Here is a 72,089-nt window from a genome sequence, read left to right as displayed (position 1 = left end):
GAAATGTCCAAGGAAGCCTCCAACCATGAATCTGTGAGCTTGGCATTTATTTGAGTATTTCGAGGTTAATACTTTATTTTTAATCATATAAAAACAAAAGTATATTTAATTCATTATTATCTAATATTATCTTAGAAATATTTTTATAGATATGTTTATTTTAGAACTTCTTGAGGATATTAATACAAAGATTTTGATAAATGTAATATAAAAATGTATAACGCATTAATTTTATTTTATTTTTATTAAATTTGAAATATACATATTATGTAGTAATTTTTTGAAAAAAAAATTATTTTTATGAAGCCAAATCAAGGAAACAAACATAACACTATCCTCACTTTTCCATTGTGTTGCTTTTCCAATTAGAAATCCTTATAATCAAATTTCCTTTTTATAAATTTAAAAATATTTCTATAACTAATTTAGATTAACAAAAAAAAAAAAAAAACCTTCAACGGACCACACATGTGATACACTTTGGTAGTTGTTTTTAAATTCCAACAAACATTCTTACATAAAAAATATTGAAAAAGAAAAAGGAAAAAAGAAATGTTAAGGAAAATTTAGTTTTGTTATAGAAATTAAATAAAAGAAAGTTAAATATAATTAAAATTAGTAATAAATTAAAATATTTTTAAATTATTTTAAGTTTGATGTAAGGTAAAAAATTTATTAATTTTAAATTAATTTTTTATTTTATTTTATTTTTTATTTCCTTCTATTTTGTTTCTCTATTTTCTTTATTTCCTTCTTATTTTTTCTTACGTTAATAAGGAACAAACATAACCTAAAATTTTAAATATATAAAAAAAAACATCAATTTATAAAGTAAAATATGATCATTCAAATCATGTTACGCGTAAAATCTATAAGATGAATCAAGTCATGTAACCATACTTAAGATTTCAACATGATAGGTATAGCTTTTGAAGACTTTTCCATGGGATTAATCCTTATACTTGGAATTTGTTTAGGTGGGGCAGGGCTTTGTAAGTTTGTCCGCAATTTTCTCATACTTGGAAACAAAGGAATGGTCAGAGAAAGGAACTTAACAAAGAGAAGATTGAAACGGACTGGGTAGACCCTCACCTGCACCAAAGGTTCGTATGATCTTCATGGACGGCAGGCCGCAGGGCCTTCTCAACCCTCCATGCCTCGCTTTTCCGCTTATAAAGAACAACCAAAAAGGACTTGACTGATCTGAAAAATCAGTGGCCGGAAAAGCGAGCTCGACACGTAGAAACAACAGCCCATGCAGTTTGGGAGATCACAGAGTGAACTATTGGAGTCTGGGCTTTTGTTTCTTCATGTCGATCTGGCTTCTGTCTCCGGGCGGAAGAGAAAAAAATTATATAGACTTGTGTGGGAAGATCTCCTGGCTTTCTCAATACTTTAGAAATGGAAACAGGCCCAGTAGTACTGTACTGCTAAGAATCCTCCTTGTTTAGTTGTATTATTATAATTACAATAGTATTATCTTCAAAATAAAATTTATGCATGTGGGGATGTGTTTTCTTTTTTGTTTCAAATAGTATGATCTTCATTTGGAAGTAACATAAGTTGAATTTCTTAGAGGACAAATGCTACTAGCGTGAGTTTATTTTATTTTATTTTGTTTTATTTTTATTTTTATTTTTTTACAAAAGTTGCAAATAGTACTATTTGAGGATGCCTTGACAATATAAATATTTTTTTTTTACTTCACAAAATAATCAAAATTCTTATTCCAATTGAGAATTTTGAAAGAGAAATTGTTAGTTTGGAAATCATAAAATAAATTGTTGCTGATCTTCAAAATTATAAAAAAGTTTATGCACTTTGGTAGCCTTTAAAATTATAAAGCATTTATACAATAAAAAAAAAATAAGTATATCTTCTAATAAACAAAAAATTATTAAATAAATAAACATTAGTCTACATTGAATGTGTTATCTTGAAGTACATTGTAGCTATTAATTTTTTAAGGATTATTAAAGAAAAAGACCATTCAATATTTCTCTAGTATAAAAAAATTTTTATCTATTACAAATTAATTTTTGGATGATGAATTATCGATGAAAATAGGCTAAGGAATTTTTTTGGTCTATATAAATTTCAAAGTGCTTTTTCTCAAAATCGGGATCTACACTATGAAAAAAGGCTAAGGAATTTTTTTGGTCTATATAAGGGGTTAGTCTTGTTTATGTGGCACACCTTCCACTTGGATCTTGTAATATCTAAATTCATTGACTTGACTTAAAAATTTTGAGAAATAATAAACCCTTCATTTCCTCTAGTAGATGACTTAAATTTTTCATCTATGTTATAGTATTTTTTTTATTGCATCTTAAATTTTTCAAGTAAAGTCAATATATCGACTATGATTTTTTAAACCAACTTTTACCGTTACTTTTATTAGTTACTTACATTTTATGATATATTGGAATTTTATACAAGTGGACTACAAGATTTGAACCTGGGCCTTTGGTTGATGAGCTATTAAGCTATACATATTTGTGAAGAAACACATTTAAAAACTATACATAAACTATTGCAAAATTTAAAATGAATATAAATAGTTATGATTTGTCTAATATTTCAAGTCACTGTGCTTGGTTCATGAGATGCCATTTTTTCAAAACTTAGCTAAAAACTAGATTGAATTGACGGATTTGATTGATTGGACCGACATTGAATCACCCCACCGAGTGGTCCAAACGTCAAGTTGATGAACATATAATACATACTTTTTTGCTTTTTACATTTCTAACTAATATGAGAAAGTTACTCTTGTTTTTTCTAGGCAAAATGCCATACAAGCTAACCATGGGATTTAAACTTGGGTCTTTGACATGCAAAATGAATAGAAGCATGTCTTTGTGAAGAAAATATCGAATTTAAAAACTATATATATATATATATATATATTATATATATATATATATATATATATATATATATATGCAAAATTTAAAAAGAACAAAATATTTATGATTTATCTATAATAAATATTCAAATAATAATAAAAAAAACTAATTATTTTGATGATCATAAAACATATCATTATTGAAATCCAAACAAATTTAAATAATAAAATATTTTTTATCTTAATAATTAAAAGTTACATATTTAATAAATTAAAATTACTAATAATTTAATAAATCTTTGTATCATTCTTATCATAATTTAAGTTATCAACATTAATGATATAAGATGATGAAATGTATTTAAAATTTTTAATCATTTATATATTTTTAATTTCTTATAATTATTTTAAATTTTAATAATAGATAAATTATATATTTATGACATTACAATTTGATCACGGTTTAACCATAGATTTGATTACTGAATTGTGAATCAATAATTTTTATCATTGAATGACTAATCTAATTCTAAAATATTGATAAAAACTAAAGAATATTTATTATAAAAAATAAAAGATATGAAAAAACAAATAATTTGACTAATCAAACTAAGGTCATAAGTGACTTTCAGAAGCCTCCAACCATGTCGAATAACATAGGAAATGTCCAAGAAATAGTTGAGCTTGACATTTTGTGGACCCCGCATTTCGGCTCAATGCGTTTCCCACTCGATGGCGAGCTCGATTTTTATTTGAAAAATTGATTTTTATTGATTATTTGAAAATGACTTGGAGTCGCCACTTATTTTTGTTTTATTTTTTAAAAGGGTAAACAAAATAAGAAAGAAAAACCCTAAGTGTGACTCCTTATTTTGGAAAAGGCGGTCTACGAAAAACCGGATTGGGTTCGGGGGTCAGGTTACTTATTGGGAAGGTACGGTACAGACCGTAGCACCCCTTTAAGTCCCTAAAGTCGGGTCTCTACTAATAAAATGAAGCAATCATGGCAACTAATGAGGAAATCAATGAGTACCCAGAATAAATCATACACGCGTGAGAATCAAAATATGCTTAGACAATTACCAGAGTGAAAGTAGGTGCGTACCTGGGCGACGAGCCACCATGCGCTATCAAGAGAGGGTTAGTACATCATATAGAGCACAAAACATATCACGTGCATCACGCAACAGGGATTAAAATTGTTCGAAGGAAAACTGGATTTTTGAAATTCATTTGAGAATCGGGATCTTAGAGATTATTTGAAAATCGGAGCTTTAAAATTTATCTGAAAATTGGATTCGCGGGAATTAGATGTAAGAATGAGAATTTTGGAAATTAAATTTGAAAGAGATTGGGATTTTGGGGGATTATTTAAAAGTTCGAGATTTTTGAGGCAAACTAAGTTACGAAAATTGGGGCTTTGGGAATTGAATTTTGAAAGAAAAAAATGTGAGTTATTTGAGAAGTAGAGATTATGAGAGTCGACTTAGAAAAAGTTGGCAATCTAGAAAATCATTTGAAGGCAAAAATTATAGAAATAATGAATAAAACAATAGTGACAATAATAATGATAAGTAGCAGGATAAACATGGGAATTGGAGTACGAGAAACTGAAAATGAAGTTCGGAGATAGGACAATTAGAATTTCGAATAGCTAAGCTTAGGAATCGGAATTTTGAAGAATCAGACTTTAATGATTGAAATTTTTAAGAGAAATAAATGGGTAAGTATGGAATGATGGTACTAATTAATTATAACGATATTTGGACAGATGAATAGTGAATAGTGGGATTCTTGAAAATTAGGTTTGAAAGTCGGATCTTTGAATAATTGGACTTTATTTAGTGGAGTTTTCGGAAAAAGGAAATAAGTAAACATGGAATTTATAACAGCGATGACAATGATGATATTTGGGTGAATAAGAATGAATGGTGGAATTTTTTAGTCTAAAGGTTAAACTTGGAAATCCGGTTTTGAAGAATTGAATTTTAATGATTGAAATAAGTAAATAAATAAACACGGAATAATGATACTAATTAACAAAATGTTTAGACGAATAAAAAAAGAGAATAGCGGAATTTTTCTAATTGAGAATTTGAATTAGGGCGTTGGATTTTTAACAGGATATGACTTTGAGTAAATAGATAGGTATGGGATTATAATACTAATTAACGAGAATAATATTTAGGTAAATAAAGATGGATAATAGAATTTTTGGGACTGAAGTTTTAATTAAGGCATGGGGTTTTCGGAAGATTGGACTTCGAATAGACATGGAATAATGATTCTAATTGATGAGGGTAAAATTTAGATGAACCGTAGGATTTTTAGGATTGAAAAAAATTGAGTTAAGACAAGAGATTTTTGAAGAACTAGGTTTTAAATAAATAGACAAATATGAGATGATAATCCTAATTGATGAAAATAAGATTCAAACAAATTGCTGAGAAACCAAATTAAGACAGGGGATTTTTGGAGGATTAGATTTTAAATAACTAAAAATATGGGATGATGATTCGATTTATGAAAATAAGGTTTAAACAAGCATTTGAAGAATTAATTTGAAGCATGAAATTTTTGAAGGATTGGTATAGATAAATAAATGAATATATAGGATAATAATTCCCATTGATGAACATAAGATTTAAACGAGTATTCGAAGAATTAAATTACGGCATGGGATTTTCTTATTGGATTAGAATTCAAACAACTAATAATACGGGGTGATGATTCGATTTATGAGAATAGGATTTAAACAAGTATTTAAAGAATTAAATTAAAACTCAGAATTTTTGAAGGATTGGCATAGATAAATAGGAGAATATAGGATAATAATTCTAGTGGATAAATATGAGATTTAAAAAAAGTATTTGAGGAATTAGATTAAAACATGTGATTTATTTCTTTATAGATTGGACTTTGAATAAATAATAATACGGGATAATGATTTGATTTATGAAAATATGATTTAAACAAATATTTTGAAGAATTAGTATTAGGTTTTAACGAATGAGATTTTAAAATATGATAAATAGATACATACGGAATAATAATAATAATTAATAATCATAACGTTTAAGCTGATGAAGTTGAGTAGTATAAATTTCGAGATAAAAATATAATTAATAATTTGTTTTAAGTATGAGTTAACTAAATTGGTAGAAATAAGGTAATAAATAAAAGGAAGTGATTTGGTTAATTAATTATGGATATTAAAGATTTTGTTTTCCTTTTTTAAAAAAAAAGATTATTTAGGAATGAAGTGGCCAAATGGCTATCTTGGAATGGGTATGGGCCATGAGAGTGAATAATACAGGGGGCATGAAGCCCTTCCTTAATGCAACTGGCTTAGGCTTCCAACCAGGCCCATATCCATCATCTTGGACTGGCTCTAACTCTAACTCCATCATAAGCTTGGTTGGGCTCCAACTCAAGCCCAAATTGAAAGCAAACCCAAGGACACCAAATTCTCTCACAGCCCACATCTCCAACCTCCGCCTGGGCACCATCTAAACACTCCACGTCCTTGAGCTCACCGTCAACCTCATCCCGTCTTCAGCGGAACCCCACATTTCGTCATCCTCTTTCAAGGTCCGCCACCCAGGCGACTCGCGCGTGCTTGCTCCGGTTGCTGAAGCCAAGGGTTGAACCAGTCTTGGACAGCCGCGGCGACATCAACGCATGGGCGTCGGCTCAGTTCTCAGGTTAGACGAAGGAGACGGGCCTTCCGATCGGGGTTAAGGAAGAAAGGAGGAGGCGATCCTGCTCGTTGGTGCGAGGCGGCTTCGCGATGCGGCAGGGAGTCAGCCGCCGGAGTGGAGCGTTGCTGCCCGCAGCGATGCGCCTGGCGACCATGGAGATCGTGGAGAAGTTTCTCCTAGCCTCTGAGACGAGCAGTGGAGGAGGAGGAGCTCCCAATGCCGCCATTGATTCAGCTGGCTGGCAAGCTTGAGGAGGCAGGTATGAAGGGTGGCAGCCACTCATGGCTATGCATGGCCACGCGAGAACGAGAGGAATGAGTGCCATGGACAAGGAAAATGGGTTTGGATAAGTTAGAGATATGATATGCATGGGCTGCTTGAGAGGAATATGATGGATGAACATGGAGTATACTATGGATAGGAAGGTAGGGATGACCATGCGCATGGAGCTCCATGCACACGAGACGGCAGAGGATCAAAGGGTTAGTAGAGATAGCATGGGATGCTCAGATTTCAATGTCTTCAATGTTGTGTTCTCTGCATCACTCCAAGCATGACGCTGGCTTTCAGGATGGAGGCAAACGGAGCAAAGGAAAAAAAAGGCAAAACCAAGCATGGATAATCGAAACAGATGGAACCCATAACAACCTCATGTTGTGCATCAATCCCTGGGCTTAGGTGAAGGTGGATGAAACCAAAAGATCATCAAACAAAACCAGAGCATGGTTGCAGATATATTATGGCGAAAAACAAGGACGAAATCACCTTAAGCAAGAACCATTAAGAAGGGATATATGGATATGCTTACCCTCAACACACAAACATACCCAAGAATGGACAGAGGAAGAGAAAAGAACCATACCTGTGAGTGATCTTCTCTGACCAGATCGAGCCAAACTCAGCAAAGCCTCCACGGTTTTTTTTTTTTTTTCTCTTCTGTGGGTGTCTTCTTTAGCAAGCCCAACCCTCCATTTCCTGTTCCCTCGTCAGCAAGGATGGGGTCTCTGACCATCAGCATGGCTGCCCTGTCTCCGTAGCTGATTTCCCGGGTATAGGGAAAAGGGGGCCCTCCATTTATCTCCAGTGCTGCCCGCTGCTGGTGATGAGGAAATAGCATTCCTCCCATGCTATAAAAATCCTAAAAAAACTAATAGTTTTCTGGTTTCCTGAAAGGGGGTCTACAAATATGCCCTCTTCGGTAGAGTTCACGAGTGCAAGGAATATGAATACTGGAATGAAAAGAAAGTGTGAATAGTGAGTGGAATGAAGTGAACTCTACCGAAGAACCAAGGAGACCCCCACATGGACACTAGTGAAACGCAAACTCATTCAGGCTAGCAGACGAACACAAAGGCTCTAATCCTAAAAGAAAACCTATCTCAAAGCGCCTCTGAAGCCACACTAAGGACCCAATCTCTCTCTAAGATGTCTCCAAAAGTGACCCAAGAGATCAATGTCAAAGATGAGTAACGGTCGAACCACCTTGGAGTACGAGATGAATATGCAATAAGCACCAGGTAACGAAGTGAGGAGAGCCGAGCAGGAATGCAAAACCCTGAAGGTATGATGTGCAATGCCAGCGAATATGAACGTCAGGAGCCGCGACTCTGAATGACAAGACTGACTCTAAACACTAAACTAAGAAAAATAATAGCTCTGGAAGCCAAACCAAAAAGCTGACTCTAAACACTAAACTAGAAGGCCCATAAGTGAAGACTTACGGTGGTGATACAATAAAAATGCCCATATATGCCAGTTTATGGTGGTGATAACTGAAACAAATGCTCATAGATGAAAATCTATGATGGTGAATCTGAAATGCCCATAGATAGCTGATATATGGTGGTGATAAAACTGATCAAAGCCCAAGGATGAAGATCCATGGTGGTGAAACTCTCAAAAGCCCAAGGATGAAAATCCATGGTGGTGGAATCTGAAATGCCCATAGATAAAATCTATGGTGGTGAAATCTGAAACAAATGCTCATAGATGAAAATCTATGATGGTGAAAAACTGATCAAAGCCATAGATGAAAATCTATGGTGGTGATAATCTCAAAGCCCAAGGATGAAAATCCATGGTGGTGAAATCTCAAAGGCCCAAGGATGAAAATCCATGGTGGTGAAATAACTGAAATGCCCATAGATGTCTGATCTATGGTGGTGATAATCTTGAAAGCCCAAGGATGAAAATCCATGGTGGTGAAATATGAAACAAATGCTCATAGATGAAAATCTATGATGGTGAATATGAAACAAAGGGGATGCCCTAAACAAACTGACGGTAGGGGGATGCCCTAAACAAACTGAAAAATAGGGGGATGCCCTAAACAAACTGAAAATAGGGGGATACCCTAAACAAACTGAAAATAGGGGGATACCCTAAACAAGCTGACAATAGGGGGATGCCATAAGGGATAACTTGTAAGATCGACAAATGGGTCTGACAACCATGAAATCAAAACGAGACACGGTAAACCCAAAGAGAGGGGTATGCCCCAGTAGAAAAGCACTAAAGGGGGTACGCCTCAGTGTGACGACTCGCAAAGATCAAGAAATAGATCGAGTAGTGAGAAAATTCGCAAAATATCTAATGAACTGAAGGATGGGGGTATGCCCCAGTGTAAGATAGTAACCAACATAAGATAGAATGTCACCAAACAAGACACTCTGGGATATGCTCAATGATGATGCAATGAACAGGATATACATAGCCTCAATGAACAAACGCTAAAACAAGACCAAACATCACCAAAACTATGCTGACAAAGCAAAACCAGAATAAGGGATCAAACAAATGCTGACCAAAACCCTAAGTCTGAAATGTAAACAAATCAAGACACAATATGGCAACTATCAATATGAGTACATCATCACAAATATATCAATAATCTAACAGGTCCTACCATCACGGAAGATGTTGAACCTAATGCCCAAAGGCATGTGAAAACTCAACCAGAAAGCCCGAGACTAGTCTGCATCTTCTTCTGATCAAGAGAAGAGGATAAAGTCAGGTAAGATGATGAAATATGTAAGCTCAAAAGGTGTAAGGCTCTGATAAGATGGGTGTAGGTATAACGGTGCCCAATGTAGGATGTATGGGTGTGTAACAAAGATAAGTGAATATCCAAATCAAACTAGGTACGCTGAGAAGACTGAGCCCAGGGTGTCAATGACTCCATGATCCATCGAAAGCAGCAATCATAAACACGAAATGGAGCCTCAATGTCAAAATCAGCAAGGTGGCCATGCCCTAGTGTGAATGCATCATCTCAGAATGGGTAAACTCTCAGTGCAGAATGATCTCCGGAAAGTAAGTGTCCGGCATAAACTGTCATCTCACAAAATCATCATCGATGAGTGGGCCATGCCTCAGTGTAAGCATCCCCAAATCAAACATCGATGAGAGGGCTATGCCCCAGTGTAAGCATCTCCAAATCAAACATCCATGAGAAAATATAACCAATCATGCATCATCTGATCCAAAACGAATCTCCGCTCCTCGAAGTCATCGTGGTAATGTGAAGAGAGTATCTGACCTCCTCTAAAGAAAGAGCATGTCCCAATGTGAACTGGTATCTCTAAGATCAACCGCCAATGAAAGGGTTATGCCCCAGTATAGGGCAAACCCTAAAATGACTAAACTCCACTACATGCTCTCATAAGTGTCTGTGTCCTGATCCAATCATCTGGAAAATCTGTCAACAATGATGAGTGGGCTATGCTCCCGTGATCACATCAAAGAAAACATCCGGTCATATCTCGTACTCCAGTATGAAATGAATCTAATCGCCTCCAAGGAACAACTATGCCTAAAAACTATCATCGACCAAAAGGAGTATGCCCCTGTGTAAAATACACCAAATGAAATGCGTCAATCCTGTCTCATGCTCCAATGTGAAAAAGGACATCTGATATCCCCCGAGGAATGGACATGGCTCAAAAATCCGTCATCGACTGAGAAGAGTATGCCTCGACATAATGGTCATCCGATAATAAAACTCTCTAAGACGGTATGCCCCAATGTAAGGCCATACCATAACTCCTGGTCCATCACAATCAGAATGCTCCCGAATCAATCCCAGATGTCGCTCACATAAGAGCTATCAAACACAATGCATGATGAGTCAAAAGAACCAGATGAGCTCAGATCACCCGTCATCGAATGCGCGATCCCAGTCATCCACATGTACAACTGAATCAGACCTATAGATCAAAGGGGTGTCTCTCGGAAAAAAAGCATGATGACATCGAAGCGTCGCGAGGTGCAGGCCTAACTGGGTAACTCCCGAGAGGCTCCACGGAGGAAACATCGTGTCAATGTGTATCTCGTAAGTGGGGATGAGCGTGCAACTCCATGAAGATCCATAAATCTCAATCGAAAAGGAAATATGCCCTAGTATGGGCATCGAACGCGACAGGCCCGAAGAACAACATGACATGAAGTCATCTATCGTCGAACATGTAATACTGGTCATCCGAATCCATAACTGAATCATGCACATATATCCAAGATGACCTCCCAGATGGAGAGGCATGATGGCATCCAAGCGTCGAGAAGTGCGGAACTAGCTGGATGGATCTCGGGGACTCCGTAAGGTAACGGTCATGTCCACGTCTCAGTGAGCATCCAGTAAGTGATGATGATCGTGCAAGTCTGTGAGGATCCATGAACCTCCAAATGAAATGGGATATGCCCCAGTGTGGCACCAGAGGTATGATAGGTCAAAAATCAGGTGACACCAAATCAATCATCGTCAAACTCACGATCCCGGTGATCCGAACACAACTGAATCAGTCCTACACATCAAAGAGGTGACTCCCAGAAGAAGAAGCATGACAATATCTAAATATCAACCAGATCTCAATCACCTGTCCAAGTAGAGGCTGCCGAAGATGACATTTGATTCCATGGCCTCAGGGTGGTCTTAAGACACGGGACGTAACGTAGGCCAAGGTGATAGGGTGATAGAAACGAAGGAAAACTAGGCTCAAATACCCAACGATCAAAACTCATGCCCTCATATATGAAATGCAACATGTGTAGTAAATCTCATGTGCCATGGACCTGAGGATGCCTAACGTGAATATGATGTCGATAAGGAGACCAATGAAGCAAAATGAACTGATAGTGATATGTGTAATGAAGATGCGAAGTGAGTATCGAACCCGAGATGGGTCGTTGTAAGGAGGAAATAAGATGTGAAGGGAATGAGATGAATCACAAGCAACGATAAAAGCGACAGCGAAACAATGAATATGTGAAGAAATGTGGTGATCGCCTCAGATCAAACATGAAGTGAAGTCACATCAATAATGAACGTAATGATGGAAAGGACAATGACTCAGAGTCCTTAGGAGAAGGTCACTCATCTCTCTCACAAATAGATATGACGAAGCAATACAAATAACATGGGATCTCAGAGAGCTCACATACGAACTCCCAATAACGAACATACTCGATAAAAATGACCCCCAAACATCAATATACATACTCAATGATAAAAAATAATACACACCTATGTTTTTTTTTTTTTTTTTCTTCTTTTTTTTTTAATCCCTTTTTTTTTCTTTTCTTTTTTTTTTAATTTAATTTTTTTTTTTTTTTTTTTTTTTTTTTTTTTTTTTTTTTTTTACATATATACAAACATGCGTACCCCGAACATGAATAAATGAACCCCAAAGATGATATCAATAACAAATGGACACACTCCCAAGTGCTAAGGTAACAAACAAACTCTCTCTGACAAGATGACCTTCTCAAACTAAAGATCTCTAAACCAGTGTCCGCGAGACAGATGGTGGAAATGATGTGACTATCCTCCATGTGATGAACTGAGGAGGCTCACCACTCAGGGTGGAGAGAACATGAGACGAACAAATAGTAGATAGGATAGGGAAGAAGAGATGAATAACACAACCAATAAGATGAGATGAAAATGTAGAGGTACAGTGATAAGAAAAGATGATGAGAAAAACATGCCCCTAGGTCCAAGACTCATGAAACTCCCAAACAATGCATGCATACATTAAAGGGCCCCTGTCCCGGTGTGAAAATGTGAGCAAGGCGATAAGAAAGAAAGGATATAATACGCATGTGAGGCTCAATGGGCTAGCAACGGACTATGTATCACAAAGGAATAACAAGGTAATGGCTAACCGAAATGATGGCCACCCATCCTGCGACCATGGTCTCAAACATAGTACCTCTTTAGCTGATCCACATTGGTTGGCTCTGAGAATCGGTTTCCGTCTAAATCCATCAGCCATGCAGCGCCCTCTGGGGTCAACTCCCTGATGAAATAAGGTCCGCTCCAGTTGGGTCTGAACTTCCCTCTAGGATCATGTATCAACCGTACTCCGAATGCTCCATAATAATCTCAAAGATGATCCTCTCAAGGCAAAGTAAACAGTGATCTCATCAGGCACGACTGCCCATCATAAGCCAACTCTCATCATACAATATCAACTTCTGTACTCACGGAAAAATAAGTGACAGTCTCATCAAGCGATCGACCAATCCTCACATCGTAAGCCACCGAAAGGTCATAAGCCATCCATCGTCATGCAAGATCAACCCTGGGCTCAAACTCCTCACACTCTACCTGGTCGAATCAAAGATGGGATATGAAAAGCTAAGAAAGCCGAGGATGGAAAGGTCATATAATGGTCTCAATGGTGATGCTGTGCAAAGCTCACAATGGATGGATGTAGGTCAAAACAAGAGTCAAGGTGTGGGAAGTGAGCAAGGTATGACTCTGATCATAAGAAGATGTGTAACAGTCTCAAACTCCCTAGGTCGAATCTCTGATCCTAGGCTAATAGGCTCAATATCCTCCATGGTCAAGCCTCAACACCACAACGTGCAAGTGAAGAGATGCCTCAAGTCAAAAGTACCAATCATAATATCACAAAACACAAACACATGTCCATAAAAGAAAATGCATCCAATGAGATAATCCGATGAGCACATCATGCAAAAAGAAGGATAACAAAGACAATACTCAAGAATCGAGTTATAGTCTCTAAAAGTAAAAAACAAAACAAGACTAATCAAGCAAAAACAAAAGCAGTGACTGGTCCTGTCATCACATCACTAGCCACAGAAGGAACAAAATCTGAGCGCCACTGTTCCAAGGCAAGCCAATCATGAGTCAATCGCCCAAATCAATAAGATCAGGGACTGCTGGTGGAGGGGAGTCTACATGCATGGCCTGAGCTGAGGTAGGAATAGGAAACATATCGGACTGAGGATGCCCAAATGTCCCAGAATCAATAATGTCCTGTATGGCATGTCGTAGAGCAGTGCAACGATCAGTGTGATGTCCTGCTGATTGATGGTACGCACAATACAAGTCAAGCCGAAACTGCGAAGGCATAGGATCTGGAAGTGCCCTGGGAGCCAGAGGAGCCAAGAATCCCATGGCCTGGAACGTCTCAAAAACTCTGCTCAGGGGTGTGCTCAAATCTGAAAAGCATCTCTGACATCGTCGATGAGGGTGAGGTCGCTCCTGAGGGACTGTAATAACTGGAGGGCCTTGAAGCCGGGATGAAGGTCGTGTCGGCGTAGCCAATGAAATGGATGAGGAATGCTGTTGGAACACTGAATGTGGGCGAGGCCGTGGATGTGAGGCACCCAAAGCAGCAAACATCGATGGAGTCAAATGTGGCAATGAAGGCATCGCTACTCTTGGAGCTTCTCTCGATGACGATGGATGCTCTGACAAAATAAGCTCAATCCTCTCAACCCTCCGCGTCAAATCCACCATCATCTCATAAAGAGCAGTAAGAGTAATGGGTGTGATCTCGTCCGACATGGTGAACCTCAACTGAAGAAGTCTAGTATCAAGGTGCTCTGTATCATAATCATCATACCATCAATCTCTGCTCGGGGACTAGTCACGACGCTAAAACCGTCCAAGACTCTAAAACAAAAACACACAAGAGACAAAAACAAAGCAACACACGATGCTACCCAAAATAACAACACATAAAATGCATGATAAGAAACAATGATAATAATAAAAAGAAGATAGAAACGCATACCCAAGAAAACAACAATACCACTAAGCGAAATGAGAGTATGTCATGCAAAATAAGACACTAAGGTCTACTCTCGAAACACAAGGTACGAACACGAATCACTAACCCTAAAACAAGACTCAAATAAAAAGAAAAGAGAACAAAAACTCAAAACGACCAACTAATAATGTAGTTCCAAAAGTACACCAACAAGGTCTGCCATATCATAACGTCTGGTGAATATCAGTGCCCTGGGTGTCCCAAACATGATGGTATAAGCCCGAAGAAGGAGGAACTGCATGTGTGGAATAGGCTGGAAAGGAATCAACAGTCATATCTGAACCGAGATCAGTATCTGTGGTCGATACGGGAAAGCTAACCGCACCACTATCAATAAGATCTTGTATGGTGTGACGTAGAGAAGCACAATAATCAGTACGGTGGCCTGCCATCTGGTGAAATGCACAGAACTCGTGAGTACGAAAACGTAGAGGTAAAATACTCGGGGGTGGCCTAGGGGCCAATGGTGCTAAAAGACCAGTAGCTCTAAGTCGCTCAAAAGCTCTATCCAACGGCATCCCCAAATCAGAATAAGTCCTCTGACGTCGCCGATGGGGACGAGACTGCTCATGTCGTGGGATACTAGTATGTGGATGCTGAAACTGGAATGAAGGTCGCACCATGGCAGTATGAGGATGCACAGAAGGACACTGCTGAACTGCCTGAGAATGATGATGCTGTAAGGGTGTGAAATCACTCCTAGGTATCTGCAATGATCTCGCATAGGGATGATAACCTGGTCGTCGATGATGAAAGTCCGCAGAACATACACCTCCATAGCTCTCAGATGATCCACCAACTCCCTTCCCCTCAGTATCTGGGGAATAAGTAATATCGGACCATAATCCTCTAGATATGCCATCATCTACATCGAACAAAGCCTGAACCAATGATCTGAAATCCTGAAATGGGACTCCTGTCAAATGTCGAGCAAACCTAGGATGCAAACTCCTCAAAAACATGCTCATCTGATCTCTCTCGGTAGGTCGCTCAATCATCTCCGCGGCCTTCTTCCTCCAGCGGGAAATAAAAGAAGAAACAGACTCATCTGATCCCTGTCTAAGAAACTCAAGCTCTCTACGTGTAACGCTCGTATCACCACTGGAGGAATACTGTCTCAGAAACTCCTGTGCTAAGTCCTCCCAAGTTCTCCTACGAGATGTCTCTAATGAAGCGTACCATCTCTGTGTCATGCCGCTCAATGACAATGGGAACAAAGTGAGCAACTGTGCCTCATCTAGACCAAGGGCCCTCATAACTGTGCTATAAAGTCTGAGATGAATACGAGGACATCCAACACCCGTATATCTCTCTATATCAGGCATCCTGAAACCGACTGGTAAGGTGACCACTGGCACATCGTCAGGGTCATCCCATGAAATCATCTCATCAGGATCTCTCATCTGTCCAATCCTCCGCTCGAGTCTGTCCATACGAGAACGAGGATCCTCAATAAGGGTAACTGATGTGACAATGGGTGGAATGACAGCAACCCGATCATGTGAAGTAGCATGCAAAGTCTGTGTAGCTGGCATCTGAACAGGTATAACAGGTGGTGTTACTATATCAGATGGCGTGTCCTCGAGCACTACTCGCCTACTATGCTGAGTATCCATCCTCTAACTCAAACTGGTCAATGCCCCCTGAATCGAAACCACAGAAGCGGTAAGCTAATCAATCGAAACTGACTGTGAATCCGTCTATAGCAGCTCAGAGATACGAATCAACCTCTATCCCACTCAACCCAGGGCACTGAACCAAGACTGGGACTACAAATAGACTCCTACAAAAGAACCCAAACAAAACGACTCAAACACGACTCATGCAACGACACAGGATACAACGAACAATGACCAACGCATGATACAATACAACCAATATATGACAGGGTGTGATACACAATCCTATGGCGACAATCAAAATTTGGATGTACGATAGAATCTCCAGAGTCACATGAGTGTCCAACATGAGATGACCACATATATGATTAAAGAATTTCTATCGATGATCCAAAAAACGATCGAGGTGTGAAGAAAGTGAATGGGGTGTGAAGAACAACACTATCACGAGATCGATACTCAATATAGACCAAAATATCCTTGATTCAACCTTCAACTCTAGCTCCATAAGAGAAAAAAATGATAAGGTGATCAAGGCAAGTCTCTCGAAAAATGTGTGAATATGAAAGTGTGCCTTTCACCTTTCTACAATGAAAATATGAGCATCGAGTCGAAAATCGAACCAAGGACCAAACAAAGAATGAGGTACTGAGCCCGTGATAGGTGTACAGTGTAAAAAGATGATCATGAACATATCCCAAAGTATCGAGTGAGTGACAACAAAGTGAAGAGGTGTGTCCCGAGCTAAGAAATGAGAACGAAAAACCTAAGGAGAAAACATGCCAAACTCATCAAGTGAAAAGCACAAACTAAGGCGACAAGACGAAATGTGATCCAATCTATACTCAAACTCATACTGATCTCCGAGCATTCTCAACTGGAGACTAAAAGAGGGAGTGTCAAATCCAAAGTGTAACCACAGAGGCTCTGAAGGCCCTCAGATGCACCCACGTGTAAAAAGGGAGTCCTAATCGAAGAATCTACGGCTCAACCTACGAGGTGAAGGTGGCTCTAAATGGATATGGGTGGACTTTAAAAATCCCTAGCAGAAGCGATCATACCCTCCGACGGTACGCAACCCTTTGCACGCCTCCGAAGAGATGGGGTGCTTCTACAGTGAAAGCTCTCACACTTTCAACACTCAATAGTCAACTAAAGTGCACAGTGAGCGGTATGGGTGCATCTGAAAACCCTATGAATCTAGAGCAGAAGAAGAAACACACTGATCGCACAACTATCCTTGAAACCTAGCTCCGGGCTATACAGGTCTTCAATGATCGGACTCCAATTGACATCAAAGTGTCGCTCTCCTCCAAAATGCTCCCGTGCATCGATATAGCCCGTCGCTAGACCTTACTCCTAATCTCTGGCTCGGTCGAAGAGCAAGCACACAAAAGGCCTCACACTTGCAATAGTGAGAACCGGGATGAAAAGAATGACCGAAACCAAGAGAGTTGGAGATAAGGAGATAGATGTGGGACCCACATAGACAAACGACATGCAATCAAGCAGAAGAAGGGCAATCATGCGACATGCAGTCAGGCAGAGTACAAGATATATCACTCATGCACACATACAAGCTATGACAATCGAATGAAAAAGTGACACAAATATCATGCTCAAAGACGATCAAGAGAATATATAATCTAGACAATCGACATGTCAAATCAAACGAGGTATAACAATGAATCCATATATGCAAGGCAATCAAAACAATCATGGCAAATATCAGAATGACTATGCTAAGCAAGGCAAGATGATCAATCAATATAATCAGCATGTCAATGTACTCAACAAACATGGCAATGAAGCACAGAAAAAAACAAAATCCTCCATCAAGATAATCAATCTCGTAATCAGCATGTCAAATATCTCATACAAATATATCAATGAAGCATGAAGAAACTGGCTATATCATAATCCCCGACCAAAATAATCAACCAACATGATCAACACATCAATGTCCCAAGTGAAAACTCGAGAACCCTCAATGTGCAATCAAGAGATGAGTACCCACTGATCGACTCATCAAACGCCACATTTGTTTCATCTTAAGTTCAAGCTTGACCCTCTAAACTCCCCAGTGGAGTCGCCATTTTGTGGACCCCGCATTTCGGCTCAATGCGTTTCCCACTCGATGGCGAGCTCGATTTTTATTTGAAAAATTGATTTTTATTGATTATTTGAAAATGACTTGGAGTCGCCACTTATTTTTGTTTTATTTTTTAAAAGGGTAAACAAAATAAGAAAGAAAAACCCTAAGTGTGACTCCTTATTTTGGAAAAGGCGGTCTACGAAAAACCGGATTGGGTTCGGGGGTCAGGTTACTTATTGGGAAGGTACGGTACAGACCGTAGCACCCCTTTAAGTCCCTAAAGTCGGGTCTCTACTAATAAAATGAAGCAATCATGGCAACTAATGAGGAAATCAATGAGTACCCAGAATAAATCATACACGCGTGAGAATCAAAATATGCTTAGACAATTACCAGAGTGAAAGTAGGTGCGTACCTGGGCGACGAGCCACCATGCGCTATCAAGAGAGGGTTAGTACATCATATAGAGCACAAAACATATCACGTGCATCACGCAACAGGGATTAAAATTGTTCGAAGGAAAACTGGATTTTTGAAATTCATTTGAGAATCGGGATCTTAGAGATTATTTGAAAATCGGAGCTTTAAAATTTATCTGAAAATTGGATTCGCGGGAATTAGATGTAAGAATGAGAATTTTGGAAATTAAATTTGAAAGAGATTGGGATTTTGGGGGATTATTTAAAAGTTCGAGATTTTTGAGGCAAACTAAGTTACGAAAATTGGGGCTTTGGGAATTGAATTTTGAAAGAAAAAAATGTGAGTTATTTGAGAAGTAGAGATTATGAGAGTCGACTTAGAAAAAGTTGGCAATCTAGAAAATCATTTGAAGGCAAAAATTATAGAAATAATGAATAAAACAATAGTGACAATAATAATGATAAGTAGCAGGATAAACATGGGAATTGGAGTACGAGAAACTGAAAATGAAGTTCGGAGATAGGACAATTAGAATTTCGAATAGCTAAGCTTAGGAATCGGAATTTTGAAGAATCAGACTTTAATGATTGAAATTTTTAAGAGAAATAAATGGGTAAGTATGGAATGATGGTACTAATTAATTATAACGATATTTGGACAGATGAATAGTGAATAGTGGGATTCTTGAAAATTAGGTTTGAAAGTCGGATCTTTGAATAATTGGACTTTATTTAGTGGAGTTTTCGGAAAAAGGAAATAAGTAAACATGGAATTTATAACAGCGATGACAATGATGATATTTGGGTGAATAAGAATGAATGGTGGAATTTTTTAGTCTAAAGGTTAAACTTGGAAATCCGGTTTTGAAGAATTGAATTTTAATGATTGAAATAAGTAAATAAATAAACACGGAATAATGATACTAATTAACAAAATGTTTAGACGAATAAAAAAAGAGAATAGCGGAATTTTTCTAATTGAGAATTTGAATTAGGGCGTTGGATTTTTAACAGGATATGACTTTGAGTAAATAGATAGGTATGGGATTATAATACTAATTAACGAGAATAATATTTAGGTAAATAAAGATGGATAATAGAATTTTTGGGACTGAAGTTTTAATTAAGGCATGGGGTTTTCGGAAGATTGGACTTCGAATAGACATGGAATAATGATTCTAATTGATGAGGGTAAAATTTAGATGAACCGTAGGATTTTTAGGATTGAAAAAAATTGAGTTAAGACAAGAGATTTTTGAAGAACTAGGTTTTAAATAAATAGACAAATATGAGATGATAATCCTAATTGATGAAAATAAGATTCAAACAAATTGCTGAGAAACCAAATTAAGACAGGGGATTTTTGGAGGATTAGATTTTAAATAACTAAAAATATGGGATGATGATTCGATTTATGAAAATAAGGTTTAAACAAGCATTTGAAGAATTAATTTGAAGCATGAAATTTTTGAAGGATTGGTATAGATAAATAAATGAATATATAGGATAATAATTCCCATTGATGAACATAAGATTTAAACGAGTATTCGAAGAATTAAATTACGGCATGGGATTTTCTTATTGGATTAGAATTCAAACAACTAATAATACGGGGTGATGATTCGATTTATGAGAATAGGATTTAAACAAGTATTTAAAGAATTAAATTAAAACTCAGAATTTTTGAAGGATTGGCATAGATAAATAGGAGAATATAGGATAATAATTCTAGTGGATAAATATGAGATTTAAAAAAAGTATTTGAGGAATTAGATTAAAACATGTGATTTATTTCTTTATAGATTGGACTTTGAATAAATAATAATACGGGATAATGATTTGATTTATGAAAATATGATTTAAACAAATATTTTGAAGAATTAGTATTAGGTTTTAACGAATGAGATTTTAAAATATGATAAATAGATACATACGGAATAATAATAATAATTAATAATCATAACGTTTAAGTTGATGAAGTTTGAGTAGTATAAATTTCGAGATAAAAATATAATTAATAATTTGTCTTTAAGTATGAGTTAACTAAATTGGTAGAAATAAGGTAATAAATAAAAGGAAGTGATTTGGTTAATTAATTATGGATATTAAAGATTTTGTTTTCCTTTTTTTAAAAAAAAAAGATTATTTAGGAATGAAGTGGCCAAATGGCTATCTTGGAATGGGTATGGGCCATGAGAGTGAATAATACAGGGGGCATGAAGCCCTTCCTTAATGCAACTGGGCTTAGGCTTCCAACCAGGCCCATATCCATCATCTTGGACTGGCCTCTAACTCTAACTCCATCATAAGCTTGAGTTGGGCTCCAACTCAAGCCCAAATTGAAAGCAAACCCAAGGACACCAAATTCTCTCACAGCCCACATCTCCAACCTCCGCCTGGGCACCATCTAAACACTCCACGTCCTTGAGCTCACCGTCAACCTCATCGCCGTCTTCAGCGGAACCCCACATCTCATCATCCTCTTTCAAGGTCCGCCACCCGTGCGCACTCGCGCGTGCTTGCTCCGGTTGCTGAAGCCAAGGGTTGAACCAGTCTTGGACAGCCGCGGCGACATCAACGCATGGGCATCGGCTCAGTTCTCAGGTTAGACGAAGGAGACGGGCCTTCCGATCGGGGTTAAGGAAGAAAGGAGGAGGCGATCCTGCTCGTTGGTGCGAGGCGGCTTCGCGATGCGGCGGGGAGTCAGCCGCCGGAGTGGAGCGTTGCTGCCCGCAGCGATGCGCCTGGTGACCATGGAGATCAGTGGAGAAGTTTCTCCTAGCCTCTGAGACGAGCAGTGGAGGAGGAGGAGCTCCAATGCCGCCATTGATTCAGCTGGCTGGGCAAGCTTGAGGAGGCAGGTATGAAGGGTGGCAGCCACTCATGGCTATGCATGGCCACGCGAGAACGAGAGGAATGAGTGCCATGGACAAGGAAAATGGGTTTGGATAAGTTTAGAGATATGATATGCATGGGCTGCTTGAGAGGAATATGATGGATGAACATGGAGTATACTATGGATAGGAAGGTAGGGATGACCATGCGCATGGAGCTCCATGCACACGAGACGGCAGAGGATCAAAGGGTTAGTAGAGATAGCATGGGATGCTCAGATTTCAATGTCTTCAATGTTGTGTTCTCTGCATCACTCCAAGCATGACGCTGGCTTTCAGGATGGAGGCAAACGGAGCAAAGGAAAAAAAAAGGCAAAACCAAGCATGGATAATCGAAACAGATGGAACCCATAACAACCTCATGTTGTGCATCAATCCCTGGGCTTAGGTGAAGGTGGATGAAACCAAAAGATCATCAAACAAAACCAGAGCATGGGTGCAGATATATTATGGCGAAAAACAAGGACGAAATCACCTTAAGCAAGAACCATTAAGAAGGGATATATGGATATGCTTACCCTCAACACACAAACATTACCCAAGAATGGACAGAGGAAGAGAAAAGAACCATACCTGTGAGTGATCTTCTCTGACCAGATCGAGCCAAACTCAGCAAAGCCTCCACGGTTTTTTTTTCTTTTTTTCCTCTTCTGTGGGTGTCTTCTTTAGCAAGCCCAACCCTCCATTTCCTGTTCCCCTCGTCAGCAAGGATGGGGTCTCTGACCATCAGCATGGCTGCCCTGTCTCCGTAGCTGATTTCCCGGGTATAGGGAAAAGGGGGCCCTCCATTTATCTCCAGTGCTGCCCGCTGCTGGTGATGAGGAAATAGCATTCCTCCCATGCTATAAAAATCCTAAAAAAACTAATAGTTTTCTGGTTTCCTGAAAGGGGGTCTACATTATGATTTTATTTTTGAATTGAAATTTTAATTATCAATTAAAACTTCATTTTTATGGAAGAATGACGTGACATTTACTTATATGATAGAAAAAATATGACATTGAATATAAATTTTAAAAGAGACCTAAAACGTATATTTTTAATAATCAATCCCGACTTTTTCAACCCGAAGTTTTGGAGTTTTATTTTTCACTTTTATTACGTTCTAATAATGAAAATCAAAAGATTGTATCTTCTCTAATCACCCTTAAATCATCAATTATTATTTGTCCAACTTTAAAGAAAATATCTACCAAGCAAACCCAAAAAAAAAAAAAATTTGATATTTATCCTCCTTGTGTGGAGGGGAGAGGAAGACGGAAGTCTAAATGTTTACGCCTCTATCATGGGCCCTACAATTTATTACACCGAGCGTTTTTTAATTAATTTTACAAACAAAAAAAAAATCAGGAATCAAAAATAAAAATAAAAATTAATATAATAAAATAAAAAGGTTTTTATTTTTTTATTTTTTTTATACGGCATATTAAGTACACGTGTCTACATATTTGGAGAGGTTCCATTGCAATCTAAGGACCTTACTGACTTAATTATGAAAATGACCCATCCATTTGTCCTTGTAGTGGCTCTGCCCATGCCTCCTGCCTCCTGCCTCATTCACTCATTATGCTTCAATTATATATTTATATTATTATAATTATTACCTCCCAATAATATTTTAATTATACTAATAATAATATAACCCACCATGCTGCCATGCTGTCATGCCATGTCAAATAATTCGAATGGTCTCTCTACTTTTGAATATTGGATAGGGTAGAGTCAAGGAAGTAGTATTCTTAGGTCTAAATTTCTGGGGTTCTAAATTGAAATGTTGATTGGACGTGACAGAAGAAAAGGAAACCCAACCTGAAAGGTATATAGTTTGAATGGAATTTATGAAGTGGTAATAAAAAAGGGGAGACTACCCATTCTCCAAGGAGAAGAAGCCCATCTAAATCTTGTATGGAATTTTGGACACTTTGTTGGGGACATTTTGTGTAGCCCATTATGAAATGTCTCGTTTTGGCTGCTTCCTCTTATTATTATTAGTTTTTCAAAAATAAAAAATTAAATAATTTTTTAAAAAATATTAAAAAAAGAGAAAGAAGAAAATAGGAGGGAATAGTGGAAAGTAAACGGAGTGAGAAAGGGAGAGGAGAGTGGGGGGAGAGGGAGGGAAACACATGGGCACTTTAAAGAGAAAAAAGAAAGCGGCGGTCTCAGAAGGCAAAGGACTTTTCTGTCTCTCTGCTTCCTCATTATTATTTATTGTTATGTTAACTTATTGTCCTCTCACTCACTCACAGAGAGAGAGAGGTGACTCTTTTTTTATTTCTTCTTTTGGTGGTCTGAGTGGTGAGCTCAGCTGGAGCCTGGAGGTGACATGCAGGTGAGTGAGAGTAGGTGGTAGAGTAGGAGTAGGAGTAGGAGTAGGAGTAGAAGAAAGAGAGAGAGAGAGTGAGTCAGGAAGCGAGGGAGCATGTCGAGGTGCATCGAGCCCTGTGAAGATGACCACCGGCTCAATAAAACCCGCGATCTCCTTCCCCGTACTTTTTGTTGCTTTCTATACGACAGCCGCTTCGCCTCTCCCACGCTCCTTTCCCTCCCTCGCCCTCTCGTCTCACTTCTCCTCCCCTCCTTTCTCCCGTCTTTTTATTATAATAGTTGGAGAGTGAAGTGGGGCGCGTGGGGAAGGCATGTGCAGTGGGAGTACAGGTGTCAAGCTGCGTATGGCGGTGTTTGTCTTATGGAGGTGTGCCCTGTCACGGACGGTCCTTCCAGATCTGGGAATTTCGCTTTTTCCCAATCGTGTATTCCTTCCTCTTCCTCTGCCCTCTTCTTCCCTACATTCTCCTCAATTTCCTCACCGTTGGATCCCACTTCCTCCGGCCTTCTTTTTTGTTTTTGTATTTTTTCAAAAAAAAAAAAAAAAAAAAAACCTTTTTTTAACATCTCACCTCTTTATCTTATTATCAAAACGTTTAGTTATGTTTGGTTGCAAAAAAAAAATATAAAAAAAATGATTTTCTCTTTGTTTGATTTTATTATGAAAAACTTGAAAAAATAAATAAATAAAATTTAAATTAATTAAAAATTCATATATGTTAAAATAATTTTAATATTTTATATATCGATATATAATTTATTAATTTTAAATCTATTTTTTATTTTTTCTTTTTCCGAGAACTAAACATAGTTTTATGTTAAGTAAAATATTTGTCCATGACATCCATTCGAGGAATTAAAGGAGCTTCATCAACATTTTATTTTATATGCATTTTATTGCTTATTACTTTCTGTAACTTTTTCTTAATTTATAATATTGGGCATCAGCTATTATATAGGCCCAATTTTTTTGTTGGCCCTTTAGAACAATGCCAGATGCCAGATTGGGCCTGTTAAGGATTGGGCTCTGTTTTGGAAACTATTTGATTCAATCTGGACCGGACCATTTTCCAACCCTAGTGGCATGAATGTGCAATTATATTCTAATCCTTGCCATGGGTTTTAAAAGTGTTGGGATGGTGTCCTAATCTTTGTGGGCTTTCAATCATATATAAACCCCAACTGGTTGGATTTGATCATTCAAGATAGTGGGCCCAATGGGATCTGATTTGGGCCCCCAATAAGCTAAATCTGGGCCTCAATAATCCGAAAAAACGGCCCATGATATTTGGGGCTTCATGAAACTCTTGGCTTATTTGCTCATTGATTATTATTATTATTATTTTAATATAAGTGATAGTTTAATATAACACAACACAAACAATTTAGTTGGAGGATTTACTAATGACACAATCCTAACTTATACCAAAGGCATTAAAATGAGACTTAAAAGTAACGTAACTTCTCGTAGAATCATGTTCATATATTTTAAGACTGTGTTTCATTCTCGAAAAATATTAAGGATATATATAAAAAAATGCCAAGGGAAATGATTTTCTCATATTTAGTTTTATCTTAGAAAATATTAAAAAAAATCAAATATAATTAAATTTAATAAGATACTTAAGAATTTTAAAATTATTTTAATCTTTATATAAAATATCTAAAATAAATAAAATAAATTTGAATTGACATATAAAAATAATTTCTTAACTTGAAATTTTTTTTTCTATGTATTTTCATTCAAATTTTCTAGGAACCAAACACAGTCCAAACGTTATATATATATAACCTTCATCTAATAAGATTGAAAAAGAAAATTTAATTGCACTATTCTGTGTCTTAAGAAACACTCTCAAATTTACATAATTAAAGTACTTTTGGTGCACTCAAACATAATCTATTGTTCTTTATCAGTTGGATTTAGAAAGGCATGTCAAAGAACAGCTTACAATGAAGGTGATAAAAAGGGAAATGTCTTATGAGGAAGTATTCAATGTCTTCCTAAGACTGTTGATACATATTTCCCATTCTTTGCCTGTGATGACTTTTGAGCCAAGGATGGACTTTGAAAATAATCCAGTACTTTGACCTTGGAGTTTAAATTGGACCTCTAGCTTCAAGCCCCCCTCCCTCATGGAGGTGGAAACTCCTCCATTACAGTGAGACAAGGTTGTTCCCATCTGTCATCGGAGAGATAGCAAAGAAATATATGGTACTATGTGCTGCAACAGCAGTGATTATTCTACCTTCTTTAAGCCCTACTATTGCATGCATAATTGTTTTTCTGAATAGATGGAGTATAATACTTCCACAAATCAGCTGACACGAGCCATGCATTCTCCTAGTAGAACAGCCACACCCACTAAAAGAAGGGGAAGAGATGCGTGGTCGGCCAAGGATTAAATAGAAAACACTGTAGGAGTGCAATTGCTGGAGTAATGGCAACAGCTACTGGGGGATAAGGTCATGAAAGCACATGAATAACACAAGCCATTAATTTTAGCAGCAGAAGATTCTGATTCAATCATGAGGCTCTGAGTAGCCTTCTTCACATGCAAGCTCACATCAAAGGAAACATTTTCTACAATATATAGTAATGCCTGAATGATCCATAACCCTAACAAGAAGATCAGTCTAGCTAATTTAATTATTTCTACTCCTATTTTATGTTCATGCATTATCCGTTAAGGTATATATATATATATATATACTTTAAACCAACATCTAAATTAATCTACTCCGAAAATTTCCCATAAAAGAGCTATTGGAAAGTGTTCCAAATTTCTAATTAATATCCACCCTGTCATAATCTTTACGAGCTCATCTCTATCTTATAACCTTTTCCTCACATGACTTATGATATTTATGGAGATGTGAGGAAGAATGAGAAATACCTAGTAGAGCAAGGGATTCATGGTTCAGGGTGTGGATACAAGGAATGAGAAAATATGTGATGTTTCATAAACTAATGGTTGTATCTAGTTCTCTCTTCTATAATATTTTCTATGGTATAGTGAAAAGATTTTATCTCATCTGTGATATGTGGATGTCGACATGGTTAGCCGAGCCATGTTAAAACCTCATATACTATTGTATGATTGTTTTATCTTTATATTTTTGAACTAACATGTTTGCATTAAAGCTTCCGTCAATTCAACAAACTATTATAACATGTTTGCATTAAAGTTTCCGTCAATTCAACAAATTGATATAAGAGCTTTTGCATACTCAACAAAAGCCTTACAAGTCTAGTTTTGGATTGCAAAATAAAGGTGAAAGCTCTATGAACTAGGGTTCTTATGATCAATCTGTGCTTGATTTGTGTACTTTATGTTTTAGAAGCCCTAGCTTTGAGTCCCTAATCCTCTTGTTGAAGACACTAAGGTGGTATTTCTTTTTTTGGCTTTTTGCTAAAAACGATTTGTTTTCAGAATTTAGATTATTTGTTTTTTTACTTTTTCATAACTTATTATAAACTTTTTACTAAATAAAAAAAACCAAAATATATAGCTTTTTCTAAATAGAAAGAATAACATATTAATTTTTCTTTATTTTTTAATACTTAATAGAAATAAAATACTACAAAAATAAACAACCTAATATTTAACACTGTTAAACATTAAGGTTCTATTTAGAATTAAGTAAAAAAACAAACACCACCTAAACCTAAATATGTAAAGAATTGAAATTTTCTCAAATTTGATTTAGAATATTCTTACAAAGGAGTTCCAAGATACAAAGATGAATCTTCTTGACTATTCCCTCATGGTTTTCCAAAATCATGGGGAGGAAGTTGGGAAATACAAATTTAATTCTTTCATTTCTTTCTTTTAATCCTCTATCATTTTTTTGCAGCAAAAATTGATTTTATTTAGAAGGAAACCATTCAAGATTCTGATACAAAATGGAAGACAGGAACATTAATATAACCAAAATTCATCTTCATCAAACAAAAGAAGGATCTTTCAATAACCCTAAAGAAACCAAAAGTTTGTACAAATTTATGATTAAACCAAAGTGATTACAAGCATACATCTACAGACTTCCCATCCATAATTCTGTCTTCTTCCACTATTAATCCAAATTCTACTCCAAACAAACAAAAAAGTATACAATTAATTTTGTTTAGGCTTTCTCCTCTTTCTCTCTCCATTCCAACCCTATGAATCTGCAGGGTGAATACCTAAGCTTGTACTCAGAAATTGTCTCAAGTTTAGGTGACCATACTTGCCCTTTAGACCCAACCAATTGTTCATAGTGCTTCTGCAACTCTGGGGTGCTGCATAGGAAACTATTGTTAGGGCTGCTACATCCATCTTCCTTACCAGTAGTGATCAGCTTTGTTATAAACTCCGGCATGACCTTAATCATAACTCGCCCATTTGAACCCTTTATGTACTCGAACGGGCACTCGCTGAACTTGATGGGGGACGGTTTAGGGCTCGAGGTGAAGGCCGAAAGGGAAGAAGCGGAGAGCACATTGCATGCAAAGAGATCGATTGGAAGGACAAAGTAGGTTTGTGCAAGGATGAGCTCATCATCAATGGCTAGAGCTGGAACCACCCGGCCGATGAAGAATGAGTCTGCATGGCACACCATTCTGTCCGGGAACTCGAACATGATCTCTCCGGCGAGGTGCTTTCCGGTGAGGATCCTTGTGGTGCCTTCCCAGAAGACCAACTTCACGGATGACTTGGAGCTTTGTTTGAAACATGGAGAAACAGCATTGCCCATGATATTACGGTGATACCAGATCGATGATGAACAGAAAGGTAGGAGATGGTGATAAATATTGAATTCGGATGTTGGGTCTGGAAGAGAAAGGACATATATAGAAATTGAGGAAGAGATTGACTTGGGACGAAGTCTAGGGCGTTTGTTGCTTGTAGTTTTGGGGAGGTCGGTGGTCAGCCATGTCGGCTTTGAACATCTCCTAATGAGTGCTGTCTCTATTAAACTCACCTTAGACTTTGTTATTCATTCATCATTTATTTGTCTGTTCTTTTCTTCCCAAAGTCACCTTTCAAGATATGTCGATTCTTGTATTTTACCATAAATTAATTATTTTTATTATTTTTATTATTATTATTACATTAAATTCTCTTCTCTTTAAATTCAACATACATTTTAAACATTATGGTGTGATCATGCATGGAATCAAGTTTTAATTTGCTCTATTAAATTGCAAAAGTTCTTTCACGTACATTTAAGGCCTATTTAGATTGGTTTAGGAGATGTGAATATTATTGGGTATGTAGTGTTGTTAAAAAACTCATAACTTGTGTATGGTCAACTTTGTTTTTCAAAAATTATAATTTTAGGGTTTCTTTCATAACCATTTCTAACAAAGGCTTCCCTTCTTTAGAATAAAAAAACAATTTTTGAAAAATATATTCAATAGATTTTGGATTGAAAATGTTTTTTTTTTTCTTTTTTCAAAATGTTTTAAATATATGATGGGTTTTAAAAACAAATTTAAGGTGTTTTCACTTGAATATTGTAAATTATTTTGAGAACAAAAACCTGCCTTCTTTGTCTTATTGTAATTTTAAATTCCCAAATACAATTTTGGTTTTAAAACATTATCAAATCTAAGAGTTTGTTTGGTTGTGTGATTTAAAAATGGTTTTTTATTTTTAAAAATAGAAATTATTTAAAAATTTTTTTAATACTATTTGGTTGTTATTTTTTAAAAACAATATTTAAAAATAAAGTGACATAGAGAATAATTTTCAAAAAATAAATGAGTTGTTTTCATTGATTTTTAAAAATAAAAGAAAAATATGGATTTGTTTAGCCATGTTTTCTGGAACTTATTTTAAAAAATTGGTTTTAAATTAAAGAATAAAAGTCAATTTTTAAAAATAAAATTTAAAAAATATGGTCAAACAAGTTTAACTTATGATTAAAGCCACAAATAAAAATTGACCCAAATGGGGAGATTAAAGCCACAAATAAATATTGACCCAAATGGGGAGCTTAATGGTTGTATCATATTTACCAGTAAATAAAAAAAGAAATTGGCAAAAGATTGGATAAGAACAAGTGGGATGAGTTGCATGGAGGGCGTGATGTGGAAATCACATGTGGGTTGATTAGTTTAAGATGGATTTGGTTGCCTCTGCCCCATCTGCTAGGGTAATGGCCCACTTGAACTCATGAGATTGGTTTCAAACTTTGAATAAAAGACCCGTTCCAAATCATCCGCCTTCGCTTTTAACCCTTCAATTTTTTTATTTTTTTGGTTTTTTAACCTAAAAAATTTTAGGGCACATTTTGGACATGCTTGAAATGAAAGCTACCCCACAATCACACCTATTTTCCATATCGTTTGGTATGAACTACCTTTTGTTGGTCTTCCAAAAGTTGCCTTTTAAGTTTTTTTAATTTTTTGCTTTGAGAGTGAAGTGGGTTTTTTTATGTTGACTGAGAGAAAAATCCTCCACGTATCAATAAATGTAGTTTCCCAAAGTTGACCACACCCATTGGATTTTGTGGACTTTCTTTGTGGACCATCCCCAAAAAGAAGGGAATTGTAGTACCTCAACCACACCATTAAATACATCAGGCCAATCCTTCCATAAAGGTTGCATTTAGCAATCTTATCAAACCCTTTGGCCCAATTCAAGTGGGGAGGGCCCCCATCACCTAAGCTTGTGGCATACCCTTAATGCCCATTCATTGCCCATCATCACCACCATGCTAGGGTTTTCAATCAACCTCATAAAACTACTCCTCCCAATGGATACAACTATGCTAATCTCCTTTGTTTTTTGTAGCAATATTTGACCTTTGATGCCCCAAGTACTACTCAATGTAGTATGATGTTCCTTAACAATGAACCAAAGGTTTAGGTTTGATTCCCTTGTGGGAATGAATTCCCCATCATATTTGACCTTAAGTGCTACGCAATTGACTTAAAAACAACATGATGATCAAAATAATAATGAAGTTTAAATGAAAGAGAATTTGTGGAAGACATTGTGGGAGTTTTTCATCCTTTTTGCATCACATGTATTAAAATAACTCCTTGAATATCATGCTCAACTCAACAATCCAAGAAGGAAAAAGAGAAAGACAAGAATTAAGACTATGAGAGTTTGAAGAATTCACCATCACTTAGTGAAAAAATTCATGCATTTTTAGACGTCAAGGTGGTTTGTTGAGGCACACAAGCATTGCTTTCCGTGGGCAATGTGTACTAATTTAGCCGTGTCAACTACCCTTCTCTAAGAATTACATCAAGAGCATTGAGATTCAATAATCCTGTTATTGTCAAAGATGAATTGATTTGGTTTATGATTACCTTTGATAGCATATGAATCAAATGTATTTTCCAAGTAACACTCATTATTTTTATTTTTGCTTTGAAATTTTGCCACCTAGGATTATAGGATTAGGTTACCTTTTCTCCAAGTGGAAATTTTGCCAGCTTTGAAATTTCCAACTTTCTTTTTTCTTTTTTGATCTGTCATGAATGGAAAACATGGAAATCTTCATCAAACAGTAATAAAGATGGAACAGAAGGTAAACATTGTCTGCTAAAACCTTAGTCTTATCAGGAAACAACATTAAATTGTAATTCGAACCCGAAAACACTGACAAATTTCTCAACCAATTCGCTTCCCATGTACCTTCCTGTGTGTTTTCTCTTCAACATGAGAAAGATCAAAACATCCTGAATTGAACAACATTTTTTGTACCCTAAGTCTTTACAATCATCATGACCATCATGTTTGGTAGACCTGTTTAAGGGCCTTTATGGATTTTAATGGCAATAGTATATGAAGGGCCCCAAAATCAAGGCATGGCATCCTCTTCCTGGGTAGTTATGGCCATGTGAGAGGTTTAATTGCCTATGACCAGTCCAATAGTGACAGTTACCAGATTATATCAATTCTTGTGAAGAGTGTGTGATTTGCAATAAAATAGCTACAAATTTGACCTTTTCCACTTGATCTGGACACATGCTGAAGTTTTGAGATAGGATTCTTGACTTTAAAATTGGGATTAGAGCAACTGGCCTATATATATATATATATATATACACACACTTTACACTACCCAAAAGTCATGAACATACTATTTAAAATAACCAAAAGTAGGTTTTGGCATCTGCTAGATGCCGAATATGTTTGAATAGTACATGATAATTTATGATAATATTGTAGCCTGCATCTAATTATAATTAGGGAATCTATTAACAGTACCAACTACATAGTTTAAAATTATTAACAAGCAGTCCCTTCATTTCATTAACCGTTTCTGACTTTGTCAGCGTAAAAATGTTAACAAGTGTTCTTTCTAATCATCTTATTAGCTGGTATTTGACTCATTGAACTCTTATAGTTCCCATCATCATCCACTGTTGTATTTCTAATAGCTTACCCAATTAACCACTAATGCAACTTTCTTTTCTTAAATCTGAGGGACGTGGTCTAATCATTAGGGTAGTATTTTATCATGGTACCGTGTCCAAGTTTTATGCATTCCTTCTTGTTTTAAGCTTACACCTGCAGATTTATTAAACATAAATCACGTCATCTTCCAAGGCGTACTCTATTGTTTTAAAGTAAGCATTCTTATTCTGAAGGCTAATCCATTTCATCGTTACATCACTGTTTATAAGAAGGGAAAGGAAAGATTGACATTTTCTTGAGTTGACTTCTAACCTTATATTTTATCTTTTCTGTAAGTTAACAACCTAGGATCTATGTTGGCGCCGTTTTTGTTATCACCAATGGACTTGTTCATCCTGATTATACATCTTAGCAAGAGAGCTACACATAGTTTCATTAAGAGGTTAGGATAATGACAATTATGCTGAGGAGGATGATCTGACAAAGGACATTTTTGTTATGATAATCCAAATGGAAGCAACCCATCTCTATCTAATCTCAGCTTTCTGTGTTATTATGTGTTTTTTTTTCCCTTTCATTTTTCTTTTGTTTCAGTTAATCAGATACATACAACCAAACAATTCCTCATGTTTTTCACATGGAACATTGCACTAAACCAATCAAAATAATTCTCATGAATCGGTCAAGCTAAACTGTTTATGGCAAAGAAGAAAGCACTTGACCTATCAGAGAATTGAATAACGAACAATGTCTAAATCAGCTTCACAGATCATAACAGTTATGGTTAGACCTTTCAACGATGCAATATCAAAATCCATGCTTGCACGGATTTAAAATTCCAGACCTATCAGAGAATTGAATAACGAACAATGTCTAAATCAGCTTCACAGATCATAACAGTTATGGTTAGACCTTTCAACGATGCGATATCAAAATCCATGCTTGATGCCGTTCTCTACACGGATTTAAAATTCCACAATGCCTGCAGATGACAAAAATCATATTCAGACAAGATCAAGTTAAACTGGGTGGGGAAAAATTCACATGAAAAAATTAAATTCACCAAAGAACTCCATAAATTTGCAGACAAAATAAATACTTAAATACATTTTCCAACTTTTGGGCAGTGCAATATACTTAAAACATTTTCACCTTACATACTAATTCAGGTTCTACACAATATTTAAATTATAAATTTGAAAAGGCATGATCCTTACAGCAAGATGGTCTATCGAAGGAAAGAGACAACTCATCTACCTGCTCAGATATGTTAGAATTTTTGTGATATATTTATATGTTAGATGTATTAAAACTCAAGTGGTCCCTAATCTTTCAAAATTATGTCCATGTCTGCATGGAGCATCTATTGACAATTCCATAATTCTTATTATTCAACCAAAATAAAGTTAAGCCGTAAAATAGGATAAAGCCAAATAAAGAACCATTTTGCTTGACCAACCAAAACAAAGTAATTCGTTGGAAAATACGGTATCATAGAGATGCAAGCAAGAAATATAGAACAAGATAGAGTATCATTGTCAAATGAGTTGTGTGCATCATAGCTGATATCTAATGAAAATTTTTAGCAACAGCATCACAGGATTGTAATCACTTGTGCTCACATGAATCATATCTGTACATAAGAATCATAAATAGTTTTGTTTTTGTGATTGTATCTCTTGAAATAGATTACTTTCATTTTGAAGAGATAATCAAAGTACAAACATGAAAAGAAATTATGCATTGCAGAATCACAGGTTTGTGACCCTAGGATGATGCATGCACCAACTATTACAAAACTTAAAAATAAAACCAATCAATCTATTGTTTGAGCAACTTTGGATATAAAATATTGCCTTAAGCCTGTCATATATTAAGACATAAGATTTATGCTTCAATTCTATAATAAATAAAGTCCCTTAGATGTAGCTTAGCGGTAGTGCCCTCTGGCAATGAACCAGATGTTTTGAATTTGAGGCTCAATATCACCCCGGGTATGCTTTGCCAGCTATTGGGATTGTTGAGTGAGAGAAAGAAAGGAGTGTCTTATCCCTCAAGGAATGCATACGAACTTTTACAAAATCAACAAAATGACTAAACTGCCCTTTACCAAATAACTACTAATAACTCTTTAAAACTCCCCCTCAAACTGAGACATATATACTACTAAGACCCAACTTGGAACATATAATACAAAAAAGATTTCTCCCGAAAGTTTCAGCAAACACATCACCGAACTGATCTTCAGACTTGGATGTAAGGAGTTATCACTTTCTTACTCATCATAATTTCTCTAATAAAATGATGGTCCACTTTAATATGCTTGATTCTTTCATGAAACATCGGGTTACTGGCAATAAGCTTTTCAAGATAAACTCTAAGCTCTTGTAATAGGTTCTGAATCCACATTAGCTTACACATTGTATGTGCCACATAGCCTTGTATTCTCACTAGATCTAGCTACTACATTCTCTTTTTTATCCTCTAATAACTAGATTACTACATAAAAAAAAAAGGCACAATACTCACTAGGAGACCTCTTGTCAGTTGAGGATCCTGCCTAGTCTGCATCCAAAAAACTCACAACATCAAGGCTAGAGTTGGACCTTCTGTAGAGTACTCCCATACCTATAGTACCTTTGAGATACCTCAGGATTCTGCACACTACTTCCCAATGAATCTTCTAGGGTGCTACCATGAACTGACTCATTGTACCGATCGGAAAAGTAATATTATATCTGGCGACTGTCAAACAAATAGCTTGCCCACTAGACTCCGATATCTGCTTTTATTTGAAAACACAAGGCTATCATCTCCATTAAGATTCACATTTTGCTCCATAGGAGTGTCAACTGGCTTTTCTCCTAACATGTCAATTTCATTAAGCAATTCCAATACATACTTCCTTTTAGACAAAACAATCTCACCTCTACCATGTGGAACTTCAAGGCCCAAAAAGTAACATAATAACCTAAGATCCTTTGTCCGAGAGGTATTTTTAAAGTCATCTTTCACTTCTTTAATACCTGCAACATCACTACTAGAAACAATAATATCACCTACATATACAATGAGTACTACTACACAAGTTTCCCTTTTGAGAACAAATACCGAGTGGTCAAAATTACATCTTTTAAAAACCAAATGATAGAAGAATAGTACTCAATTTATCAAACTAAGCTTGAGGAGATTGCTTTAATCCATAAATAGCCTTATTTAGTTTGCAAACTCTTAACTCCTAACTCCTCTTGAGTAACAAACCTAGGTAGTTGCTCCATATAGACTTTCTCACTCAAATCACCATATAAAAATGCATTCTTCACATCTAAATGATGTAGACTCCACCGAACTTAATAGCTGAGGAAATTGGAATACACAATGAATTAAGATGAGCAACAAGAGAGAAAGTGTCAAAATTTTCTACCCTATAAGTTTGAGTATAGCCTTTAGCAACTAAGTCTTCAATCGTTTTATAGTCTCATATGGATGATACTTAATGGTAAAAACCCAACAACAACCTAAAACATCCTTTCCTCAAGGCAAATCAACGAGTGCTCATGTACCTCTATTTAGGAGAGCATGCATCTCTTATTCCATGGCCTTCTTTTATGCAATATGATTTAGAACTTCTTGATAAGACTTAGGGATGAAAATAGAGGACAAAATACGAACAAAATACTAAAAAGTGGGGGAAATGTTATCAAAAGATACATAATGAGTAAGAGGATAGTGAGTACAATTGAGTTTACCTTCCCTGCGTGCAATACAGAGGTTCAACTCATCGGGAATTGAGGCAACGAAAATTGGTTGTGGTATAGGATCATCCACTAATGAGTCCAAAGGAGGTAGAGATTGAGTTTGATGTACTTCATTGTCTTTGGCTAATCTTTTTCGCTAATACACTTGTAATGGTTTGTCAATCTTAGATAGAGAAGTATCAATAACAACGGGAAGAGGAATAGACTTAGACTTAAATAAGTCATTGTCTAAGAGGGTGTTTAGTAAATCAACTTAATAACTTAATATGACTTAATTTTAAGTCATTAAGTAGATTAAGCATGTTTAGTAAAATAACTTAAAGTATTAAGTCAAAATAGTTAACTTACTCTTAATCTTAGATCTTTTTTACCTCATTTGCCTCTATTAGTGAGAGTATATTTTAAAATTATGATTCCACATCCATAACTCATTTTTTATAATAAATATTTTATCATTATCTCGTATCAATATAATACTTTAAATATTAATGTTTTATAAATAAATTTATTACTTAAAATTAACAAAAATAATATGAGTTAAAATCAATGAAAGTAAAGATTAGTTAAAATTACTGAAGGGTAAATATGTTAATTTAATGATTTAAAATATATTTGAAGTAAACTTTACTAAACAACCTTAATACTTAAAGTAAAAAATATGTAATAAAATTTAAGTTAACAACTTAAGAACAATTTACCTTAAAGTTAACTTAAGTCATTAAATAATAAGTATTAAGTTTTACCAAACAATCACTAACTGTAAACCATGGTCAAGAAAATAAATAGTTTTAAAGAATGTTATATCAATACTAATAAAGTGTTTACGAGACATGGGATCAAAACATTTGTATTGTTCCTAAGTTTTGGCATATCCTAAAAATACACATTTGAAGGATTAAGGATCAAGCTTGTCTTTATGTGGAGAAAAATTATGAACAAAGCAAACACATCCAAAAAGTCTAGGAAGGAGAGAAAATAAGGGATGATAAGAAAATAACATAGAATATGGAGTCTTTTGATGCAACATAGAGAAGGGTAACCAATTTATCAAATAACATATAGTCAAAATAGCAACCCCCCAATAAGATTTTGAGACTCATATGAAACATAATAGAACAAACAACATCCAATAAGTGACGATTTTTCCTTTCAACAACTCCATTTTGTTGCTTGTACAAACACATAAAAATTGGTGGGCAACTCCATTTTCAATACCAAAAAAAGAAAAAAAAAACAATCATTATATTCAAGGGCATTATTAGATTGAAGGATATCAATCAAAATACCAAATTGGTCTTCATTTCTTTATAAAAATTTAAAAACATGAAGTACTTCAAACCTTTTTTAAGTAAAATAATCAAGTGACTCAAGAACAATTATCAATAAAACTAATAAAACACCTAAACCCTTGAACATTAGGGATGTGACACAAACCCCTAACATTTGAATGAATTAAAAGTAAAATGACTTGGACTCCTGTTATTAATCCTAGATGGAAAAGATAACCTATGATGTTTGTCAAGATCACATGACTCACACTCAGGCTTATTCGACAACTTTAGAGACAATCCTAAGGAATGTAATTGCTTAAAGGAAGCATTGTAAAATGCCTTGGACTCTTGTTATTAACCCTAGATAGAAAATATAACCTATGATGTTTGCCAAGTTCACACAACTCACACTTAGGCTTATTCAACAACTTTAGAGACAATCCTAAGGAATGTAGCCACTCAAAAGAAGCATGACCCAACCTGTAATGCCATTGGAGAGGAGTAACAGGTGAAGAGAAAACAATAACATTTGACATCTTTCTATATGAGAATGGACTATAGATTGAATATTGAGATAATAAAGCCCATCTCACTCAAGTCCTTCACCAACCATCCTCTTTGTGTGGAGATCCTGAAAAACACAACGAGAAGGAAAAAGATAAGGGCATAGTTAAATTGTTTGGTAAGCTAACTAACGGATAATAAATTAATAGGAAATTTAGGTACATATAAAACAAAATTAAGTTTAAAAGGAGACAAGGGAATGGAATGGACCATCCCTTGACCAAGGACAGAAGAAGAAGATCCATTGGCAAGAAAGACAAGGATATATTACAAGCCTTATTTAAGTGAGAAAATTGAAATAACTCTCTAATCATGTAACAAGAAGCGCCAAAATCTATAACCCAAGGAGAGGAAGACTAGTTAAGAGTAAGAAGTGCATGTGTATACGAATGTGCTCTTATAGCAATGGGAGCACTGATGTTTGATCATAAGGACATCTTTGGTTGTTTACTCTAGTGGTTTCCTTTAGGTAGTTAGTCTAGTTGTTTCATTTAGGTGTTTTGCATGTGTGGTTTTGTGTTTGAACTGAATCCTCTTCAGGGTATTGATTTTTTTTTTTTTGATAAGTAAATAGAGATAATATATTAAAAGCCAACGTGATGCAAGAAGTATACAATAGAGGCCAACAGGCAAGCAAGAGAGAAAAGAAATGCAAAAACCAACCATCCCACAACAAACAAACCACTACACCCTAAAAACCATTAAAGAAGCGAAAACACCCTTGATCACTTCACTACAACCCAGAAGCACAACTGCAAAAAGAATAAGCATCCTCACAACAAGAGAGATCAAACCCCATTACTCTTTCCTCTTCCCTTGACAGAGAGAGGAGAGTTATTGTAATTAACTAAGCATTACAATTTACAAATTTCCCTCTCAACGGGATGGCAAGTACGTTATACTCTTTTTCCCTAAGATCTTTAATCCATGCCTTTTTTCTAGCTTCCATTTCCTTAGGAGGGAGGTAATTTCCTTCTTGAATCCCGCCATTAGCATCCCCAAAAAGCTACTGAACTTGGCAAACTTACAAGGAAGGATTTCAGAAAATACCTCCTCCTCCACCGAATCTCTATTAGCCTTTAAGACCCTAAAATCCTCCACATACTCAGCCGTAACCACCAAATCCCTCCCCAAAGGAGCCTTTTTTGCACTTCCCGTTAGGTTTAGCAACCTTCCATCTTAGAACAACCTTAGAGGTTTAGAACCCGAACACAAGGAGGGCTCAACCAATGACAAGTAGTTTTGTTGCCATAGATGGGCGAACCAACTAAAGAGTGAAAAGGAGAAGAAGGGAATGATGAAGGCCTTCCTTCGAAACTAGTAGCTTCTTCCATTAGGGCTTTGTCAACTCTCGAAACCTACACCTCCAGACCTTGAGTTGTCGCTTTTAGAAGGGGATCAAAGAAGAACTCCAAAGGGTTAGCAAGACCCACACCTCTAGAATAACTCAAAGAACCCACTTGGGATTTCTTACCCACACTCTCCAAAGGGGTGGAAGACAAATCGTTGGGCCAGCCCACTAGTAAGCTTAAAAAACACGACCCATCAAGGCAACCTCTAGAAGAGCCAAATCCACCTGTAATGTGTAGGCCCAAGAAGACATTAGGGCCCTGATGGGGGAAAGCCTTTTAAAGTTTATTCAAGGAAGAAAGGGAAGACCTAAGTAAACTTTAAGTAGGATTAATATTAATTAGAATTGAATAGGGATTGGTATTTGTTGGAGTCCAATTAGGATTAGCTAGTTGAGTTATAATATAATTAGAATTTGAGTCATGATAGGTTATTAGAGTCCCTAGTAGAATAGGTTATTAGAGTCCTAGTAGACTTTGGATTTCTTAGAGAAGCCTATAAATAGGTTAATCAATGTAAATCAAAGGAATGAATTTTGATGAATAATATTATACTTTCTTTCATTGCAAGGTTGCAACCCTCAATGGTGAGACTCCATTGATTTTCTTCTAGGTGAGACTCCTAGAAGGCCTTAGTGAGACTCTAAGGTTTTCCATCTTTTCTTCATTGTTTCTTCTTTCTCTCTATTTCTTATCTTATAATTTTCTCTATCATAAAGTTTATTCCTTGTTCTTCTCCTTACACCCTAAAAATAAAACCCTAGCCCACCTACCCTTGAGTGTAGGCAACCATCCTAGGGTTGTCCTACATCAATTTTGGTATCAGAGCCAAAATTCTTGGCTTGAAGGCATATGCAATTAAGGAGCGGAGCAACTTATGCAAGCATGAGTTCCAAAAAAACTTCTAGCAATCAAGATGCCGCTACAATACGCTTGGAGGAAATTTCAACCACACAACAATCCCATCAAGATGCTATAATACAACTAAATAGCAAACTTGATGAGATCATGAAGTTATTAGAAAAGAGCCAAGAAAAACGACCAATTGAAGAGGAGATCGCAAGTCATCAATTTAGACAATCGCCAAATCGATCACGCGAAGAACAAGACAATTTTATGATGGGGAATCAAAGAAGGGCCAAACTTTATGAGCTAGATGATGATGTGACAAAAAAGGTACGTCTTGAAGTTGCTGAATTTTATGGAAAACTAAATCCAACAGCTTTTCTTGATTGGATTATGTCAATGGAAGATTACTTTGATTGGTATGCAATGCCCGAAAATAGAAAAGTTCGTTTTGTGAAGGCAAAGTTGAAAGGAGCAGCACGTCTATGGTGGCATAATATTGAGAATCAAGCTCATAGAACTGGCCAACTGCCTATTGACACATGGGACGAGATGAAGTTGAAGATGAAGGAGCACTTTCTCTCAACTGATTATGAACAACTTATGTATACAAAATTGTTTTCCCTTAAACAAGGTCCCAAGTCCGTTGAAGAATATACAGAAGAATTCCATGAATTGAGCATTCGAAATCAAGTGCGGGAAAGTGATGCTCAAATTGCAGCCCGCTACAAAGCTGGACTTCGAATGGAGATTCAACTTGAGATGATAGCTGCAGACACTTATACCGTAGATGACGTTTATCAACTAGCCCTCAAAATAGAAGAAGACCTCAAATTCCGGGTTTCCAGGCGTCCAAGTTCACAAATTGGGAGCACTTTCTCCAACAGGACAGCAAGCAAACCTTTAAGCACATCAAACTTCAGAACTCCTAATCATGTGAATGGTGGGGGCAACACTCAACAAACTTCGAATGTGGCTTATAAGAATGGTAATAAGGGGCAAAATTCAATGAGTAATGGAGATAGAAAAGTAGACGTGACTCCTTTATGCTTTAAGTGTGGTGGGCATGGTCATTATGCTGTTGTATGCCCAACCAAAAGTTTACACTTTTGTGTTGAAGAACCAGAATCTGAATTGGAAAGTTACCCAAAGGAAGAAGAGACCTACAATGAAGATGAAGTTAGTGAAGAATTTGACTACTATGATGGTATGACGGAAGGACATAGTCTTGTAGTACGACCTTTATTAACCGTTCCAAAAGTAAAAGGAGAAGAAGATTGGCGACGTACTAGCATTTTCCAAACACGTATTTCTTGCCAAGGGAGATTATGCACCATGATCATTGATGGAGGTAGCAGTTTGAACATAGCTTCACAAGAACTTGTTGAGAAGCTAAACCTTAAAACAGAGAGACATCCAAATCCATTCAGAGTAGCATGGGTTAATGACACCTCTATCCCGGTAAGTTTTCGTTGTTTAGTAACATTCCTTTTTGGTAAGAACTTTGAAGAGTCTGTATGGTGTGAGGTCTTACCCATTAAAGTAAGTCATATTATACTTGGAAGACCTTGGCTCTTTGATAGAAAAGTTCAACATGACGACTATGAAAATACATATGCTCTCATACACAACGGACGTAAGAAAATCCTTCGTCCAATGAAAGAAGTCCCTCCAATTAAGAAGTCAGATGAGAATGCACAACCAAAAAGGTACTTACTATGTGTCAATTTGAAAATGAGAGCAAGGAAACTAAAGTTATTTTTGCTTTAATGGCTCGGAAAGTGGAAGAATTTAAAGAACAAGACAAGGAATATCCAGCAAACGCACGTAAAATCCTTGATGACTTTTCTGACTTGTGGCCTGTAGAGTTACCTAATGAACTCCCTCCTATGCGTGACATACAACATGCCATTGATTTGATTCCTGGTGCATCATTACCAAATTTACCAGCCTACAGAATGAATCCAACAGAGCATGCTGAATTGAAAAGGCAAGTTGATGAATTACTTACTAAAGGCTTTATTCGTGAAAGCCTAAGTCCTTGTGGAGTTCCTGTCCTACTAACACCAAAGAAGTATGGATCATGGCGGATGTGTGTGGATAGTCATGCAATCAACAAAATCACAATCAAGTATCGATTTCCAATTCCAAGACTTGATGACATGCTAGATATGATGGTTGGATCAGTAATCTTCTCAAAGATTGATCTAAGAAGTGGATATCATCAAATACGTATTAGACCAGAGGATGAATGGAAGACATCTTTCAAAACTAAGGATGGATTGTATGAGTGGTTAGTCATGTCGTTTGGACTAACCAATGATCCAAGTACCTTCATGCGGATTATGACGCAGGTATTAAAACCTTTTATTGGACGGTTTGTTGTTGTCTATTTTGATGATATTCTTATCTATAGTCGATCTTGTGAAGATCATGAGGAACACTTGAAGCAAGTAATGCGCACTCTTAGGGTTGAAAAGTTTTACATTAATTTGAAAAAATGTACTTTCATGAGCCCTAGTGTTGTATTTCTTGGCTTTGTTGTGTCTTCTAAGGGTGTTGAAACAGATCCGGAGAAGATCAAAGCTATTGTTGATTGGCCAGTACCAACAAATATCCATGAGGTGCGAAGCTTCCATGGAATGGCTACATTCTATCGACGATTTATTCGAAATTTCAGTTCTATTATGGCCCCAATTACTGAATGCATGAAACCTGGTTTTTTTATTTGGACCAAGGCAGCCAACAAGGCATTTGAAGAAATCAAATCCAAGATGGTGAACCCTCCTATCCTACGCCTACCAGACTTTGAGAAAGTATTTGAGGTGGCCTATGATGCTTCCCATCTGGGAATTGGAGCAGTCCTTAGCCAAGAGGGACATCCTGTGGCTTTCTTTAGTGAGAAGCTCAATAGGGCAAAGAAAAAATACTCCACATATGATCTTGAATTCTATGCGGTGGTGCAAGCAATTAGGCATTGGCAACATTATCTCAGTTACAAGGAATTTGTTTTGTATTCAGATCATGAAGCCTTGCGATATCTTAATTCTCAAAAGAAGCTTAACTCTCGACATGCAAAATGGAGTAGTTTTCTTCAACTATTTACCTTTAATTTAAAGCATTGTGCAGGAATTGAAAATAAAGTAGCTGATGCCCTTAGTAGGAAGGCCCTTCTCTTAGTAAACATGTCAACCACTACAATTGGATTTGAAGAATTAAAGCATTGCTATGACAATGATGCTGATTTTGGAGATGTTTATTCCTCTCTTTTGAGTGGTTCAAAAGCAACATGTATTGATTTCCAGATTTTAGAAGGGTACTTGTTTTATAAAAATCGTTTATGCTTACCAAGGACTTCTCTACGTGATCATGTCATATGGGAACTTCATGGAGGCGGAATGGGTGGACATTTTGGACGAGATAAGACCATTGCTTTGGTGGAAGATCGCTTCTTTTGGCCTAGTTTAAAGAAGGATGTTTGGAAGGTTATCAAACAATGTCGAGCATGTCAAGTAGGAAAAGGTTCAAAGCAAAATACAGGGTTATATACGCCATTACCAGTTCCTTCCAAACCTTGGGAAGACTTGAGCATGGATTTTGTACTTGGATTACCAAGGACACAACGGGGCTTTGATTCTATATTTGTTGTGGTTGATAGATTTTCCAAAATGGCACATTTTATCCCATGTAAGAAGGCTTCAGATGCTTCTGATGTTGCTGCCTTATTCTTTAAAGAAGTAGTTCGATTGCATGAATTACCACAATCCATTGTTTCTGATCGCGATGTCAAGTTTATGAGCTATTTTTGGAAAACCTTGTGGGCCAAGCTAGGTACTCAATTAAAATTTTCAAGTTCTTTTCATCCTCAAACTGATGGACAAACAGAAGTTGTCAATCGCAGTCTTGGCAATCTTTTGAGATGCATTGTGAGAGATCAGTTGAGAAATTGGGATAATGTCTTACCACAAGCCGAATTTGCTTTCAATAGTTCCACTAATCGTACTACTGGGTACTCACCTTTTGAAGTGGCATATGGGTTGAAACCTAAGCAACCTGTTGATCTTATACCATTACCTACTTCTGTCCGCACCAGCCAAGATGGTGATGCATTTGCACGTCATATACGAGATATACATGAAAAGGTACGAGAAAAAATCAAAATCAGCAATAAAGAGGCAGCAGATGCACATCGAAGATATATTCAGTTTCAAGAAGGTGATCTAGTGATGGTTCGTTTACGACCAGAAAGATTTCATCTGAACACATATCAAAAGCTTCAAGCTAAGAAAGCGGGTCCATTTTGGGTACTAAAGCGGTTGGGTGAGAATGCTTATTTGTTAGAGCTCCCTTCAAACTTGCATTTTAGTCCAATATTTAATGTGGAAGATTTGTATATCTACCATGGCCATCACAACGATGTAAGTGGAGTTGGATCTTCAATTACCACTACTCTTAGCCCACGTCCTGAGATCGAGTATGTTCTTGATGATCAACTTGTGTCTACTCGACAAGGTGGATACCAAAAATTTTTGGTGAAATGGCGAGGCAAACCACATTCTGAGAATACATGGATTACGACAACGGATTTTCAGAAGATTAACCCCGATCTCTATGAATTGTATCAAGCATCTAACTCGTCGGAGCCGAGTTCTTTCAAGCCGGGGAGAATTGATGGGGGAAAGTCTTTTAAAGTTTATTCAAGGAAGAAAGGAAAGACCTAAGTAAACTTTAAGTAGGATTAATATTAATTACAATTGAATAGGGATTGGTATTTGTTGGAGTCCAATTAGGATTAGCTAGTTGAGTTATAATATAATTAGAATTTGAGTCATGATACGTTATTAGAGTCCTAGTAGAATAGGTTATTAGAGTCCTAGTAGACTTTGGATTTCTTAGAGAAGCCTATAAATAGGCTAATCAATGTAAATCAAAGGAATGAATTTTGATGAATAATATTATACTTTCTTTCATTGCAAGGTTGCAACCCTCAATGGTGAGACTCCATTGATTTTCTTCTAGGTGAGACTCCTAGAAGGCCTTAGTGAGACTCTAAGGTTTTCCATCTTTTCTTCATTGTTTCTTCTTTCTCTCTATTTCTTATCTTATAATTTTCTCTACCATAAAGTTTATTCCTTGTTCCTCTCCTTACACCCTAAAAATAAAACCCTAGCCCACCTACCCTTGAGTGTAGGCAACCATCCTAGGGTTGTCCTACATCAGGCCCCCTTCGCTTACTACTCTTTTTGGATGCTAGGGACCCGCTAGCCAACTAGGGGGCCCAAGAAGCCCACTCACAAGGCTTTTGACCTTGTTTGAAACGTGCACAGAAAGGCCAAGCTCAGCACCCGACACCTGCAGCACCTCTCCAACAAGTTTCCTTCCTTCCCGCTCGACACTCCGCGTCGCACGTGCACTTCCCTCCCTTTCACCCCTAACTTCAACAAAATTGCAAATCCCCTTGGAAACCACCTCAACAACCATGGCGATACCTCCACCATAAATAAATGGCAAAAACGACTTCTTCGTCCATCACAAACAACTACTCGGGGTCTTTCTCCTACTATATTTAACTCGTAATCTAGCCCATTTCAAAAGACACCTCTCCTTTATATCCAAGTCCACTACAAAGAACCCTTTACAGGCATCACCCAATCTCTTGAATAAAGCTTTTCCCCACAGATGCACTGGTAATCCCAATACCCTCACCCACACTTCATTAACGCTAGCATCGTCCTTGAAACAACCATCCTCTAGCCTCCACCACTCCAACTACCTTTGTCTTCCCTCAACCAAAATAGGCCCTAAAAGCAAGACCCTTTCAGCTTCGAACAATACTTTATACTTGAATAAAATAAATGATTCTCCTAACAAACACAGATTTTAACTCCTCTTTCAATCCCCAAACATGTCGAGCCTAAGAATACTATGATTCTAAAACCAACAAACAACTCGAAGGAGCATCCCATCTCCCTACCAGACACTTCTTGAGAGACCCTAAGTTGCTCAAAACCTCTTTTGTCTCACTCTCAATCCACACTACCTCGCCTACCTCCCCCTTACCTCTGTTCAACACCTTTGCAAAAGAAGCCAAGTTTAAAAGAATGTCTCCTTCATTTTTTTCTTTTTCCTCTCGAAACCTGATAAACTCCTTAGAAGCCTTCAAAGGCCTTGTCTCAGGAGCAATTCTGATACTCTTAAGCTTGGATGTTCCACCCCCTAGGAACTCTTTGCCCTTTGGAAAAACCAAGGAGAATTTTTTCTCCTTTGCACTCAAAGCTAAGCAAAGCAGGAATCTCCCAACATTATTGTTACGCCATTCCACACCCTTCTAAAAGATCCAAAAAACTTCTCATTACAACAATCTTCCACCCCCTTTCAGAAGCCCAACAAGACCCCTCTTTCCGAACCTAATCCAAGAGGAAAACCCTTGGCCCTTTTCCACAATCTTCTCTACCTTCTTACCTTTTACTATCTCCGGCAAGATTTCAAAGGTTTTCGACTCAGCTCCAAACCAACAAGAAACTCCAAGAGTACCCAAACCAACATTTTCCTCCATTGCTTAGATGTAACAATCTTACCAAATCCAGCAATCTTCCTCCATTACTGTTTTTCTCCGAACCAGCAATGTTACCAAGAAGATGATAGAGCTTTGTTCCTCTTCATGGTGTTGATGCAATTACCTCTTGGTTGCTTGTTGGAAATAACCTTTCAATTGGAATTGTTTTCTTTTTTATTAATTAATATCATAGTTAGAAAGGCTTGAACCATTCATTTTTGCAGGTCCTAAAGCTCAATTAACACCCCAAGGTAGGTGGTCCCTAAGCCAAAAAGAAAAAAAAGCTTAACTACAGCTTGGAGGAGCTCTTGGTGACAATTGGCGCCGCATTGGCACCACCTACTAGTTGTCGCCATCTAACTATTGCTTGAGGATGTTCTAGGTAGAAATTGTCACCACATTGGTGCCAACCTTGTGGTGCCACCATTTGGACACATTGGGACGTTCTTGGTAGACATTGGTGCCACAATAGCGCCAACCCTATGGTGTCGCCACTTTCGACACACTTTGAGATTTTGGGCTTCTTCTAAGGCCTAACCCCACGCTTCTTCTTAGGCCCACTTCCATGCTTTACAAAGATGCCCAATCTTCACTTTTAAAATGAGGCTTATTGTCATAGACTGTTTGTTTGGTATCCGTGACCGTAGCGGAGGTGCTGATCAAGATTAGTATGTTAACTGGTTTGAGCTTAATGTAATGGGAATTGCTTTAGGGAAATGATGTGTATGTGATGTTGGATGTTTCTTCAAAGTTTAGGCAGGTTGACCCGGTTAAGTTTGGAGCGCTTGTTGCTTGTCAAGGACTTGACAATGAAGAGGAGTTTGGTCATCTCCTACACAAACTGGTTGGGAGCTAGAGCCATTCCCCTGATGAGTCCATGGCAGGACGAAACCAGTCAGCATAGTGGCATTGAAATACATGGCATGCAGGCTAAGCCCCTTTGATTCTTGCCCATAGGGTCGCCGCATGGGTCGTGCCACTATGTTGGAACTCTAAGCCCATGACACTATGCTCTCATTTACAAAAGAGCCAAGATTTAAATTTGAAATAGGTCCATGTTTTTAATTTAAAAAGAACCCTTCTTCCAATTCAAGTGAGGCTCACCCTCTCTCACTATAAAATCCACTGCACATCCTATTCACATTCACTTCAACCGTTCCAACCTTTTTCTCTTTCTACAAACACATTCGTCCATTTTCTTTCCAAGTTGCCAAGTAAGGTAAGTTCATTTTTTTTTTCTTCTAAGATCTAGTTAGTTTTTTATTATTTATGCATCCTATCATGTTTTTGAGCTATTTTTATGTGTATTAGGAGCATTGTGAACTCAACCCTTGCCTCATTTAGAGGTAATGCTTGTCATGTCCATCACATGTTTGATCAATTGCCTACATGAATTTGTTTTCTTTAATGGTTTCTATCCTCCTTGCACATTGCATCTTTGAGAGTAATAAAGTGTTGAGAATATGTTTCACTCATCACCATACTCATTTAGAAGTGAAGCGATGTATGCCCACCAAGTGTTTGATAAAATGCCCACATGTATTAACTTCTCTTCTTTAGTTTTCCTTTCATTACATATTGCATCCTTGATGGAATGTGGATTATTGGAGATGTTTTGCACACACTATCCCACTTCTTTGAAGGTGAAGTTTTCTTTGCATCCTATGTATTTGATAATATGCCTCCAAGAATTTTCTTTCAACCTTTGTTTTGCTTTTCTTCATTAGTGAAGTTCTTTATTTGTTTTCTTCATATTACTATCTTATTTATGCTTTTCTCTCATTCTTTATTCTATCATCTTAACTTTTTTCTTCCTTCTTTTATTTTCAGCAATGGCACTCAAGTTGAGCATGTTTAGGGGTAAAAGATGGTCCTTCGACGTTAATTGATTTCATTGATTGGGTAGGGTCCCAATGAGGGAGAGGTTGTTTTTTGTACATCTTGTCTAGTCAGTTTTTGTTTCGGCTGTAAGGGGGTGAGTCTCCCTTTTCTTGTACATCTTAAGTCGTTATTTTAGCATCTTTTTCATAATACATTACTCTCACTCATCAAAAAAAAAATGTTTAGGGGTAAGAGAAGGGATGGCGAGACATCCGCATCGGCATCAAAGCAGACCCAAGCTGCAAGCTCTTCTTAACCTCGCCCCCAATATGAGAGTTAATGTCGAGTTTGCCTAAAGAGAGTTCAATCATCAACTCGCATCGTCATCAAGTAATTTCAAATTATAGAGATCATTATTTGGGTGGTAAATGTAATGTATTTTCAAATGTTGAAATTCAATGGAAAAAAATTCTCTCCAAATTAGTATTTGATATTCACTTTCAAACACATTTGTTATCAGCCCACATTATATTGTGGACTAATAACAATAATTTATCTTATTTAATTAAAAAACTAATTTAATTTGTACATTATTTGTTTTATTATTTCTTAAAGTTTAATTCAAGATTTTCATGTTTTGAGGTCAATTTTTGTGATTTCTTTCATTTTTACCGATATTGATATTAATGTCAATATTTTCATCAATATTTCCATAAAATCAAACCACTGACATTTTCATCGATATTAACACTTTCATCCTTCGTTATAACAAAACATTATAAGATAAATATATAGACTTATAAGAAGTAGAAAGTTATAATTGCTAAAAAAAATGATCTCATTATGTGGATAATTTTTATGCTAACAAAAATTAAAAGATTAGAGTATTTAGATTTTGAGATAGTTGATCAAAGTAGAATTAAAAAAAAAAAATTGCAAAAAAAAGCAAGATAAGTGTAATTTCACAATAAAATTTTATAGGTATAAAAAGAATTCTTGACATTTTTGAACATTTCCAAAACAATAAAATTAAAAATATTGTGAGCAAGTTAGATTATATGAAAACTTAAAAACTAAAACAATGCAATACACAACTAAGAAACCTTCTACATAAAAAGGAACTTAGAGTCTAAAACATAATAAGCTTAAAGAAATAAAAATAGCAATACAATGTTTGATAGAAGTTGATAAAATAAAGTTTGTACAAGACAACCTATTAATGCAAACAAAAGAATAGAAAAAAGAAAATTATTGGTATGAGTAATAAATCTATACATCACATAGAAACCTTAAAAAGGTTAAAGAAAGAGAATATGATGCTATATGATTTAGTACACTTAGTCCATCTTACAGGACCAAATTAAATAAAACACTAGGATAATTCAACTTTTGATTCAAAAATGAAGTAATACAAAACAAAAATCTTGACAAAGAAATCACAAAATTAAATTATCAAAATTCCTTGTAGAAAAACTGCAGTAAGAAGTAAAGAGAAAATACATCTTTTTTAAATGCAAAGAATGGCCTTTTCCTCATCCTAATCCATCATTTTTTTTAATAAGCATCTTAATCCATCAATAAAGTTCATAATTAATTAAATTGTAATCTCCTTAAAATCATTTTCCCAAAACTAAAGGTGATAATTTGCACAAAACATTTGTTAGAAGATGGCATTCAACATATATAGAATAAGGATAAAATAGAGTAAAAGCTATAAATCTATATTAAGAAAACAGATTTTCAAATCTTGTTAACATAAGTAAAAAATATGCATGCAATCCCAAACTACTTATATATGATGATAAATAGAATAATCATGACTAAGCACAGATTGCATCTATCAAAATCAACTTAGACACAAAGGGATCCATATTAAGTCATATTTCAAATTTTACTATGAAAAGCAAAAAAATTAGTAAGCATATTCAAATATGAATTAATATCATAGGTAATGAAATGAATGATAATTCAAAATTCAGCTTAATGAATTAATAAAATGCTTTAATACAAAACATGTAGAGATGATTGAGGCAAAACATAAAGATGAGAACTTCCTGACTTAAATTTGCATGTAAATAAAACAAAAGAAAGCAATATATATAATAACAGTAAAGGAAGATCTATCATAAGTTTTAGTAATTCTAAGCCTATAGATTAGAAAATAAAAAAGTAGAAAAGCTAGCCATAGTATTTGAAGAAGACAACATAACATTAGATTCTCGATTTAATATTGAAGACTTAGACACTCAATAGGATAAAAGAATGTCTAGAAGAACTCCAAATGATAGTGATAGGAGAAGGAGATAATGAAGACAATAAATGCATTATTAAAAATTGGTCTAGAAAAGTTTATAGACAAAGATGAAATAAATTCAATTAAGAAATAAATATTCAGCATTTGTAATAAGAACTATTAAATCTTATCCCATTCTTTAAAGTTGCAACAATTATCTATATTTATATATTTCATTCATTTTTCTATATGTTGATAACCAATTTTCCTAAAAGTTTAAGTTGTTAGGATTTAGGCCCATAATGTACATCGTGCATGCTCTCTAACACTCTCCCTTATATCAGTATATATATATTTTTTTATTTTTCCTATTTCAAAGTAGTGTAGAAGTTGAGTTTCGGGTTGTTGTTCATGAAATTTGTAAACTCATTTGGTTGAAAAGGATATTAGAAGAATTGAAGGTACCTTATGAAAAACCTATGAAATTATACAATGACAATAAATCAACAATTAGCATAGCCCACAATCCAATTGAACATGATAGAACTAGGCATGTTGAAATAGATTGTCATTTCATTAAGGAAAAACTTGAGGGAGATCCGGTTTGTACGTCATATATTCCTACAGAAAAATAACTAGCAAATGTTCTAACTAAAAGCCTTTAGAAGCAGTTGTTTGAAGTTCTAGTAAGCAAGCAAATAAAAAATTTGAATAAGATTAAGATAGCATAAATACTACAAACAATATAATCTAAAAAAGGTAAAACAAAGCCATACCTCTAAGGATTATGAAAAGAAAAAAAATGCCAAAATTCTAGTTCATTTATATTCAATTCTTGAGCTGAACATAGATCATAGGGTTTACACACTTACAATTGCAGCATGCATGGTGAGTATAATTTAAATCCCACCTGCAAAATTCTGTAGCACATTTGTTAATTTACAAACTCCAGTACTACAAACAATTACAAGAATAAAGATTACCTAGAAGAGAAGCCTTGCATTTACAAGTTTTTACCTCAACTATAATAATAAAGATTACCTAGAAGAAAAGTCCTATGCTTCGTCACCTGCACTTAAAGAACAAGGGATGTCCTATAATACCCAGATCCCTTAACTTCACCCAGGGCACCCATGTCTACACAACATGACACACTATGGGTGCAAGTATGGGAGCTTTATTGGATACTTTTGCTTTGGTTCAAATTTGGCTATTTGAATTTGATTAACTAATTTTTTTTTTCAACTTCCTTAGTAGATAATTATATTAAAAAAAAAAAAAAAGAAGCTCAACAGAAGTGAACTTTTGTAAAAATATTTAAGAATAAAAGAGAAAATATAGGGATAAAAGAGAAAAGTTCTATCATTAGATATATATGTTCTTTATTGATATTTAATTAAATTTCATTTCTCCTTTTCCTTCCTTTTATTATGTTATATCCAAGTGTTTATACTCATTATTGAGATCTATTTTAGCCAAACCCAATGTTTTAAAATTTACAAGTGTAAGAGATCAGACACCTAAACAGATACCTATACTCGACACCGGCACCCAAATCCATGCAACATAGCATGTCCCACTTCTATAATGTTAAGTTGTTCAAAGTTCAAACACTTATGGGGAAAAAAAAATCAAATAAACAAAACAGTATAAGATTTCAATGGTGGAGCTCGTTGTGCTAAAATTAAAATTTAGACCATAAAGATGGAATATTTTACCTCAAGTATGTGGCATGCTGAGCAATGAACTTAGAATGTCAAGATGGCTGCAATAACAGAGCAATCAGAATTTATCATCTGGCACAAAGCCCCTTTGCAGCATCTCATCATGAACTCGAAATGCCTCCTTCAAGTTGTTCTGTGTGACATGTCCATTTATTAATGATGTGTATGTGGATCTATCGGGATTTAGACCTCTCTCGATCATCTTCAACAGTATCAGTTCAGCTTCTTGCATTCTACCTTGTCTGGAAAACCCATTCAAAATGACATTGTATGTAATGACATCAGGTAACAGCCCACTGTTTTCCATTTTATTAACCAAGGCAAAAGCTCTGTCCATGTTCTCTTCTTTTATAAATCCATTAATAAGAGTGTTATATGTAATGCCATCAGGAACAATTCCTTTCAAAAGCATATTGCTCAAGAATTCATCTGCCTTTACTGCATTCCCTGCCCGACAATATCCTTTTACAATAGTGTTACAAGTGATGATGGTAGCCTCAAAACCTTTTTCCACCATCTCATCCCACAACCTGAATGCCTCAGATACACAGCCCATATTGCAGTACCCATTAATTAAAATTCCATATGAAATATGATTAGGGTAGATCCTCCTAGAAATCATATCATTCCATAGTTCATTAACCTTTTCCATCTCACCGCCCTTGCAAAACCCATCAATCAAAGTGTTATATGTTACAACATCTGGTTTTAGATTCCTTTGAATCATCATCTCAAACAAGGTTACTGCTTTATTCAAATTCCCATCCTTACAGTAGCCATTAATAAGTGTTGTGAAAGTGTAAAAATCAGGAAAGACACCTCTTTCAGTCATCTCAGTAAAAAGCTCATCTGCCTCAGATAGCATTTTCTCTTTGCACAATCCATTCAAAATAGTATTGTATGTCACCACGTCTAAAATGCAACCCTGCTCGAGCATTTCATCACGAACCTTTAAAGCCTCTGACATAACCCTATTTCTACAGAATCCACCAATAAGAATAGTGTAAATCACATTATCTGGTGCCAAGCCAGCATTCTTCATATCTCTGAAGTACTTTAACGCCTGATCAAGACAACCATTCTTTGACAACAACCCAATAAGGGCACTAAAACTAACCAAATCAGGAACTACTCCTTGACTCGGCATTTCGTCAAAAATCCTTTCAGCATCCATCATATTATCATTTCTACAACACTCAACAAGTAATATGTTATAAGTAGCAGTATCAGGACTCATTCCGATCTTCAACATCTCATCCAAAACTCCCTTTGCCCTCAAATATTTTCCCTTCTTACATAAACCATTTATAATAGCATTATAAGTGAAGACACAAGGTTTCAAACCCTTACCCGACATTGAGTCCATTAACTCAAAAGCTTCTTCTAGAAGCCCTTGGCGACAATACCCATTAATTAGTGTATTATAAGTCACAACATCCGGAAAAACTCCTTTCTCTTCCATATCTGATAAAAATGACTTAGTATTTTCAATTTTTTGATTTTTACATAATGCGTTAATCATAATATTTAGAGTATAAACATTCACTTGTACCCCACTTCCAACAACTTCTTGATAAATTTCCCATGCCAAGTCAACCCACCCAACCTTAACCAGCCCTCCTAGAAGACTATTACAAGCATTAATCGAAACACACAACCCTTTACTTTTCAAAACCCGAAAAGCTTCGCACCCTTCTCTCAACTTCCTAGCTTGCACGTAAGTCCGGACCAACAAATCGAAAACAAGGGGATTCGAACCGCAATTGCATAAGTCAAAACCAACGATTCAACAATCTCAACCCTTGAAACACCACTCTTTCTCACCATCCTAAGAATCACAGCCTGCGCGTCCGGCAGCCTCCTACTGCGGACCAAAATGTGAATCATTGCACTGAAAGACTGCAGGGAATGCTTAAAATTTGGACAATTCGATGTAATTGAATCAATAAACCTCTGACCCAATTGCAAATTTTCACGGCATTTGTATAGGACATCGACAACAACCACCGAGTCCAAGCGAAACAGCAAATTACGCAGAGAATTGAGCTTACCTTGCTTGAGATTCAAAAGAACCTTTTCCGTTAAAAACGAATCTGACAGAGACGTTGATTGATTTGGATCTTCGACCGAAGAGGGGTTTAGTGTGGTGGAAGTTTCTAGGGTTTGGAGTGGTGGAATTCCATAGCTAGAATTAGGGTTTGGTGCAGACGAGAGGAGGGTTTTAGTGTGGAGAGACGAGGGTTTACGGGTTAAGGTTCTGAGAGTTGATTTTTGAAAAAATAACCGTTGGGTTGACATTTGAGAAGATGACCGTCGCAGGTTGGTGTGGAATGGGGGATGCTTTGTAGTGTATGTGAAACTGGCTTTAAGGCGACTCGTTTTTCACTGTTGTTTCCAGCTTCCACTGCCCGAATCACAGGAGAGACGAGGTTTTACGGGTTAAGGTTCTGAGAGTTGATTTTTGAAAAAATAACCGTTGGGTTGACATTTGAGAAGATGACCGTCGCAGGTTGGTGTGGAATGGGGGATGCTTTGTAGTGTATGTGAAACTGGCTTTAAGGCGACTCGTTTTTCCCTGTTGTTTCCAGCTTCCACTGCCCGAATCACAGGCTCCCAGAAATGATTCCGATTCCCGTAGTAAAGGAATAGTCTTTTTTTTTTTTTTTTTTTTTTTTTTCACCCTTTTTTATCCCTTTTTATTTTTTATTTTTTTTATTGGTAAATCACGTGGGCTAGAGAAAAATATGACCAAAAAGGGTGGGATGATAATTCTTCCAAAGTCCTTATTTTGTTTAAATGTCAAGACTACCCTTAATAAGTGAAAGCAATAATAAATAAAAAAGAGTCTTCTTTAACCTACTTAATATTTATCGGTGTTGTAGAAGAAAAAATGGAAAGAGGAAAAAGGTTCAGCACTTCAAGTCATGATCTGAAATCATTTACACAAATCTTGTTTTTTTTTTTTGTGAATCTAGCAAGAAATCCATTAAAGGTAAGTTTTTTTTAAATGCCAAAAAAACAAAAATACGTCAGTTTATGCAAAAAATAAATAAATAATTTAAAAATCGGATTGAAGAAACAAAAAGTTAATAATTTTAACAATATAGATCTAAGATATTAGATCTGAAATATTGATGGAGGTTTTGAGGAAGAAATTAGATTTTTTTGTGTAAAATGTTATTTAAATTTATTATTTTGAATTTTTTTACATTATTTTGGTCATATTGAAGATGTGTTTTTATTTTTAATTTATTTTCTGGGTGGGTTGTTTGATATGATTATTATTGATTTCCATTGAAACTGTTTGCACTTTAGTTTTGTTGTTAAGACTTTTCTGACATGGTAGAAGAAAAAAATTTCTCAGTTGTTTCATGCTTGTTTTGGACCACTTTGTTTGTGTATTTATGAACATATTTGGATTTTGATTGAAAACTGAAATCCCCTTTGTATGAGACCACTTTATATTTTATTATAAATTTGTTAAGAGTTAAGATCACTATATTTTTGTTATGAATTTGTTACCTTTTTGTATAAGTATTATTTTGGTATGATGAGTTGAATGTCTAGTAGTTTGAAGGTTATGTAAAAGAATCATTACTTTAGTTATAAAGTACAAGTACAATACAAATGCAATATAGTTACAATAAAAAAATATTAACATTACGATACATTACAATATATCAAAATGACAAAATATTGAATTGTTTTTTACTGAACTAACATTTCTAGGCTATCATGTCGTATTCCTATCATAAAGCATCCTTGCAAGCCAAAATTATAAAAAGACAACAAAAATACACTATTGTAATTTCAATACATGAAGTTGTTGATAATAATCTAATGATGGATAAAAAAAAAAACCTATAAAATTAATTTTATATATATATATAGAGATACAATAAAAATACACTATAACTACAATACAAATACAATAACATTGCGATACATTACGATAAGGTAAAATTTTGAAAATTTCAAATTTCTTATGAAACTGGGCAGTTGTGGGTTCTTTGGCATATCCTTAACATGTCTAATGTACAATAAATATTGTTCTTTATTATATAAAATATGTCTCAATTGATTATAATTTTCATTTGTTTATTTTTTATTTATTGTAAAATTTTCCTTGGTTGTAATATTGTGAAATAGATTGATTTGATTATCGGTGAAAGAAGACGTACTTTTGAATTGGTAAATGGACATGGGAAATTTCATTTATGGCTACCTTCACGAAAGAGGGGAGATTGTACCTAAGAAGGATAAACAAATACAATACAAGGGTGGGCAACAAAAAGGCATGTACATTGGACAAGGGATGTCATATGTTGATTTTGTTTCAAAAGCATGTGAATGGTTGGATATTAATTCAAATGGATATACATTTCATTACACCCTTGAGTTTGATCCATCTGCACTTCAACAGTTGGATGATGATGAGGCCATGCATATGATGTTATCCCATAGTTATGATTATGCTCGTATTTATGTATTAAAACAGACTCAAAGAGTAGAAGTTGAAGGAAGTATAGTCAATGTGAAAAATGATTATTGGTAAGTGATATATCTTGTATTAGTTGTCATTAATTTCATGATGCAAGGTGCTTATAATATTAATTAACTGAGTGTGTTATAAAATGTCGTCATAATAGTACGGAGGAGACACACAATTCGGTTGCATCATGTCAAGCAAACAATGAGTCTAATTTAGGACTTTCTCAAGGCTTCATGTCCAGATGTGCAGAAACTAAAGTTAGGCCACATGATTTAAGTCTTTATCCTCAACCTATTATTAGGAGTGGGCATAGTTTTCCTAATGCAGATGAATTTAGAAATGCATTATATACGATGTCATTAGTTGGTAGATTTCAATATAAATTCAAAAAGAACTCTCCAAAGCGAATATTTGTGTTTTGTTTAGTAGATGGGTGCCCTTGGAGAATAACTGCTAATTCAGCAGGCACAACCAAGATTTTGAAGGTTAACATCTTCAATGATGTACACAATCATTGTGCAAATGTTGAGTGTTCAAGCCAACCTTCAATGTAGGGAAGGAGAGGTGCTCGTGTCATAAAGCAAGTAATAAGGGCAACCCCTCAGTATTTGCCCCATCAAATTTGCAAAGATTTCAAGAGTCGGTATGGTGTTTCATTGAGTTATAAGCAAGCTTGGACATGCTAAGAAATGGTAAAGGAGAGAATATATGGTCTTCCAGAAAACTCATATATGTTGTTGCCATGGTTATGTCAGAGGTTGGTAAACATTAATCCATGGACGATTGCTGAATGTACCAGACAAAATGAGCATTTTTGGCAATTGTTCATTGCACATTCTTTTTCAATTCAAGGGTTTTTAATGGGTTGTCAACCTATTATTGCAATTGACTCAACCTATTTGAGTGGACCATATAGGGCTCCTCATTTTTTGCAACAACTTATGATGCTGATGATGACATGTTCCCAATTGCATTTGGTGTTGTAAGTTCAGAAAACTATGAGGATTGACTATGGTTTTTGTAGAAATTGAAGGGCATACTTCAAGATAAAGAGGTAGTCATAATATCATATAGGCATCAAGCAATCCTTCGTAGTGTTTCTCAACCTTTTGGAGTAGAAAATCATGCATATTGCTATCGTCATGTGAAAGAGAATTTTAGTAGCTATGTGACGAAACATAGTATGAGGGGAAAAAAAATGTAAAGTGGATGCATTGTTGCTACTTGATAGTGTTGCGTATGCTAGGTTGGATGATGATTATGTTGTAGCCATGAAAAAATTAAAGACATATAATAGTGACCTAGCGAAGTGGGTTGAAGAGAATAGTCCACAACATTGGGCAATGTCAAAGTTTGTCAAAAAATGATGGGATAAGATGACAACTAATCTTGCTGAATCATTCAATGCTTGGCGGAAGGAGGAATGTCATTACACAATTTTCAACTTAGTAATGACACAAATGGATAAGTTTACTCATCTAGCATGTGATCATATGGCTACTATAGAAAATTGGAAAGCTCCAATTGGCCCAAAGACCGAGGAAAAATTGTTGGAAAACATTATAAAGAGTGGGTCATTTCCTATATATCCCTATGTTGGTGGTGTGTTTAAGGTATTCAATATGAAGGTATATGTAGACGTGAACTCGAGAGAGCGTACATGTACTTGTAAGGCTTGGCAAATGGTCGGAATACCTTGTGAGCATGCATGTGCAGTAATACGCAAGATGAAACAGGATGTTTATGAATATGTTGACTCATATTTCAAGCTTCCAATGCAAGAGTTGATATATTCTAGACACTTCAATTCAATTCTAAATCACAATATACCTACAATTGATGTTGATGGATGTGTTCGTGATGCTCAAGGTCACTTATATCCTTCACTTAAACCTCCATGCTCAAAACGACCACTTGGAAGGCCTCGACATCGTCGAACAGAGTCTCAATTTAGTTCAAAAAGACTTACCTTTTGCTTGCGATGTCAAGTTGCAGGCCATAATTGAGCTTCATGCAAAAATCCATTACACGTTCCATATTTTAGTGTTATACTTGTATGGTGGCATGCTACTTTTTATCTTATTTTGATTATGATGATATGTGTGGTTTATGAAATTAGAATCTGTAAGAATTTGTTTTGGAACTTACTTATTTACTTGATTGTCATGACAAAGATGTTTGTATTACATATGCTACTATTTTAGACTTATGATCTTATCATTATTTATGGAAGTTTTTCAAGAAATGAACATGATATCTACCACTTGTAAACTTGTTTCAATGACAGGATGACATTTACCCAGATGGAGAAAATCACAGAATATACCAGTAAAAATCAAAGTCATTCAAAGGGTAGTTCGGTGATTGGGAGACATCTAATGTATCTTTGATTGAGTTGGAAAATGGGCTATCACATGCTGAGAAATTACTTTCATGTGACCACATGGTTGGGGGCTCCTCTCATGTTATAATCTCTGCAAGCAAGAGAGTCAAACTAACAATGCTTTTCTCCCTTTGACTAATCCCCATATTTAATAATCAATTACCTCTAAACCTAAAAGATGCTCCTTCATCATTATGCTCCCACCTTAGTTTTTACCTCTATGCAAAGAGGCTAATGACTTCCATTTAATAAACGCCCAACTCACCAAATTCAAATACATTTGAGAACTGTGACTGATTAGTTTTATGTTCTGTATTTGATTGTATGTATCTTTACAATGGGGTTGATTGTCATAAAATTGAGAAAAGGGAATGCATAAAGGAAAAGGAACTGAAAAAAAAAAATTGTATGGGATTAGAAGAAAAACATGATTAAATGCATGCAAAAATAGAATGTAAAACCTTTTGTCATTTAGTTCTAAAGGTGTGCATTTGTTGTTCCCAAATTCTACACATAAGCAAAGCTCACCTGTTTCGGCTTCTTAGGGAGGTATATAATGATGGTAAAATAGGCAATCATTATTTTCCACTTGCAAGAAAATCATAAAATAGGCAGTTGTCATTTCAATATCTATATCATTCATTAAACTAGTAAATTTGGAAATGGAACTCCATCAGATTGTAAAAAAAAAATAAATAAATAAATAAATCAACTACTATAAACTAACAAAATAACAAAAAATAAGAAAATCATAATAGAACTTCCATTTCCAAACTATTGTTTGTATGAACTATTATCCACCTATCAACCATAATTTCAGAATGTGACTCCATCATGCTTTCAATGTTATAGACCAAACAAACTCATACCATGACTTTTCTTAACTTATATAATCTTAAATAAATCTTTTTTCAGAAACAACATAGCCCAATTGTCTAATGAAACAACATCACTGATCCATAGCCTGGTAGAAATTTTCCGTGACTTCATTTTCTGGAGACATTATCAGTTGTGTTAGGAATTTTTCCCTGTACTTTATGACCTTGTCCTGTACAAAAGGTATATAATAGAATATTAACAAAAATTCACAATCATCAAAACTAAAAAATATTTTATTCAGCACAATATAATACATTTGCAATTGCACGAAAAAGTCTATCGTTACTCCATAATTGCATAAATTTGATTACAAATATGCCAGAATCCATCCTGCAAATAGTAATTAAGGAAATTATAAGTAAATTGTGCATCAAATTAGTAAATTTATAACCTAATTTGCTTTCCATAGTTAAAGAGGAATACAAATCTTGCAACTTACGGATTCAATTGTTGGACAACTTCTAGAACAACAAATTCAAATTCTGTCATGTCCACTGATGGTCTACTTTCTTGAATCCCAATGACAGTTGACAAAATGTTCACCTTAACACAATATAAAATTATAAATATGGACATCTTTAAAAAATAATAACAACAATTCACATAAGTAATTGGACTATAATTATATTTACCGGTTTCTCTGTGAAGACATCCATTTGCTTTTTCCTTCCGTCAATTAATGAATCCAACAACTTGATTCTTTTCGCATGAATATTCAAAATGTTTAAATACCAGTGATTTTTCCTGTATATTGGTATGAACAACTAATTTCAGAATGCATAACAACCAAAATTAATTTTTCCAAAAAAAAATTATAGAACATTTGCAATTAAATTAAAAGTAATACAAAATTATAATGACTAGTGCTATAAAAATTGTACTACCATGTGGTGGTGATTGGAAAGAATCATTGATATCAAGTTGATTATGACTTCTGCTTTGATGAGAAGATGATGGGGTTTTATTTGTATTATGTCGTTTTGCTAGTTTATCAATTGCTCCTCTCATTGTTCGAAGCAATTGGTGAATCTGTTTCTCCACTGCATTATATTCTGCTATAATTTCCTACAAAATGGTACAAAGTGTAAAAGATGTATATTATTATGCATAACATGTTTGGTTTACTTTTTAAATAAAAAAAAATAAATGTAGAAGGTTCTCACATCACTGGTCTCTTCTTCAACTTCATTTATTGGATTAACAGGGTTTTCATGCGCATCTTCCCTGCTTTCATTTTCTTGAACCTACAATAATAAAAAGAATATATAATTTTTTAAAATTTATTTTTAAATATGAAAATAAAAGAAAATGTTGAAAGAAAATTTTGTCTCTTACATCAGCTAGTCCAAAGTCACCATAATCCTACAACTCTGCATGCACCATTTTCTTCATCAAGTCATCATTCCACATTGCACATATTAGGATGGTACGTGGCACCAACATGGTTGGAATGTAGAATTTATTTACCTAAAAAAGCTGATACACAAATGTTCCACACATCAATACATTATTTAGAAAAGACTTGTTAAAACATAGAAAATAATATGGAAACCTTCAGCATTTAATAAAAAAAAAGTATCTACCTGCAAAAAAATAAGGCAACCTGTAAACCATGAGCCTTTACCCAATCGAAAATGTCTAATTCCATCAACCAATGTGTCAAGCACAAATTGGCCCCAATTAACATTGATGTCAAAGTCTCCAGCAAGTAAAGTACACCACAACTCATGACTACCATCTAACTTTGATGTTGGAGCAAGTAATGTAGCACATGAGAAGAAGATAAACAATTTTTTTAACTCGCCCATGTCTTCCATTGAAATCAGTCTATCTCTAAGATCTGATATGTTTTCCATCCTATCATTCCTATTGGTAGGTGAAAGTAGGAGCCTCCTACTAATATATGGAATACCCAGAATTTCACCTTCATCAGAAGAAGTAATTGAAAATTGTATTTCTTGTCCTATGTCTAATCTACAGTGGACTATATTGAAATGATTTATTATCCATCTACATAAGCTATGCCTTATCTATGTGGAAGAGAGCTGAAGCAATCCACCAAAGCCAATATGTTGAATTATACTCTTCTTTTCATCACTTAAATCATCAAGTAGATGTCTAAGTTTTTTGGTGGAGCATCGACTATTTATTTTGACCTCCTGTAGAAGTAAATAAATGATATTGTAAAATAAAAATTAATACAGTAAAATTAACAACAATGTCAAACATTAATATAATCAAAATAAAATAATACTAATTAAAAGAATATTCAAACCTGGTTGTATTGTATTGTTTTTTGCCTTTTATCCATGTATTATACTCCACACTGCACTATAGAATTTATATCAAATAATCAATTGTCATAATTAAATGTATAAAGAATCAAGTAATGTTGTAATATGTTGTATTTCTAGTGCAATTGTATTGTAAATGTAGGACATTTATATTATACCCTTATTTATTTTGGTGTAACTACTATTAGTGATCTCAAATATAGTTACATACATGCTACTGTAAACACACTGAGCCATTGTATTAGTGGATAACAAATTTAAGTTGTTTGATGGTAATCCAATATGTACACATTGTTAATGCTCATCATGGCTAACCTTTTAAACCGTATATAATTTATAAAAACTATGTACAACATAAATGCATTATACTTACAATACAAATACACTAACGTTACAATATATTACAATATAATTTAATTTATTTATGTTTATTTTTTCATATGTTATGTTCCCTGGCCATCCAATATGATGTCTGATAGCTCCCAAGAATATATATTAAATCCGAAAGAATTGAAATGTAGAAAAATAGATGATACTTTGTTTGCATTAAAAAATGATGTCCAATATTCCCTAAGACAATATTGGAAACACAATCCTAAAGAAATAATACAAATTACATAAAACATCTAAAATATAACATATTTGAGAAACTAATACTAAAAACTAGAAAAGAAAATAAGATTCTAAGTTATTTTTTCCATTCTTCTCCTTCATTTTTCAATGACCACCTAAACAAATAATGAAAATAACTGTAACAACTTCAATAAGAGGTCAGATTGGTTTTCCCTAAATAACCAATTTAAATAACGCAATCAAACTTCATTCATACTCTATCTTTCCATTTCTCTTACAAATCAAAGAACATAACACCGCAATAATCCAGTTGTTCAGTGAATAGGTACCCCATATAAACCATAGAAACTAAAATCGTACGATGAAAAAAATTTAAATGAAAAAAATAATCACCTCTTTCAAATACGATGAAAAAAAGATGCGATTGAAGACATTGTCGAAGCTACAATATTCAAAATGGAGACACGTCAACAATGATGCAAAATGGAAATCTTCAACGGAGTCACCACTGGAACAATGGAACTGTACACGCCTACACGAGATTTAGTATCTCACACAATATGATACCACCGTGAAAACACCTAGATGATGCGAAAGGAAAACCTTGATGAGAAGAATGCGAAATGGGAAGGTTTCAAAGGGAAGACATTGGAACGATAGTCTTCTCCGTTTTTTTTTTTTTTTTTCAATTCTTTTATTCTTTAAAGATTATAATTTAGAATTTAATTCAGGGTAAATTGGTCTAATAAAAATGTTAGGCCTTCAGAATAATTATCAAATTTACCTACCTTTCTTGGTAATTTTTTTCCCAGCCTACCCTTAAGGGTAATTTTCCATTTTTTTTCTCATATTTATAAAACATCGAAAAAACTTCGAATTTGTAAAACTAACGGGCTTCTATTTTTTAAAATAAAATAGTCGCTTTTTTTATATATAAATATCTTTTAATATTTTGATTATTTAAATTACATTTCACAGTGATTTTATGAAGTATTTCTAATAATTGAAAAATAAAAAATTTCAAATATTAGAAATGATATAAACACTTCCTATAATCACATTTATGTTTAAAAAAAAAATGTTTTTTGTAAAATATATATATGACATTTTTGTCTAAAATAAATATTTTTAGAATGAAAAAAATGGAAGGTTAAAATTGTAATTTCATATTGATTTTGTCCCTCTTAATCAATTATCCCTTATTGTTATTGTCTATCTTCTTTTTGTTATTTTTCTCTCATATTACTTAATCAATTATCCCTTATTGTTATTGTCTATCTTCTTTTTGTTATTTTTCTCTCATATTACTTTTTCCATATCCGGTGACATTTCTTTTAATATATTCAAATGTTCTCTAATAAAACCTCCTTAATTCCATTTGTTTTTTACTCTCTTATCTCTTAGTATTTATTGATTTTAATCATTTTTTATTTGCATTAAAATAATAATATATAATAAATAGTTAATAATAATAAATTAAATAAAACCATAAATATATAATGAACAAAAATAAAAATATTATTTAACAAATAATATACTTCATGATTTTAAATATTAATTTTAATATGAAAATTTTAAAATAAATATAAAAATAATAAAAATAATAAAATAGTATTGACTACTATTATATGTTGTCTATAACATTAAGCCTCGTATATAGCGATTCTGACCAAGAAAAACTAAAGAAGAGTCACTATAACTTTTGTAGTATTTCGAGTATCGTCCTTACGGATTGACTTATGGAATTTGTCAAACTAGTTCTAAAATATTACTTTAATCAAATTCTTTAAATTGAAAATATTTGAAAATCTATTTGAATAAAAAAATAAGTTTGCTAAATAAATTTAAATTTAAAATGAAATATTATATATATTTTTTTCAAGTGTTCAATAATGAGATTTCCATAATCCAACTTTAGGTTTAAGCCTCTAAGTGAAATAAGAGTATTTATTTACATAAATCCGATGATATTCAAAAGGTCAGCTAAACAAAATGAACCTAAATAACTTTAAGGTTGCATTTGTCTTCTTAGTGTAACATTTCATTTTATTTTGAATTATCTATTAGATGAATGGAATTGAGATCTTGGTTTAAGTCTAGGATTTGTAGGTATTTATCACTTAGAATGGATTTACCTTAAAAAATATAACAATTGTTAAATCTTAAATAACTAGAAATCAAGGATTACTAAAAAAAACCCTAATATTAGAAGTGCATCTTGATTCTCATTAATTATGTCTTTAACCAATCATTCCATTATTGAGTTCAATTTCTCGTTGTTTTCTTACAAGCCTTAACCCTAAGTTTTCATATTTTACACCTTAAGAAAACCTTTTAGCTTCTTATGGATGTGTTTTCACAAGCACGATCCATTAACGAAAAATAAAAAAACATTCTTAAAAATTAAACAAATAAAAAATAATATATTAATTAATAATAATGGAAAGGACAACAAACCAATGTATTGACCGTGTCTTCTTCTATCCAACATAAAAAAAAAATCCAAATCTCCCCTAAAAACCTTAGAATTGAGTTTTTATAGTTTCCACCAAAAACCCTAATGCGTGACATGTTTCTATTGACCATTTATTTTACAAATAATTATCTAAATATGATTAAAAATAATAAAATCATGATTTTTAGTCATATACGGCCCACTTAAGGCAGATGGAGTACTCAAAATGTAATTTTGAAATAGAGGAAATGAAGCATCAAAGCGATGGTGTGTGATTTCGAATTCATAATTTGAATTTCTCGAAATCATTTCAAAATGACCCTTCAACTTTGCACTGTTGTCTTCAAATAATCATAACTTCTTTGTTTCAAATTTATGCACTATTTAAAGCATTAGACTGTTGATTTCCCAAGGTTCAAAATGATATATAAATTGTCTAAATTTGACCTCTAGAAGTACTCTAGTTTTTACCTTAACATTAGAGTATGTGTTGTTGTCAAATTTTGAGTTTTAAATTTCCATGTGAACTTGATTGCATTTGCTTCAAACCTTCTTTATTATGGTTGTTTGCTCTCTATCTCATTCCATAACATCCATTGATAGTATTTCATGCCTATGAGTTGCTCATCATGCCCTTTCTTGGATTCTTCATGGTTCACAAGTCTCTGAGTATCTCTGTTATGCATGTTTAAACTCTTCTACTTTATTGGATGATAATGACTTTTACACTTATCATTTTTTTTAAATCTTTTAAAATAACATATAAATATATAAAATGACATAAATAATTTTCTCTCTATTATCTTCCCAACTTCTTCTCTTTATCTTTCTATTATATATCTTTATCATTTATCATATAAAATAACAAATCCAATACAATCATGAAAAAAAATATATAATACAAAGTCTTAATTTGCAAAAATCACATGATCTCCTTGGAAACTTAATGTTTCATGAGATTAAAGAGAGAAACTTAACTTTTCAGATATGTGCCAATTCAAAAAAGTATTACAATTGTATATGAGAAAATAAAGGAGAGTGTGAATTGAAAAGACATATGACATAGGGAGAAATTAACTAAAAAACTATCGTTATTTTATTAATAACATAAATGAGAACATAAAGACAGGATATAAGAAAAACCATGAATTGAAAAAAACATTATTATTTTTATTGAAGGTTTTTTTTTTTTTTTTTTTTTTAAAAAAAAGTTTTATAGATTATTTAAAAGGATATAAGTGAATATTAGTAAGATGACAAAGTCATTTTAGGGAAAAAAAAAAGTCTACACTTCGGTTTTATATATTGCATATATGGATTAAAATAGAATTTAATAATTAAAATAAATAACCTGTTATTTAAATTACCAATAAATATTGTGTTTGTATTTAAAAATACAAAAAAATCTACATCTTTTTGTATAAGGTTTTCTAATTTTGTATAAAAGTTATTACTATTTTGTATTTTTGAAAATACAAAATAAGAAATATATCATAAATAAAATTGCATTTTATAAAGGTAATTATTATTCTTAGCTTTAATAAGAAATATATTATAAATGAGATGTTTTTAAGATTAAGAATAAGAATCATAAATATGATATCAATCAATTGATAATATTTGTAAATATATCATATTATATAGTATATATGATAGATAATATATTGTAATATATATAAGTTTATTATTTATTTTTATCTTATTTTTTTATATTTGTATAATTAACTTAGTGGGTGTTTGGTAAATCGATTTAATAATTTAAAGTGACTTAATAACTTAATTTAAGTCATTAAATAAATTAAATATGTTTGGTAAAATAATTTAATGATAAAGTCAAAAATAATTTTAAGTAATAGGTAAAAATAATTAACTTATTTTTAAGTTCAAATCCACATTTTATTTTTTTACTTTTATTTACTATAGTTACCTATACGATTTCTTTTATTACTCTACGACCTCTATTGTTTACTTGATCTCCTTTAACCTAGTTATAATTTATGAAGACAAATATGTCAATTTTATAATTTAAAATAAGTTTTAAATTAATTTTATCAAATAACATTAATATTTAAAGTAAAAAATTAAGTATAAGTTTTAAGTCAACAACTTAAATATAATTTAACTTAAATTCAACTTAAATTATTAAGTATTAAATTTTATCAAACACCTAATTAATTTCTACATATTTTAAACTTCCTGTGTTTGCATGTCTAAGAGACGCTAGGTCCATAAAATTTACTGATTCCATCCTTAGCATGATGGATTCAAACCTTGCCAATGGTCCCGTTTATTTTAATTGTTTTCCAAACTTTTCCATGAACATAAATGACCTTAGTATTCTTTCAAGTTTAACTTTAAATATTAAAACAATAGTTCATGCACGCAATAATTAATTCTATCTAATGAACTCCAAACATAAAAACAAAAATATTTAATGTCTAATTTTGTCTAATTTATTGCAGAAATTTAATCATAAAAACACAGATATTTGAATCTGAAAATATTGTTTATTAAAAATATACCTTGATTATAGAGAGTTGTTGAATACAAGCTTGTTAGCAGCAAATGAATGACTCAAAGTAATGAATACAAAGGACTAGATTTTTGAAAGAGAAAATTACAAAAGTAAGAGAGATGATTTTTTGGAACACTCTTGAACTCTTTTTCACTTTCCCAAGTTCTCGCAAGCTCTGCCTGATGAAGAAAGTTGAAGCTCTATTTATAGGCGAGAATTCGGACTTGAAACGAAGTTTTGAGTCTTTAATTTTGAGAAATTTTGAATCCACTTCCACGTGTATGAAGCATGAAGTCTGTAGAAGGTAAATTTTATTCTCCTTGTCTTCTTCCTTTCTTTTTCCATCACGTTCCTTTTGAGTCATGGTAAAAGACAAAAACCACTATTCATTTTTTTTTACTGGATAAATACAAAGAGACAATTGTACAAATATACAGATGTACAAAAGATTCTAGAAATCTTTTATCTAGATTGACCCATAGGTCATCCGTAAAGGATTAACTCAGGGTCTACGTATGAATCATCTGATAATGTTGTGTCTTCAGTTTCTTCATTTTCTTGATGATCTCCAAACTGTTTGAGAGTTTGAATGAGTCATTGCCGATATTGCTCTAAATCAGTAGCAGCTGCTAATGAAGCTTGACATTTGCTTTTCAAAGTTAGGAATTCTTCTTGAGTTGGTCTTTGAGAAGAACTTGATGAATCCTTTGAATTTGAAGATTTGAGTCTTGTTGAAATTATTTGCAAAATCTTTTGTTAACATACAAAATCATGATTGAATTTGTCCCACCATTTGATGCTGAATTCTCTAGAGAGAGATAATGGAAAAAGATGAGGTTGCTCTTGCTTCTTTATAATGTTCCATGTGAGAATCCATGGAATTCTTAATCTCGAACAGAACGTCAGGAGTCTCGGTTGAGTGATAGATTGAGATGAAGTCTTGCTCTTGTAGAAGTTGAATTTTTCTTGAATTTTAGGAGGAAATATGGAGTCTAGTAGACCAAAGAAAGTCCATCATTTTTTAAACCAAGTAGGAAATTTGGTATTATAGTGTCTTGAGAATTGGATGAACCAAGAATGTTGGTAGCTTTGTAAATAAAACATGTTGTACCAAACATCCATATAATCTATGTAATTATAGCTCATGGGATGGAAAGGTTGACTAAACGCCTTGCAAGTGAAGGGTTTTTTATTCCAATCAGCAATGGTCATGACTCTAAGAATTTGACATTTGGAAAAAGCAATCATCTGAGGATTGTTTTTATCAGTGTTATGAGTAATTTCAACTAAATCCGTGTCCACTAGGATGAACTCATAAAATTGACGAGTTTTAAAAAGATCATTGGAATTGAAGGTTACTACTTGAGGAAAGATGTAATGAAGAATTTTATGAATTTCTTCATAATTGTACTCTGACTCAATGAAAGCAATTTCTAAGGTTTTAGGTTTTTTGACATATTGACCTATTGAAAAATAAGAAGGAGAAGATAGTGTTGAAATGGAAGAAGGAAAAGGTAGTGTTGAAATAGTGCTAGGACTATATTGACTCTGAACATGAATATTTTTAGGGTTTAATTTAGAAGCTTGAATAAAACATTTTGAAGGCTGAAGAGAAGGAAAATCTAGACTCAAAAATTGAAAGGAATTTGATGTTTGCAATGGAAAAGTATGACGAATATTTGAGAAGTTTGAAATCATTGCATATGAAGCTTTGGTTTTCTTGGATGATGAAGGAAGTTGAGGCGTAACGGGAGTGCCCATTAGGATGGAGAAGGATCCTTACCCTGCAAAAACTCCCGAGTAAGGAAGTTAGGAAAAGAATTCAACTCTCATTTGATAAATTCAATTTTGAAATCAAAATTTGAAAGTAAAGCTTGCCATTTTACAAAAATTTGTTTTGAAACTAAATTTTTAACATCTTTTTGTAAAATATCTTTTGCAACTTTGCAATCTATTTTCAAAAGAAATTTTTTGTTTATCAAATCACTTTGAAATTTTGAAATACACAAAACTATAGATAAAACTTCTTTTTTGACAGTTGAATAATTTATTTGAGCGCCCAACCAGATCCCTGAATGATATATAACTATATGCACTTGATTGTTATATTTTTGCTTTAATATGCCTCCATATCCTAAATTAGATGCATCTGATTCTATAATGAGCAATGCATTTGGATGAGGGATGCTAATGCATGGTAAACGCTTGACTCTTTGTTTAATTTTTTTGACCAAATTAATATGATGCTCAGTCCATGCAGGTGCATTTTTCCTAAGCCTTTTGTATAAAAGTTCACAAATGATTCTCAAATCTTTGAAGTAATCAGAAATATAATTTAAACAACCTAGAAATCTTTGCAATTGTTTTTTATCTTTTATTTCATCAGGAAATTTGTCAGCAAATTCTATTGACCTTTGAATCGGTTTGGTTTTTCCTTGAAAAATTTCATGTCCTAAAAATCTGATTTTTGTTTGAAATAATTTCATTTTTGGAGCAGAAGAAGTCATTCCATTTGCTTTAATGACATTGAAAAACTTTTTTAAATGAACAAAATTTTTTTCTAATGAATTAGAAAATACTAAAACATCATCAATGTATACAATTATGAACTGAAAATGAGGGTTAAAAATATCATTCATAATATTTTGAAATTCAGAAGGGCCATTTTTGAGACCAAAAGGCATGACATTCCATTCACAATGACCAAAAGGGACAGTAAAAGCAATTTTGTATTTATCTTCTTCTTTGATTTGAACTTGCCAAAATCCTGATTTCATATCAAATTTTGAATAAATTACAGAACTATGAAGTCTTTTGAGTAAATCTTGCTTATTAGGAATAAGGTATCTTATTCATTGTAATACTTAAAGGTTTATAATTAATGACTAATCTAGGTGCACCTCTTTCTATCTCAGCAGCATTTTGAACATAAAAAGCGGCACAACTCCAAGGGGATTTTGAGGGTCTAATTAATTTCTTATTTAATAATGAATCAATTTCTTGTTTACAATATTCTAAAAAAATTTCATTCATTTGAATAGGTCTAGCCTTAGTGGGAATTTTAGACTCATCAAAATTTTGAATGTAAGGTAAACTTATCTCATGTTTCTTTCTAAACCAAAAAGCATTTGGAAGATCATAACAAATTTCATTTTGAAAAAGATCTTGAATCTCTTTTATTTTCTTTTGAAGTTTATCTTCTAGAAGTTGTTCTTCTACCTTTTTATATTGAATTTCTTTTGATAGAAAATTTATATGAGTGTGTTTTCTTTGAATTAAATTTATCCTTTTATTTATTGAATCATTTTGGACTTGATGTATTTCCTTTTTAGTTAATGGATATATGAAAGGGAAAAATATTCTGTTTCCTAATATTGTAGTTTTGATACCTTCATCATTTCCTTAAAAATGGTAGAGTAAGGTAATAAAAGAAGTTCCTAAAATTAAAGGTTCAGTCATATTTTGTACTAATATAAATTGAGTTCTAAAACAATAATTATTTTGACATATATGAACATTTTGAAGTTTAAATTCTATTTCTAATTTTCCTTTATTTGTAGCAAAAAGTTATTGTCCTGTTTTTTCATAATATTTAACAGGAATTAATATTTCTTGAATACAATTCATATCAGTTTCTGAGTCTATTAATGCTACTATTTCTATTTCAAAATCTTCAACTATAAGTTTTACATTTGTATACCATCTTTGAAAATCTATTTTTGATATTGTATTTATAAATGATTCTATATGAGTTTGTTTATTAGATATTATTATTCCTGAATCTTGATTATCAGAGGTTTCAACAAAATCTAATTTGTATTATATTACATTTCTAATTTGTTCATTTTCTTGTTTTATTTGCTCATTTTCTTGTTTTATTTGTTCATTTTCTTGTTTTAATTGATCTATTTGCTTTTTTATTTTTTGTATTTCTTCTTTCAAGTCTTCAATATTTATAGGCCTTTGAATTTTTTTGAATCTATTAAAAATTTCATCCATTGAGTATTGAGTAGGTTTAATGTCTTGAG

The 72,089-nt window shown here is 34.4% G+C and overlaps 2 protein-coding genes across 2 annotated transcripts; both read right to left on the bottom strand.

Moving 5' to 3' along the window:
- Positions 1-27,908: 27,908 nt before the first annotated feature.
- On the bottom strand, positions 27,909-28,834 carry LOC117916615. The gene has a single exon (XM_034832735.1). The coding sequence runs from the start codon at positions 28,720-28,722 to the stop codon at positions 28,114-28,116; it is 609 nt and encodes a 202-aa protein (XP_034688626.1). The 5' UTR covers positions 28,723-28,834; the 3' UTR covers positions 27,909-28,113.
- Positions 28,835-32,999: 4,165 nt separating this feature from the next.
- Positions 33,000-55,045, bottom strand: LOC117916449 (pentatricopeptide repeat-containing protein At5g01110-like). The gene is given in 5 exon segments (XM_034832493.1): positions 33,000-33,330; positions 37,858-38,008; positions 51,619-51,666; positions 52,465-54,237; positions 54,240-55,045. Coding segments are annotated over 2 exon segments (2,238 nt in total). The 5' UTR covers positions 54,769-55,045; the 3' UTR covers positions 33,000-33,330; positions 37,858-38,008; positions 51,619-51,666; positions 52,465-52,528.
- Between the last annotated feature and the right edge of the window lie 17,044 nt (positions 55,046-72,089).

The sequence above is a fragment of the Vitis riparia genome, chromosome 6, assembly GCF_004353265.1.
Source record: "Vitis riparia cultivar Riparia Gloire de Montpellier isolate 1030 chromosome 6, EGFV_Vit.rip_1.0, whole genome shotgun sequence".
In the NCBI taxonomy this organism is placed as follows: domain Eukaryota; kingdom Viridiplantae; phylum Streptophyta; class Magnoliopsida; order Vitales; family Vitaceae; genus Vitis; species Vitis riparia.
Note: the sequence above shows the minus strand (reverse complement) of the source record. Positions and strands in the feature narration are given on the sequence as shown.

What these genes read in the sequence shown, in the direction of transcription:
- LOC117916615 (XM_034832735.1), bottom strand. Translation starts at nt 28,722, where the DNA reads ATGGGCAATGCTGTTTCTCCATGTTTCAAACAAAGCTCCAAGTCATCC.